A 60948-nucleotide genomic window follows, 5' to 3' on the forward strand; every position below is an offset into this window, starting at 1 on the left:
CGATGGGACATTTTCCGCGGTCACGCGAGCTCAACTCTGTAAATAAAAGCGCACTATGCAAATGCAAAAATAGCGTCATTATTCTCTCCCGGCCGCGCATCGTGATATTCTCTTTTATCCCGAAGCGATAAATATTTCTGCGAGCTTCGCCGGGGGTCGGTGTGACAAAAGCACAGGCTTGATATTCTCACGAAAATGGTACGATGTGGAAATGCAGACGAAATTAAAAAATAAAAGATCGCGTCGGTCGCCTGCTCGATCCTCTCATGTTTTCCACGCACGGATATGTCCGGATCCATGGACATATCCTATACATCAGCAGGAAACAGCATAAATTCAAATTTTTCGTCGAACGTTTCTCGACGTTTTTTTTTTTTTTTTTTTTACTCGGGAAAACTATTTCCTGATCCAACTCGCGAAAAGGAAAGACTACGAGTATACAAAACCGACAAGATGCAATTAATATCAGGATGTTCGGTGTCGTCTATAGAGATAGTCGTTCGAGCCACGCTTCATGCGAAATGAAAAGCTGCTGCAATGTGTTCGCATTTTTCAAATTTCATAAATCGATTGTCGATAGCCGATTAACAAAAAACCACAGACCAACATGTAATTTTTCACATTGGAAATTGCTAAATTGTTTCATATCCGATGATAAGCGGTCTCTCGCTGCGCGAATATCTCTCCCATGAAAAATATTATTCGCCGATATTGCATTCTTTATTACGGCGGTTTAATGTAAATCTTGCGATACGCGCCAGGCACACGTATACTGACGGCTAATAGATGAGCTATGCCACACTGACGTAAATCATAGTATAAATCTTGTTTCCCTTCGCTTCGGTGGAAACGCGATATTTAAAAATTAACGTTTGAACAACCTCGAAAGGGAGATACCGCGTACTCTCGATACGCGATAAACTAAACGCAGTGGAAGAGGGCGGAACGCGGCATATCCGGATTTAAGCGATCACAATTCTGCGCGAAATAGACGGCGATGTAAATTAAAAATCTCGCAATCAGTTAACGGGCAGCTTGATACCGGTGAGATATGCGTAATATCGTATTTAACGTATATATAATACATTGAGTTAATTTTATCAATTTTTACTACTTTTCAATACTAAAGACATCCTTCGCGAACGCTAAATACAATTTCTACGATCATTATGCAATAATATATTCCGATAATTTAATTAAAATCGCACAATTAAAGTCCTTATAGTAGGAAAATATTCAAGTCACCGATAGTCTTCGTATTGTAAATATTAAAACAGATTAATATAAAGATTTGCATAGAGTTCGATATCGATTTTTATTATTCAGTTCATCTTATCTATTGGTTTCTTATGTGTAATATAATAATACAACATAAATAATTAATTACTAATAGACGAACAAATAGTTAAATAATATCTAACCAAGCAATGCGTCCATGAAAAATGTTTTACTCTATGATATTCTTATGCTATTAATTAGATATACAACTACAAAAATCTTATGCGTGTCTGGTATATAATTTTCATAGACTCATTACTTCAAATTGAAATATAACTCGTCATTCACTAATACGATGTACGATAGCGAAATTGGCGTAACGTAAGCTGTGTTGATCTGCAAAATCTCGAATTAAAAAGCAACGCCTAAAATATTTCGTAAAATAACCGTTGCGCACATAAAATAATAAAAAATAATCCATTCTATATTTAGAAAGTAACGAGTAAAATAATAAATAATAAATTACGTACCCTATAATTCCGCCTCTCTCCCCGGCTTTCTCCTCTCAGAATCTCGTTGTTGCACTCGCGAAAATACAATTAATTATATACGATCGCACGGCACCCTTTATCACTCGAACGAACGATCCATTTCGTAAAAGCTTTATAGTACTCTGTGTTCTCGATTCAAAAATGATAGGCAAGTTATTTCGATAAACGGCTCGTCGCCTCGCACGCTCACGAGTCGTTAATCGCGAAAGTAATTGATAACACGGGCTTAATAGTTACTCGTTTATAGAGAAAATGATCACGTCCACGTCGTAGCGATTTGTCACGATCACATTTCGAAAGATAATGCGACGACACACGCAACGACACGCGCTATTACTTGCTCGTTCACCTCTATCAAGTTAGCCCTCCCACCATCGCAAAAAAAATCCGGAAATTTTTATTAAAAAATTTAGTGCTATTTATGTGCTAATTTGTTGCTCTAGTCCGGATTTTGTTGCTGAAACCGTTTAGCAGGAAATCGAGATCGAAATGGGTGGGGCCAGCTTGTCGTCAAGCTAGCCCCCCCCCCATAATAAAAAACCTATATAGAGTGCTCAAATAAAAAAAAAATACACCAGAATTTGTTGCTTTTTTGTTGCTCCAAGATAGCGTGAAAACATTTCTGAAATATAACGTTTTTTTTTTAGAAAATACGTATATCCGAATACGTAACAGATAGTACTATATTGACTACATCTTAAACAACGTTTATTTCAAAAATGTTTTCACGCTATCTTGGAGCAACAAAAAAGCAACAAATTCTGGTGTATTTTTTTTGGATTTGAGCACTCTATATAAGTTTTTTGTTATGGGGGGGGCTAGCTTGACGACAAGCTGGCCCCACCCATTTCGATCTCGATTTCCTGCTAAACGGTTTGAGCAACAAAATCCGGACTAGAGCAACAAATTAGCACATAAATAGCACTAAATTTTTTAATAGGTCCGGATTTTTTTTGCGATGGTGGGGGGGCTAACTTGATAGAGGTAAATTGATCGCTATCAGAAAGACTGAAGTGAAACAATTGCGCAGCAGAACTTGAAGCCTCAACTTAATACGCACACCCACTTGAAAGTACATGTGCCATATGCATGATTTCTAACCTTATGAAAGGGAGAAAATATATCGCACGCTGTTTTGTATTGAAAGCTGACTCATTGTGAGTTTGAAGAGAATAAGGGTGAATAACGTATGAATGATAATTAATCGAATCATGATTGACAATGAAGCTCTGCTGAAATATGATTGGAGCTACAACAATAATTAAAAAATATTTGTTTAAAAAAAGTTATGGCTCGCTACGCGAGTCTGATATAATTTCAGCCCTATATACGTAATTTTAGGGCAGGTATATACATACAGTTTTTGAAAGTCTAAAAATATTTGCCGTTCTTAAAAATTCAACTAAACATTAAAAATTGAATGAACATTATAAATGACTAGCACAAAACACGACAACGAGACGACATGACACCAAGACTCACCAAGAACTCGCCACTGCCAAGGCTCTGCTGGGATCCGTCTGGTGTAACTGCGAGATCCGCGACGATCGACGTGGAGAAGCTCCTGCGTGCTTGATGGTGACACTTGTGCGGACCAAGATTCCTCTGCGTAGCATAACCGGAAACTACAGCGCTCTCGTTTAGCTTGGACGTCCAAATCTCTTGCTCGCGCTGCGGCGACTGACTGATAGTGCGATGCTTGGTGAACCTAGAGATACGCTCGGTCTTCACCCAGTCGTGATTCGGACGAGGCTGCCGCGTGATCGTCTGCAGCGACTTCATGGCGTTGAAGCGCGAGAAACCGTCTTCCATCGCGGCCGCCCACAGATGATCCGGCAGATCCCTGGAGCCGCACTGTGTCTCCACGGATTGACGGTCCGAAGACGAGCCCAGGCCGGAAGTGGTCGGCGTGGTCGGATAGTATCTTCGGTAGGAGGTGTCCTTGGAGTCCTCGATATCCGTGGAGTAGAAATCGCCGTCGCGCGACTCCAACGAGCGATTGTTCTCGTGTAGGTTCAGGGACGAGCCGATGCCAGTCGAGGTGGTCGAGGTGCGGCAGAAACGCCGCTCGTTCGCCGACGTCCATATCTCATCCGTGATCGAGGAACCGATCCCCGTGGAGGTCGTAGGCGTTCTGCACGAACGAGCCTTTCTATAGCCGCTATTGTATGGATATAGCGAAATATTGGGGGACTTTGTATTTCCAAGGGCAGTAACATGCTCCGTTTTAATTGTCGCTTGAGAGGAACAAAAAAAATGTAGAACGAAAGCTCGAGGAGTTAAGTAACAATCTTCTCGTGAAGAGAGTTTAATTCGAGTTTGTAATTACAGAAGATTAAGCTTCCGTCAGAAAAAAAGAGAATTGATCGTAAATTAATTAATACAAAGATAGTAAAAGCAAATGATATTTAGAACAATTTCACGACATTCAGAAAACATGATAAATTGCAATGCAATTTTACTCTTTCTTAGATATGTACGATAAATGATATCATATTCTAATAAAGATAAAAAAAAATAATAAAAACTCCCTGCATCAAAGTTTAGTTCTACTTGTAATATGCGATATTTTTGCAGTTTTTTTCAAAATTGAACATTTCTAGATATTGGGACAAATTGAACGTTTCAGAGAATTGATAACTGATTTGAAAAAGAACTTCTGATATGACAGATATACTAACTTACAAAATTAATCAAGCTCCCTTCTTCTTAGTATGTTTAAAAAATAGCGGAAATTTTAAAACTTGATTAATTTCATAAATAATCGTATATACCTATGAGGGAAGTTTCTTTCTCTCCAGAGCTCGTCGGGGTTCGCGGGGGACGTGTGGCTCGCAGAAGAGGACGCGGCGAGAGTGGTATGCTGATTCGCGTAAGAGCATCTCTGCGGAAATCCCATCCCCTCGTCCAGGCCGGCCGCCCAGAGCGATTCGAGGGGTAGGTCGTGGGCACCCACGGGGGTGTCGCCGGTGCCCTTGCCGCTTCCCGCTCCCGTACCGTGTTTCCCCCCGTTCCCAACGGAGGGGAACACTCTCTCGGCACCCTGAAGGACGCAGCACATACTCGTGCCGCCTCCCTCGCCGCTGCCCCCGACGCCACCACCCTCCTCCTCCGCCTCCGACCCCCTGGAACCAACGCTTTGCAGGCAACCTATTGTGACCGAGCTTTTGACCTGGTGCCAGGCCTCGACCCCTTTTTTTAGGAGGGGGTGACGACCCTCCCGGTGGTCGATTCCTCTCTCGGTTCGTTCTCCTCCGGTAGGCCCTTCAGGCCCGACTAACTCCTTAAGGCCGGCCCTTCATCCCTCTTGTTTTCTTTTTTGCGTTTGCGAACGCTTCTTCGATTGCTAATCACTGGATTTAATAATCAACGAACGATGACGGTTGACGTAATGATCCAGCGTATATCTTCCTTAGGTAGAAAATTGTTGAGAGAACTTGAACACTGAAAGTTAGTTCCGCGCTGTTATAATTCGCAAACAGAGTAATTTAATGTCATCGTTGCGGACTTCTTGCAAGCTTCGAGAAGGGATGCGGAAAGATTGTGGAAAGGATTTACTAAGAATTGCGTAATGAAATATTGTGTAATAGATATTACGTGATTCTGAATCTCTCGGTAGTGTAGAATTTGATATGAACACATAACAGGTTGATATTTTCCCTCTAATTTTCCCTCGTCGGCCTTAGAGTTTCCGAAATATGGAAACTCATCACCAATTTCTCGTAACTACATTTGGCGTACCAATTATAGATGTATTTCATTCGACTTTCTACGTGCCATGTGTAAATGTAATTGTGTAACTCGAAATGTAATCACACATATAAAGAAGTTTTCACAAGTTAAATTTAAAATTTATTTTAAAAAATATTAATTACAGATTTTAAATATAAATTTTTCAGATTTTGAAAACTGCAATTGTATTAGTTTACTTGAGATTTTTATTGCAGCTATATGACGCCAATAAAATATATATCTATAAAAAATTCAATAAAAAGTTTATATAATAGTTTTTTTTATCAAGGTTACTAAATCGCTCTGTATCTACAGTACGATACAATATTTCTTTCATTAAATTTTTCATTAATTAGCTATTTAGATGTTAAACGAAAATCTAACGAAATATATGCATAACGTTGATAATATATATTATTTAAACGAACGCACTGAGCTAGTATATCATGATATTTATATCTCTGGTCCAACAATCTATCATAACTAATATACAGTAAATTGTTATAGTAGCAAACTTTTTGCAACGAAGCGTGGCAGATTATCGGGAACGCAGACGATGCGATACGAAGTCAAAATTCAGTACCGCGTCTATTACGCCTGTCATAGCTTCCGTACTATTTTTTTTTATTCGTCGTACGTGGCGCGACGTTAATTAGCTAATGAAGACTAACGAGAACGAGAAAGCCGGAGTGTGAAGTCTGGTCGATCCGAGCGCGAATATACACGCGGATCGATCCCGAGGGCATCCATAAAGCTTTCGATGCCGACGAAATTCGATGGAATGGCCATTATACTGCACAGGCAAATTGAAAGCCGCGTAATTCGTTATTTACCGACGCAGCTTTGTAATTGACCGGGGGTCGCAGTGGACCCGATGATTTATCGCGATCGTCGGGACCCTTTTCGCCGGGACCGATCTGTCCCGCTCGTGTCGACTGTCCCCGACAGAGATTTACGAGCGATACGACCGCCGAAACGTCCGCGTCGGCAGAAACATATGGTGATGACGATCTCGCATGATATAGCCTCGCGTTTAAAAAGAATTTGGTTTTAAGAGTTCGTATAGAGCTATCAAGATAATTCATAATACGTCTCGTTATGCAATTTAAAGAATTCATCGAAATCAAATTTTATAAATCTCATTAATATTTTATATAAATCGCAACAAACATCGCGATGTTTCTCAATAACGTAATTCCATGCGTCAAATTATTAGGTCTCTCTCCTTAAATGTGATATTGCAATGCTAGTTAATGATAAATGAACCAATCACATTCTGATTTTACTTCAGGAGTATTGCAACGGCAGCGTAATATTTGCGCAATCAAATTAGTATCTTGTTTACCCTTTAAACATGCTGGTCTAACTCCAAATTAAACTCGACACGTTTTCCCTAAATTCTCGGTGCGCCAGACGAAAATAAATCGGCGAATTGCGGAGTTGCATATCATGCACATTGATTGCGTTCATATTAATTCACGCCGGAGCGCGTAAACGCAACAAAAAGATATTAAATCTTCACTAGAATCGAAAGATACTTTTTTGTCGTTTAAAGATTCCCTATATATTGAAAGGATACAATTTCAGCTCAGCGCGGTGATGATAAAATTTGTGATAAAAATGTAATAAAATGCGCGACAAAATTTGTGATGCACGATGAAATCTCTGATATGAATCAACGATAAAATTTTTCGCACCTCCAATACGACGCGATGCGACCTATTTTATTTAATCCTTCCATTCACGTACGTGTCAAATATGCGCAGAAGTCGCTCGCGATATAACTCTTTGCAAAAGAAGCTCTTCTTTAACGGATTTACTGGCGGAAACCCGCGATAGATGCGAAACTTCGTCTGGACGAAAACGTGGCTGCCGTAGTAGCTTCGATGGAAATCTCTCAACGAATTTTCTTTCGCGTCTCTCTCAAAACCAGGTTCAATTTTTATATTTGAAAATGTAGCAAAAGATGAAAATTCCCTCCCCCCCTCTTTCTCTCTCTCATGAAGCCGCGACATATATTTTTTAATATAGCAGCATCCCTTCATTGAGAATGTGTTAGATATAAAGTTAGCTAGGTTGAACATAGAATGACCTATTTTTTAAGAGTATTTATGTATATTCCTAAAATTATATCTCTGAAATAAATTCTTTTTTACTTACAAAAATTTCTCAATATTAATCAATATATATAAAACCTCTTTTTTTAGTGTTTTTTAGGTTCTTTGTGTCGTTAAGTAATTATATTATTTTAATAAGTTTAGAAAAAATTCAAAGTATCGTCATAACAGATTTTTTGTACCGAGATTTAATATTGATATTATACTTTAATCTAAAAATTGTTTTTAAGTCTGTAAACAAAGCCTTGTCAAAAAGGGACGTTAGCGGAAATTGGTTAAGAAACTTTGACTTACAAGATTGCAAAGTTTATATAAATTAAATAGTAAAAGAATATAGATATATATATCCAGTAGAAATAGCCAACAGATGCTCAGGATATTTCATTATTTTCATTTAAAGAATCACTTATAAGCAAGTAATTAAATATAAATATAAATAAATTTATCTATATATTTTATTATTGAAAGAATTTAGAACTTGAGACAGAGATCAAGAAAAGATCTGTCCACATTTTTATAGAAATACTTTTAAATTCCGTTTGCGCGTGAACAACCGCGACTTCCAGAATTAATAAGAGAAGAAATAATGAAAAAGATTCAAGTACCGTGCCATGCAGCGAGAGGAACAAGAAAATAAGAGCTACTAAATATTTATAGAATACTTTACCGACGCAAGACGATTCAACGCGATACGCGATGTGCTTGCAAAAAGGTGGATGCATAAATAAGCGGGGGCGTCTAAGAAGTCGATGTAACGCCCGACGAGGTGCGAACGAATATGCGGTCGGGTTGAGAGGACGAGAAAAAAAAACATCTTCGTCCCTTCGAATGGCCGCGAAATGAGCATGATCCATCATTACGATGCATATAATAACGCGGACAGCACGCGCGCGCCGGCAGAATAAACACGGAATTTAATATTACCATACTACTGCGATGCGCGCATGCAACATTACCGATATGAAATTTCCGCAGAGCACCGCGGAATTTCTGCGCACACGTAATAACCGTACGCAAATTATCACATACGTGAAAATTCTGTTATATTCGCGATCGGCTATCTCGATCTCGTTCGATTGGGTAAAAAAAAAAAATTACAAGCGCGTACAAAAAGACATCAAAGCGCTGAGTATCGTCGTTAACCCACATGAACTGAATTACACGTTAACGGTATCGCGGGAAATACGTTATCGCATCATTAACGTCGATCGATATTTAAATAGAGTCAGTTTTGCCGTAATAAAAATGATATATATGCCATAAGTAAGTATAGATATTATCGAATAAAACGTGTCTCGGAACATATCATTTATAATAAAGATTTTTTCAACTTAAATGTGAAAAAAAGTAATTTACTACTTTCTTTGTAAGTTAGACAGCACCGTTCTCCTCACGTCACATTATCGTGCAAAACATAAATAACTTATAGCAGGACATATATTGTGCTTTAAAGGCAGTTCTCCAATATGGAATATCCTAGATACGACTATAGTATCCATAAAATATATTATGATTGAGTATGACGGTGCCGGTAAAAAGGAAAAATTATCTCCGGCCAATGCAGTAAGCAAGAGTGAGAGAGAGAGAGAGAGAGAAAAAAAATAAGAAAAAAAAACTTGAATTTACAAAGATGGCTAAAGAGAGACAGAGTGCATGCTGCGGTGAAGAATACGTTGAAGTATGGTCGCCATTAAATATTTATAAAATGGTTGCGGGTTATATAAGAGCAAAACGTGTCGGATGAGTCGCTTCCATGTATCTCATAGCTGGCTCACGCGTAAAACTATGATTTCCATTTAATATCTCCATGAATACACTGTCTCTCGCGCGCGTCGGAAAAAAGCGACCACGGAGAAAGAAGGGCGCGCGCGTGCACTTTCGCGAATTTGCCGACTTTTATCTGCCTTCTCGGATGCATTACTCGCGGGTACACGCGTATACGTAATGCATGCAACGCACTATTGCATTATTTCGACATCGTAAAACCGACGTCTAGACTCGCGAAACGGCGGACATTCATAAAAGCAGGACGATCGGCAGAAAAAATGATACTTAATGGCGGCGGAAATGCACCCTATAAACTGTATCGCAATTTCCGATTTGCGGGGATATAAAATTCGCATACAAACTCTGTAAAAATACGCGAGAAGCCTTGATATAAATTACGCATGTTTAGTTATTTTTCACACAATATAAAATGCAAAATGCAAAAATATTGTAACAGAAAGCGATGCGCCAAAGGCCAAAGCCCTTTACGTCTACCGTCTACCAGTCGTCAGTTGGTCGCCAGTCGTGGGCAGTCGTCATTCGTATTATATCAATTGTGCGCGAAGAACCTTTTGCTCGAAGGTCTAAGAAGAAGAAGTGCGCGAAGAACGACAAATTATTCGACAGTAACAAATCAAAGTAATAACAGTAGTGAGGTTTTCGCCTAGAAAGAAGGAAGAAGTGATTTTTATAGGTATAGACGTACAACATTAAATAATCTAAGCACTAAATTTTATAATCTATATGAAAATCGAAAGAAATGCGGACAAAGGAACGGAAAAGATAGGACGTCCTCTCCCACGGTAAGGAAACGATGAAGTGATAAACACATTATTAATGCTGTATACTGTAATGTTTTGCATAAATAAAAGATTTTCTAATCATAAATAATAAATATCGTATAAAAATAGAGCGTGCTCGATGACATATTCGAAAAAAAATATATGTATATATTAACAAAACAAATGCGCCATCGCCGATATTGGCAAAACGCTGCGTTGCGGAAACGAAACGAGCTCAAACTCCGAACAAGTCGCAGTTGGTCGCGAATTACACGCGACGGCTGTAACCGGTAGCACTATGCCAGGTAACGAGGAATCACGAGAGAACAATAAAACGCGGTAAAGCACAACGAGGCGAAAAGGAAGGAAACTCGCGAGCGGAAAAACGGTTAAATTAACCGGCCGTGGGCAATTTGTTTTCAATTACGTGTACAAGTGCGTGAGGGGGATGAAAAGGGAGAAAATGAGAGCGATCTGGATAGAGAAGAGGAGATCGAGCCGGGATTTTATGGTCGTAGACCATAGCGGGCAGGCGCGAGCAGTGGACCGAAAGTTATAGTTTTCGCCTTCCCTTCGACGAAACGCCGTGTCGTGCCGCGCTGCGCTATCAGAACTCCTGAAGTGACTCGTAAAGCACAGACCACTCCACTCCGGATATACCGGGATAACCGGAAAACTGGTAACGAGATCGCCTCCTGTACCATTTATCGCCGCGCAGATAAGCGAGTGCCGATATCGCCTCTTCTCTGAGCGATCTCATTTTTCGTATGTGAGTGTGTGATCATAATTTTAACGTAGATATATCATGCGGTCTATGAAGTCGCCGTATTTTTTATTTTGATTACTTTTAGTATAACAAAGTATTGAGTAAAGTCAAGATTGGAGTTTATTCGTATCTGCTAGAAGTTATAAACCAACACGGAAAAAAAGAAGTTGTAAAATATGGACAACTAACATTTTTTGTTGCGAGAGCTATATTTTTAGCAATAGTAGCACAACGTTTTGTTACTATTGCTAAAAATATAGCTCTCGCAGTAAAAAAATGTTAGTTGTCCATATTTTACAACTTCTTTTTTTCCGTGAAATGTTATCGAGATTCCACGTGATGTTTGATGATTTGCGCGATGTTTGCATTAAATAAAGCAGGAAGCGCTGAATCTCATATAGGTATTAGATTTTATGTTCCGTATCGTTGAAACGAGCCTTCAGATATTCTGATGTAGTAAAATTTAGCCAATAGCTCCGAAATGTATTGATTCGATCCGCAATTATGCGAATTTACGTAATTCGGCGTAATCGTCGCGCCTTTCACACCGATGGAAAATTTAACGATTATATACGCGCTGTAGGCATTATCGCAATTTTGGCGCGTTGTTTATTTCGAGGTGTCGCGCGCGCTATCGTTATTTCCGTTTGCGCCGTAACGACGGATACGTACAATTAAAGCGATTTAAAGGGATTCAATTGCTTCCATTTTACACCAGCCGCGCGAACGTCGTAGGTGGCGTATCGCCGCGCGACGACCGAATAAATTGAAACAACTGTTTTCCCAACAGCCGCGACGAGCTAAACGCCGAGCAAATTAAAGAGCGTGTTAGAGCAAACGCGTGTATGGAGAAACACCGGTCGGCCGTGAAACAACGGCGGCGAGTTTACACGATTTTATCGTCGCATTTTTTTCCAAGCGCGTTTTCATTATTCACTGTCGGCGCTACGACCGTTTGATCGATGTGGACCTCGCGGAAATCCACGAAATTCAGCAAATAACGCCGGCAAACAATATTGAATATATCGTGTCAAGGTAAACGCAGTTTATTGGATTAAAAGCATTAGCTCGAGAGATACATCTATATTTATCGCGACGTAAAAAGAAAATAGGTAATATTAGCAGTCATCCAGTCAAATTCTTTCTCTATCATGAAGAACCATTACTTATTTTATTACGTAGAATGTTATACAATCTGTTAATTTCCAAGTATATTTTCGAAATTACATGCACATTGACAATTTATCAGGCTATGTTAGATTTATCTTGCAACGTACATGTCGTTAGTAGCAAATTAGCGTCGCACTCTCGATTTGCTATGCAGAATCGTTCTCAGGAGTCGAAATAAAAAGGCTCGTGAATAGACAAGACTAATCGTTACCCACGCAGTATAGCAAAAGCGCGTCGTCGCGTCAGACATTTATCTTATTCTACGATGGTAGAAAAATAAGTGCGGGAATGATACGAGTGTCACACGACGGTTTCTCGAGACAGAGTTTCCCGTCTTGGCGTTAAACACTATTCCCATTCATCGCGTCGTCGTGAGAAGGCATCGGGGATTTGCACTTGACAAGCCATAAAAAGGTGGCGACGAGCAGCTCGTGGGAGACGAGAAGACGTGAGCGGGATATTCCGCCGTATTTTTCACGGCGCCGTGACCACGACAATTTTCCATCGGCTCTAACGCGAAAACAAATGTCCTCCTCGTCCGCATCGTCGCCATCAAAAAGAAACCCAGGGCCGCGTCGTCGCCAGATGCTCGAGAGGGTGGATCTCTTTAAAAAAAACTTCACGAAAATCCCCCTTACTTTTAGTCTTCTCAGAATTTACTTAAAAATTCGTAGCTTCTGCGATGTACACAGAGAAATGAAATATTCAAAGTCTGACAAATTAATGTCGATTTCACAAAAGAAAATTTAAATAAAAAATAGCAAAATATAGATAGGATGTAGTGATCCCAATAGTTTTACACTTTCTACAAATAAATCATAAAAACCGTTCTTGTGATAGCAAATATAAAATAAAAAATTTGTGTTGTTGTTGCAGTCAAGAAAATTCCAATATGACGTATTTATAGTTTTACATATTAAAACGTCTAATGCCGTCTAATAAAAATGCCAACAGTTGAAAAAATAAAATAACCCGCAGTCAAGAGCTCACTCGTCTCCACGAGATGCAGGATTTCCCAGGGCGCGTCATTTTTCCTTCTCTTGGAATATTATGCACAGAAGGGCATGGAGCAGAGCGGGACTTAAATTACGCAGTTCTCCTCTATGCGGCCCATTCTACCATTCTACAAAATTCCATGAAAATTACTTTTATTACAGGCCGTAGTGCCGCGTCTTTCCTTCTCGTTTCAATCGATACCACGCTATGATTCTGTTACCAATTGTATCTCGATATAGATATTTCGCTCGAACGAGAGTAATTCGAGTTAATGAACCTTGAAAGGTCTCGCTCTCTCAAAGAGAAGAGAAAAAGATTATGTTACAATTAAAGAAATTATACGGACCTTGTATTTTCAACTTTTAGATATTATATATTAAATTGTTTCATCACTGATATGTATGTACACTCGTGTTTTGCTACATTGCTTGCGAGATAATGAGATACAATTAACAACCTTGTGTTTGTGATAATTTTGATGTACCACAGGGCATGCTGCATCATGCAATTAACTAATTATGAACTGGAATCGCAAACGACAGGATATAATAATTTTACGTCGAAAGCCGTTTTGTATAATACTCATCGGCGTCACGTGAATGAAATGCGTATTATTAAGCTGTCAAGATAAACGATAAATAAAAATCCTCGATATTCGTTGCGAGCTCTCCGGCGTCGATCATAAACCGATCGTGAGTGACGTTTTTTTTATGGTAAGCCGCCTGTCCCTGGCACAAGTAGACCGACCATATTTTGCAGACAATTAATGACTGGCATTGAAAAAAAAAAAAAGAATGAGCCGAACAATTCGCCAAAATCGAAAACGCGAAGCGCTGTTGATATTGACTGCGAAGATAAAACGTGCTGCCGATCGCAGGCTCCGCGTCTCGTATAATTTCGTGAACAATATTTATGCTAGACTAACTGTCGTACTTCATATGTCTCGTATTTCCCGTATTTGACTATACATTCTATATTTTTTAAATTATCCATCATTATTTATAGATACGCCACCCCATCAAGGGAGTTTATAGATAATTTATCGAGTTTTATGTCATTCCGCTTTTTCTTGGCTCACAGTTCTTATTGTTAGAAGATCTTTTCTTAAAAAGGTTTTTCTTCGTATACCAATATTACCGTATTATGTCAAATAATATAAAATTAATAATCTTCAATATAAAGACGTATAACATTAAATGCAAATTTAAAAGTTCGTGAAAATCTAGATGTTTCTCTTGTATTCTCTTTATGAGCATTGAAAATTCAATCAATGTCGAGCCGTTATAAAATATCAAAACATACAAAGTATACATGTTATTCATTAAAGCATCACTATTCATATTTTCATTCAAATTTATTTATTATTTTACCGTAATATAATTTGAATATTATCTGTTATAAATCTTTTCTAATCTTTATCTAATTCAAATTTTTGGATGTTATATATTACTTCAGATTTTTATGTGGTATTAATATTTAATATTTAAGTAATATGATTAAAAGATTATTTTGTTTAAAATTGACTAGATTAAATACGCAAAGAATATTCGCCTAGACGAAGACTGTCAAATTTTATGCTCGTCAAACGAATAACGAAATTTCGGGTGAGGTCGAAATAAGAGAGCGCGTGAGGTCCTTCGTGTATCACGAAGAAGATAACACCTACACGATTTCAGCTCAAAAGGAACAAGTTACATCCCAGTCGTTGCACACAATTGTTATCGCTGCTATTCTCAAGCTGCAGTTACCATCAATTGCAATAGTCAGCACTCTCGATTCTGGCGGAAGCACAAGATGCACCAAGAGCATCCTCGCGAAGGAATTCTCACGATTGCAGAATTTCGTTACTAATGCAAATTGCTTTAAATCAATAAGAGATTAATAATCGACGATTTAACAATCGCTAAGATTATTAAAAATTATTACACAAAGAAAACAAAATTTAGAAAACATTTAATTGGTTGGAATGAACGAGTTAAAAAATGCGAGCACGTATAGTTCGAATTGGAATCGCAGCTAAAAGTATTAATCTTTTAAGTATGGAATTGAATAGTCACGTATATAAAACGAGTTTTATATACAAGTCTTACGTTAATTACATAAATAATTCCATTGTATAATATTTTCTCTTATGCCTTTACAAACGTACAAAACTAAAGCAATTAGCATAGTTGCGTACCGAATCACCACCAATTGTAATTGCTAATTAGAATTATAATTTGCAGTTGCAGCTCTACGAATGTAAATTCGACTTGAAAAAGGGAGGCGTAGAGATTACGTGATAGAATCCGAATGGAGTAACAAGACAAACGCGCGGGGTTATCACTCTTCGCATACACGGAAATGTTATTCTGGCAAATGCGCGTGTTTTTGAATGCAATCAAGCCGTTCGCACACGGTTCACGTTGAGTAAATATGATCCAAAGCTCGTTTGCGCGGCGGCGTAGTTGCAGTTTGCACAGTGTCAAGAGGAAAATTTTTTCCAATAATATCGATACTCATCGACGACGAAGCATTATCACGCTTAACTGAAAAATTTTTTTTTTATTTAATCTGCCTCTCGCCTGAGATGCGATCGACTACCGTGAAGTCTACGATACTTCATTTTAATAACGCTACTCTCGAGTACTCTCACGTATTCTCTTATAAACACTCGGTAAAAAACGCAAGAGCATTAAAGTGCAAAACGAAAATGTTTGGTCGTTCGTCTCTAATAATTCCGTTAATAATTAGATAAACTTCTAATTTAACGTTTCGTTATTCTAATGTCTTCTGTCGTTAATTTTCCTATAAAAAAAATAGTTGCAATTCTTTTCTTATATTTTGATTACCGTTGCCATTATAGCCGCTGGGGTTCGGGTTGCAATAACACGTGGATGAAACGAGGATGAAGAGAGGGGGTTGGACGAGAGGAACATACGTAGACGTGCAATCGCGAAGTGGGCCTGGAAAATTTATAAACCTCCCTGCTTCCAGAAGAGGATCCGGCGAACGTGACCACGTTGAGCAAGCTGCTGCTCCATTAGGATTAGACCGGCTATACCGGAAAAAGAAAGACGACGGAAGACACTAATGCCAGCGAGGATTTAGACACATGCCGCGAGAAACTCCTCTCTCGCATTCCTTTCGTTCTACGGCAAGTGCAGAATTTTCTACGAGAAGAACGATAAATTGATAAGGAATGCTTTAATACGACAGATTGCTCCTACAATCCCTTTTAAATTACTGCAGACAAGCATTTTATCTCGGTTCTTTCGTAATACACAAACGCATTAGATCCTAATGACACTTGATAAAAAAAATTGTAATTTACAAATATTTTATGTATATTTATGAATGTAATTTCTATTTGAAAATGGAAACTCGAAATTTCACTCTGAATTAAAAACATGACCGTTGCCGACGCTTATAGTGGTAATTAAAATTAGAGAGCATCGCAGATTTTCTCGACATAACTTCTGCTTCCAGAAACATTGCGACGAATGTCGCGAATTAAATTAATTTTCGCGACGAAATCGCCTTTGCTTTTAATGCTACGTCGTTGTTGATGTCGCCGGTGGCGTACAAAAAAAAAGGAAGTAAAATTTATGGTTGCACGTAAATGCATTGTGGTTTTATCGTCGAGTTAACTCGAAATAAAGTTCCATTTTCTACGTTTACGTGCACGGCTGGTTTAAATATTTATTAGTTTGAACTTTAAATTTATTTGTGTTCATTTCTAATTTTATTGTTTTAAGAAATGTTAGCCGGATAATATTCACATCTCGAGAAAATACATGTGCTCGTCAATGTGTATATATATCTGTCTGTAGAACATACGTCGCTTTAATGTCATACTAAAACGTTGCTAAAAAGAGATATAACACCGTTGCTAAAAAAGGAAACTTTTCGTTGCTTGTATGACGATCGTAAAGAATGCAGATCACGCTAGGTTATTTTAAAGCTCGCTCGTAATTCTCTGTGATCTTACTTTGCAAATATAAAAGTTTGCCTGCCATATAAAACCTACATACGCCCATCCAGATATGAATTTGCAATTTTTACAACGTTATATAATATATTGTTATAACTTAAAAATTCTACTTTAAATTATATGTATATAAGCGTAATATGAGCAATGGATGCCACGAATTATTGGCCAATGAAACGAATGAATTGTACATAACAAACAGCGTGCCGCTTATATGTTTCGAAATTGAAAAGATGAAAAATTGTTCATGCAATTTTTATTGTAAAAAAATGTAGCAAGACCTAATTTTAGCGTATAATCTAATTAGCACGTATCAGTGATATTTTGTCCTTTTTTTCATCAATTTCACATACATGACAGCTGCTTTATAATAGAAAAAAAGATTTAAAAAGATTTGTAAATATACACACGGCAATTATTTCAATTTAGATCGCCCTACATGATTTCCTCTTTCGAGTCTCTATAATTATCGTTTCTCATAATATCACGTATCGGAGCGGACAAATGTCGGTTTAATAGACCGGAAAACTTTCGCGGTCTACGGTTTCGCATTGCTGCTCGAAGGAAGTCATGAGTACGACTAAATAATTGAAATTACCGAGAATATTCATGGGAAAGCAGGGACGAAGACAGATTCCGTAGCACATCATTTCGCTAACGCAGAACGTCGCGTGGAAATCTCGACGTCACGTATTTGCATTGCAAAAATCGGCGGCGGGCAGTTCGTTACATTGAGCGCATTTGCAAATGGTTCGAGAGTCGCGCGAGTAATCCGAGACGGTTTCTCCGGTTTCTCCAGTCGTACCGACTGGATTAACGTATCATTGTCCCATGGCGCGGAAACGCGCGACAGTTTGGAACTACGTGGGGGGATGGTGTTACGTATGGTTACCGGTTCTCCTGCGGGCGAGCGGGAAATTCATCGTTTCTTGTCCAGCGGGAGACGAAACGAGGAACTCATTCATAATCGAGCGAGTTAGCGGCGCCGAAGTTTTCGATGGAATTTCGGTATTCCGTTAATGGCTCTGCCTCCCCCGAGAAACCCTCCGGCCGTCCCTTGTTGACACGGCGACGGCGGAGTGATTTCGTCGTAGATCGCTATTGCGGCGAATTTATGGTTGCTACTATACATCGCGCATTAAGGCATGAGAGGAATATCATTCTGATATCACAAGAAAACTAACGATGATCTTGATTATGATGATGCAAAACAATATTTCATTTTATTAATTTAATATTTAATCATTAAAAAAAAGGCAATAACAGGAACCAAACTTATTTTTTTCTTTGCTCTTGTTCTTCAACGTTCTTTAGTTTTCATAAAAAATATCATTGCGCGCGTAAAAGCGGTATTTTTGGAATACATTGTGACGCTTTAATTGAATTATTTTTTTCACAGCGCCACAGTTTTACGTAATCTCGCGATAACGAATACCGAAATATATTTTTTAACGCTTTTGTTACGTGTCTGTTATTTTTCGCTAAAAATTCCACGTCTGCGTTTGAACGTACCTTCCAGGTATTGGTTAGAAAAGGCTTCCCTTCGAATGGGAAACTCTCGTAATCTTGCACACGCTGTCTCTTTCTTCTTCCTCGCGCACTCGTCTTGCATCGGCCATTAATCCTAATCGACCAATCGCCTCGCGTGAATACTAAGTATTTGTCGCTGCGCTTCCCGATAAAGATGCGGAAAATTACTTACAAATGGGGAAAGCTTCCGGAAAAGCTCGGGTGTGGGTCGGCAGGCATTTAATTTGCTTTTGGTGCCATCATGGAGCACAGGGCTTGCAACAAAGCGTTCATTTACGGCATTTTACGGTAAAGAGAATCGCGCGTATTGAACAAAAGAGGAGAGATTGAACAGAGAGGATGAAAGGGTAGAAGGTGACGAATTCTATACTATGTGTTTAATTTGTAGACTGTGACATAGAGTGGTTGGGATCAAAAGAAATCGAATTATAGTCAAGAGATCAACGAGAGAACAATTGAGCCCATAAATATACGAATGCGCCTCTCAAAAGATCAACTGTCGCGTTGAGAATATCGACTTTAGAACGTCAGAGATTATCCATCGCAATTATTTCCGTTACAATATAAGCCTTGACGCTGTGCTAAGATATAGAGTGGCGATTACACTCATAAACTGCGCTTGCTATTATTTCTGTTCTGACATTAATGACTGACTAATTACTATTTATCCATAGCAATTAAACTGCACTAATGTATGCTATCAATCATTGTAATTGTAATATTGAGATAAACGTAATTCTGCACAAATTAGCCTTATTTTCTCGATACTATTAAGTAAACTATTAAGCAGGCAATTAAACTTGGTACAATTTTCTAGCCAAGCAGTGAAGTACGCTATACAGGATGATATTTAGCTCGGTGTCGCAGAAACCGAGCATCAACAAATAACCACAGCAATAAATAACCAATGCGTACGATTTGATCAAAGCTGATAAATTTAGCCGATTTGTATTGCTATTTCGATAGGGCATGATATAGAGCTCTTCGTTAACAATTACAATGTATATTAACACGCATGTATGCATGCTCGTTAACGAATTTCATCTCTAATTGCAAATCGTTTCGTTTGACATCCGTACGCAACATCATTCTATAACGTTGCATTCCACAGCTACAAATTGAAAAGCATTAATATGGCGGTGAGCTTTTACGAGCAGAGTGTTTCGCAAACGTGCTTAATACGGATATTTGCAACCGCGAAAATGCATGGCACGCAGATTTTTTTCGAGAATGAACAAATTGCGGGAAACGAATAAATAATCTCCAATGAGCCGATAAAACGATAAAAAATATATAAAACGTTGTAAATTTTTAATTTCACAGATTTGCAAGAGAAAATGATGCTGTCCCGGCCGATTTGTCGTATGAATAGTATATGCAGCACCTAACATAGCTTGAAATGAATGTACAAACATGCGCATTAACTATTTGCGATTTTGTCCCCAAGTGCTTCGACGATGGACCATTAAATTACTCGCGCGCACATGGAAACACATGTATACACATGCGCACGGATATATCGGTGAAACGATATAATGACGCGGATACATCTGATATATAGATGCTCCGTCCACCGTCCAATCTCCAGAGAAGCGAGCGTTTACGTGGCGAACTCGCTGAGTAATGACGAGAACGTACTCGAGTTAGATTAGATGGAGTATGCCACCCCGAAACGCGTGCAGGAGAAAGAGGAGAGAGCTCTATCTCCTTAGTGAATCATTTGTCGCGAGTGGAGGAAACTCCATCGAACGTCCGCTCGCTTCAACGCTAATTTTAATCGCCCGGTCCCCGTGGAACGTACTCCGATACAACCGCGCCCCGCGTTCTCCGAAACAACAACATACGAGGCAGAATTAGATCGTGGCGCGAAACTACGAGCGATGAAACGCCGGTGTTACAGTGTGATACATGACTGACGGCTCCCAGAGAGATTGCTTGTCGTTCGCGTCGCACAACATCAGATACAGGATGATGCCAACGCGGACCAACATCGACTTTTTCGCGGCATCGCGCGGTTGATGGCATTTCCTCGATTCAGTCGTTTTTACGTTTATTTGAACTTGGAAAAAAAGCTTTTGCAACGCGCAATAAATAAAATGATCAAATCGAATCATTGGACAAGTGAAAGATTTCGAGTGAGATTTGATTAAATTTATATGCCGCGAGATATAAGTATATAATAGCAAATAAAAAGAAAAAAAATGCATCGATGGATTTAGAATAAAAATACTTAATCTATAAATTGCGGAAATCCTTTAAATAGTTATAAGTCATATCCACAAATGCAATATGCATATATAAGTAATTTAATTCAATTAAAATTTCAATAAGAAAATTCTAATGAACCGGAACCGAAAAAAAACTGTAATTTACAAAATACCGATACTTTTGTTAGTTAGAAAACCGAAATCTAAACCGAAACCTTTATTAAGTATATATAATGGACCGAAACCGGAACCGAACTGATATTTTCGTCCGGTCCGGATCCCTGCTTTAAATTTTACATTGTTTTTAATTCTAGTTTACCGCGAAGCTTTCAAAAAGCCTTACCGAATCGTATGTTTATTATATACCTACACAACGCTGTCTACAAATGTATACCCATATTTCATTTCGCTTTTAACGTTCCTGAAAATCTCTACTGTAAATATCGTATCCGATGCGTCAAATCGTGAACAGGTCTCGATTTCGCGAAAAGAGAGTAATTGAAGAGTATAGCTCGCTATTTTTTGCAGTCCCGAGTGGTCGTTTGAAAAGTTCTGCCCATATTTCTATGGGGCCGCCGCAAGAGCAACCGCAGCTTAGTATAATCCAAATCACATACGCTCTGTTATATACACCGCTCGGTATACATACGTACATACATACCGACGTCGCTCGAGAGGAAGTTCCTGGGGGGCGGATAACTGTTGCTTTAGCATTTTCACCACCGTAGGATATCTCGTAAATTCGGTGCAGCGCGTCTTGCCATGATAACATCGGGAAACCATTCTATTATCCGACATGACGACGCGTGTGTGTGTGTGACCATGCGTGTGCCTAATATGCGTAGCTGTGTGGTACACGAATGTGGAACATCCATGACGTTGTAGCTACTCATGATCCAAATATTTCTGTTAATGTTTCGTTGATCTTCCACGTTCTATTTTGCGCTGATACGGCGCACGATAATGGACATTTAAGTTATAAGTATTAAAATAAATTTGAAATAAGTCACAAGTAATAAAAAAAAATTTATAAATCGATCTTTTTTCTGCGAGAGTTCTTGCATCTCTACGATCTCTACGAGATTTTTCGTAATGTTAAATTCACGTCTTTGTATTTCAAAACTTAAGCGAATTTCAGGATTATAGATTTCCAATCTTTATACTGATCGAAAGTCATGATATGCCGATAAGTCATGATAAGTCGATATCTTGTTTTCCGCCGTTCCAACGCACTTAGGCATAATTTGAAAATATCCGACATAAATATTTCAAAAATAAAGAAAAGAAAGGGATAGGCTTGGTTTCCTACCGACCGATACAATACTCGATCCTTTCGCTCGAGTTCTCACCCCGCGAGAAGCTATCCCCTGAGATTCGTGAAAGCAGACCGGAAACGAGATTTCTACATCCTGACTCAAACAGGAAAACAGTTCGTTTCCTCATTCGAAATCCATAGAAATGTGCGTATGTGCACCAATACGGCAATCTCTGGTGATTTCCTTGAAACGTCTGCCATTTTGTGCGAGGACGCGAAGAATTATAACTTCCTTAATCGAAAGAGTTTCCGGAAGAACGTTCGAGTTTCGTGCCGTTTCTCGAATCCTACGAGAGTTTATAAAGAGAATTATCTCTCTCTGATAAAATATTCACCGAAAAGGGATTACGTTAGATAACAATTTAATGTAGAATATCTCTTTCATTAGAACGTTATATCTGATAAATTTGACGTCTTTTTACAAATTTAATGAAAATACCAGAGTTATAACTCTACCCTCGATAAAGTATTAAATTTAAAAACGTATAAATTTTTATAAAGATATCCCGTAACTTAATCTTTATGGAACCATTTTATACGTTAAGTGTAATGGATATTACACGATAAACGTTAAGTTTGTAGAAGCTTTCGAGTTCCTAGTTTTTAGACACGTGACTTTGTTACGCCGATACTCTTACGGCCTGATCCACTTTTTTATCTAGTCACTCAACGCGTTACAATGCTCTGGTATGTTACGATTTCCATTTTCGCTTTATGGACCTGCTTGTGACAAAGTAAACGCTAGAGAAAAACGCGAATCAATAAAAGCCATTTATAGATCAAACAATAGCTTTTCAGTAAAGCCGTTCTTTTAAACACAATTTTGGTGTTATATCCGTAACTCTTTTCACGCTACAAGCTGTTTTTAGAAAAACGAAACCGAGAGTGCGGTATGCAATTTATCGACTAAGCAAATACAAAAGAAATAGAAACTCAATATACACACTTGTCATTCGATGAACACAGATTCAAAACGTATTGACGAATAACGTTATACATCCTTCTAAAAAAAAAAATTAAAGTCTATATAACGTGGACCGTGACTGCGGTGAAATGTTTCTTTTAATTCGAAAGTGGCATTTCTGTGGAAAGTAATTTTTTTTCTCCCGACTGCTGCCAACCTTCGGTTGGCGAAGACGAGGGAGTATTTTTAGGTATAAAGACGCGGTAAAATACGTGGAAATTGCTTGGAATTTGCATGTCTCGGTCGAGTTATTACTTTTCAGTTTAGCGTTCGAAACTCGCGTCCTGACGATATTTACGACACCCTTCCCTCCGAAGAAGAGAACACGAAGCCGTCTGCAACGTCGCGCTACGTGCTTGTGTTTCTCTGTCAAATTAAAGCAACATTGGCGTTACGCTACCGGCAACGCGGATGCAGCAGCAGCCGCCGCAGCACAACTCGATTTCCTGCGTCCGAACAACAACTGTCATTATTCAATGTCGACTGTCACGAGAAACCGTTTATAATGCGCCGCGCGAGCCATGGGGGCCGCTACGGACAACTCGTTAGTATCGGTTATCGACATTAACAACGGGGGCGTGTTGCGACGTTTGCGCCGGGCGACGGTGACACGGCTTCGCTTAACACCGCTTTGAATCTCCGTGGGGCAATAATGTTACGTATTTACCGTCACCGATTAATATCCCGAGGGAACGCCCGTGAAAGCACTTGAATGTTACTTACGGGAAGATGGTTTCTTAATTGTCTTCTCTTCCGGACAACTAATTTGATAATTATTAAACACGAATTAAAGAAAAATAAACAAAATAATTTTAACTCTCCGGTTTCGAAATAAAATGTTATGGAAACAATACAAAGTTACTATCCAAAAATCTGATGTGAGTATTACAAAAGTATGAAGTAAGCTTGATTGGACCGCGTGGGATTGTAATGTCTGCAGAGTTATATAATATTGACTCGTACTTCAGTTAGGAAAGGAAAAAACATGTGATATATTTTAACTTGAAGCTTTCATGGCGAACATCAAAAATACATAAAACGTATTTGATATGCTATTTTTACGTCGTATCAATTTATACTGCAGAAGCATATGTGACCGATCGATGCACTCAAAATACATATTGGCAATATAATGCTATAGAGTTATTGAAAAAAACCTCTTTCTCGAAAATGTTTGTTATTTTTGTCAGTTTTTACTATTGCAATTTTATCTAGAATTTAAATAAAAAGATTGTTAATTATTTAATTATTTAAATAAATAATGAATGCATTTTAGTAATCCTTTAAGTACCACAAAAAGCTAATTAGCTTCGAAAAATAATAAGAGAATTAATTTATGATAACTAGGTACATGGTAATATGAGAAACACGAGTGAATATGAAATTCATGATTATTCCGACAGACGAAAAATCGCAGAGTTTGCGTGCCGACGATAATTCGTGAGCTAATGCTCGGTAATTTGTAATTCTCCCCTGCATTAACCGCTAACGATTACTAATTCCGCGGTCAAACCAATTAGGATTTTAAATGAGGTGAAACCCGGGAGTTCATTTTTTCTCTCTACTCTTACCATTTTTCCGTCCATTCGCGTAATATCTATCGTAATGTTTGTTGTACATCTTCTTTACTTTAGTGTTTTAGAGTTTGTACATTACTCATGTTAAAAATTTTAAACCTGTACATTTTCTTGTTTCTATTAGACAGATACAAACGTAAGATCAATTCAAATACAGTATTACAATAAACACAATAGGTGTATCATGTATTTATATTGATAAGTATTTATATAAGCAAAAAAGTATTTCATTATGTTGCTCTTGTATTTCATTCGACAGTGTAAATTTCTACATTTTTAAAAATATTTGTAAATACATCAAGTCTCATATCTGTTATTAATTATAAAATTTACTTTGTGCGTTGTAGTGAATTAACTTGTATCTGTATTTATTTTTACTTATTTACTAAATAAAAAAATTTTTTTGCATTTCCAATTATTTCCGCACATAGTAAAATATGACACATATCGGCACGAAATTGAAATGGAGAATGTTTAATTACGTACGACTGTTTAATATCATGTCATTAAATGAGTGAGAAGTTGCGATACAGACGCGCTCAACCTGCCTGTGCACTGCCGTAATAACTCGACGGGCTAACGAACCGGCACTAACGCGGATCTAAAAAGCGCGCTGAACTTCGTTGCCTTCATTGCCTTCGAGGAAGTAAAAGTTCCACTCGTGATCCGTGGAGAAAAATATAAAATGGACCGGAGGCGGAAGAAGCGAAGGGTTGAAGGTGAAGAGGAAAGGACGACGGCGGATCCGTCTCCTGGCGCACCTGAGGCACCTCCCGATCTCGTGAATTTCGGAGTGAATCGCAGAGACTTAAGGGAATCCCGGGCAATATATACCGTCAAGAGATGGAAAAGTGAGACTGCTATAGATATTTCGCTTATCCTCGATGTCTATCATGCAGTAGACGAATAGAGTGCGACTAATGTAGCTGGAAAATTATTTTATTTGGTGACGTTAAAACAAATTTTTTTTTCAGTTTTTACTAATTTTATCCCCATCTGTTAAAAAATATATATCTATACGTAATATTAATATAGCTTGATATTTCCATAATATTTCGTTATACATCCGATTATTCTGTTAAGCAGAAATCAATCCCGCATCGGTCAATTATATTTACTTCGTAAGTCGATACATTTTTTAATGTGAGAACTTTGCGGGGAAATATTCGAACCATGAAGAAGCGCATCTGTAAAACTTGAAGCGGGATTTGTGCCAGCTGATTATGCCAACGGAATCATATCTCCTCGCCAGCCACTGGCTCTTTAAATTCGGTGGCCCGTCAGCTGGAACTCGCTTTTTATTTTCATTGGCTTTTGTGTTATTATTTGTCAAAGCAACTATCCGAGGAAGAGCGATATTAATGTCAGATGAATTATAATTTCATGACGACGAGCTTCTACGAGACTAAATTTTTCATCGTAATAACAACGCATCGTAAAATGGACATAACGGAATAAATTATGACGTGATATTTATCGTCTAGTCTTTTAAATATATAATAGATGAGACGTGTGTAACATGAGCTGCGATCTAATTAAGAATCTAATTAAGAAATGATTAATTAATAACCTCCCCATTACGCAACCGCAAATTTCCGCGCTTATGTCTTGAGAAACCTTCCAAAATCCTTAGAAAACGTCAGCCAAAATAAATTAAATTTTCTAGCTTGCTCATTAATCTACAATAATTAATATACGTAGTGATGCTATAACATGATAAAAATTTAGTTAATAACAAAGCTAGCAAAGTAATTTCATCTAACGGGCAAAATGTTCTTCTCAGTCAATTGACATACTATATTCAAAGTTCAAAGCCTGTTTGTCGACATAAATAAATAAAATTCATTGATTCAAGAAATTCAAATCTTATCAAGATTTCGAGCTTATCTTATTTGACGAGATGTTTAGCTTTCGGAAAGAAGAAGTCTACGAAGGTACTCAACTTCGAGTGGCAAACACACATAATGTGTAACATCCGACAGCGTCTTCTACTTCTTCTTCTAACTTCCGTTCGTGCATTTTGTATGCATCGCGGTGACTTCGATATACATATATATCGATATATATATATATATATATATATATATATATAATGTTAAAGAAAAGATAGACATACCAACAACGAAGCGTGACGAGAGCGTAAAACATCGTGATTTTATCACATGCGCGAGCGCATATAACGCGTTTCTTCGACGATCTCTTTTTACGTTTTCTTTCAAAAATCGATACAGCAACTGGAGCAACGTATAGTATAGATTTACGTTACAAACCTCTGCAATTCAACCCAAGCGATCCGCGAAACGATAAGAACGCAACCGTATTGCAAAACTAATGCGTAAATCAGAAGCGGAACATATGAACAGTGTGAGAAAATTTATATATGCGCGTTGCATTAAAGCTAAAAAATAAATTTTATATATAAATAGAGAAATATATAAAAATATACTCGCCCCCGCACGCAAATTATCAACGATAAGAAAGTTTTGATATATTTCATGTTAATTTAAATACAGTTTTGTCTAACTATTTTAATTACGGCCTTGTTGTATGAAATATTCTTTTATTTACGTTCAACTAACTCATATTTATATTACTATATTATGCTTTTACTTTGAAAGTACACAGTGAAGTAGGGAGGGGGGGGATGTCAAAGTGCACTCACTCGATGTTTCTGTTAACAACCATCAACATAGCTCAGGTTTCACCAAATTTGAGAGTATCATAAAAATTTTTAATTAAAGCAGTCGCATCTGGAAACATATTGCTGCAATATTTAGTATTAATTAAAATCAAATTCGTCCTCTGTTTATCCGCAGAATTGAAACGAATATCTATTATAAAACTCAATCTCTCCCGAATAATGCCCATCTAATAACTTTTCATCGTTCTTCTGGATGTTTCGCGAGGTAAATAGCACTCGTTGTATTTACGATTGCGGCTCGTAAACCCAGTTTTTCATCGCGAACTGTCGACACCTGTGCGCCCGGTAAACAAGGGGCGCAAACTCGCGGCGAGAAAGTTTATTCTTTTATCCGAAGTTCTGTCATTCGTTAATCGCCTCTGTGCGAGATCATATTGAAACCAGAAACTCCGTCGACCCGGAAAATCGGTCGCGAGATCAGACCTTTGTCAGCCGAAAGCATCGAACAACCGGTCACAGCGATTAGCCGAGTGGAAATCGCCTTCCGGAAAAAAATCCACGGTAAACTTTTCCACGTAGACTAATCTCACTCCTAATTGAATTTCTTTGAACCCCCCTGTCTGGGAGATACGCAGAGAAGTCTTGATAGTTATAGATTTCCGCGGTGAAAGAAAAGGCGGCGTCCGCGAAAAGAAATCGATATCCGAATGGACGGAGGAAATGGGAGATGGTTACGGACAGAAAAAAAAACGGCGTGAGAAAATTCCATTCGCGTCCGTCTACAAGGTGAACTTTGGCGATTTAAATTCCATCTGGTTGGATTGCTCTGATAGCAACTTCCTTTCGGTATTAAATCCTTTCAGTGTTCGATATCTACTTTCTCAGTTAAACTCTGATTTTGGAAAACGTGTTAAGAAACACTCGATCACTTGTAATTTAATATTTTCTATCTATTTACGATTTAATTCACGAATTATTGGTAATGTTCCAAGTCGATTCTAAATGGCAAATTCAAAAGGATGTTATGAAAACGTCTTTCTTTCATGACAAAACAAGCATGAATTGCTTCAATTGCATCTATCAAGAGTCTGCGTTTATAATAATTGTACACATTTATACATACATTTACGTATAAAAATTACTGAAAACACCGAGTATTACTTTCAAGATTGCAATGCACGAGCTGTCAGTCGTAAAAGTCTATCGCAATTTCGAAAGTATATTAGTGCTCGTACAAATCTACGAGCGGTCGAGAGTGTAGATCGGAAAATGTCGAAAAGTCGAAACGCCGAACGCTCCAACGGTAACGATTTCGGTGGCACTTGTGTCAAATATTCTGGCAGCTGTTCGACCAAAGCGTTTCGCTATTGGCAAACGATAATCACGTTTCACGAGCAGTCACGCGCGATATATTCATTCCGGCGCTGCGTTTTGAGATTACTCGATTTCACCATTGCATTGCGCGAGAGAGCTCGTCCGATTCCGTAATTTTCCCGCGTTTATACCACACAAAATCCAAATCCGAGAAGCATGAGAATTGGTATCGGCCTTTTTCCGAAAGAGAATGCATGAGTTAAAATTGTAATTTCGTGTAATTTCCACAATAACGAGATTTGCGAAATTATTAAAATCAGAATAGAACCATAGAGAGATATAATCTCAATTTTAATTTAATAACAGTGATATTAAGTAAGCGATTTTTTACACGGATAAAAGAAAGATATGATTCTCAAAAAAAAATTCTCTTTGGATACAGCTGTTAACAAAATATTATTTTAACGTTGCTCAACCCGAGAAAAAAATCAATTTAAATTATGTAGAAAACGTACGTTTTAAAATTAAGCATAAAATTATTATCATTTATTTATTTTCTCAACTATGAGCCATTCTCGACATATCTAGAAGCTAATCCTATTTTCGTTTTCACGCTGCACGCGTGGCTTTATGGTTGGCGCTAAAAGTCCGAGTGCGTTTAACGGCCGACAAACGACAATTACAGTCCGCACCCGACCGAAATGTTCGATCTCCTGTGAATTTGCACATATGCGCGGCGCGGCAGCAAAAAAAAAATAAAAATACACAAAACCTCGCTACTGTGGGAATGGAGTCGCGATAAAAATCATTAACCTCAGCAATTGAGATTCGTGCCTGGGTTTCCAATTAGCGCGGCAAATTTGTGACGTTTATCAAAAAGCATTGAAAGATAAAAACGATACACTCATTTCAAAAGTAGATAATAAAAATATTATAGCGAGATCAAAGAAGTGAACAAAAACAGTCACTTAATCGTCACTTAATTACCAACGCTAATTTTGGTGCATTAACATTCTATAATAAGATCAAAATTTGTAAAAATTTCAAAATTATCGCTTTTCAGATTATCGATTGGGAATTGCCGGTTTCCGGGTCGTCCCAAATTTTCTTTGGATTTGAAATTTTGGAAACTGGAATGCAGCCTATTGCAAAGCGTCTGTCTCGCGTCGCGGCGGAACTCGCGCACCATTGAACGACCACGTGCGAGATGAGCAATCTCGTGTTCCGAGATTGCTCGATTATTTAACTAGCGAGACAAAGGAAGGGCGCCGGTTCGAACCCAATCGTGACGCGACCGCTGGAGATTAACCAATTTCGAGGCCGGTGCGTGAATTCGATGCGGTACGAGGGATTCGACACTGTCTGTGGCATGTGGAAAATTACAAATTATCACAGGAATTGTCACAGGAATATTAACCGATGTGTTTACTCCAATTTGCGTTTTGCACGAATTTTATAATGAGTGATAACACATAATATATGTATTATATTTAAATTGTTGTCTTCCTAAATTGGGAGACGATTGCGCAGTGGACGGAAATAAACGATGTGGAGTAAATACAATTTGGGCATGTCGGTAAAATTGACCGAAACTCTCCTTCGGAGACGGTTAAATTAACAATTCCACTACGATTACACGAAAAGATTTAATAGGCATTTTTCGGGATATCTGTTTGTCACACAAGTATATGTATACATATATTTTGCTTATTAACATAATTTATTAAGACTATCACATACGCACACACACGCATGTACGTATACTTATAAAATCCAAATATGACAAAGAACGTGTTAGTCTTTTAGATAATAATTGCATAATTTTATTAATGTATCTTTTATACGTTTATAGTTGGTTTTGCATTTAATATCGCTTGCAAGTCAGGTCTCTGATTGACGATAGTAATTTCGTAATAGCCTATTAGCACTCATCGATTAATTACTTGTACCCACGAGCATCAGAGAAACCTTGCCCACGATATCGTAGCCGAATGTAAACAGCGTTAAACGAAGTAATTGAATCAAGTTAACACGAAACGCATTCCTAATATTTACAATTGAATGTTACTTGGTCTGCCATATCACATATTCGTATCTGGATACTCGTGTATTCTGAGTAAGCATGACTCGTGTAATTACGATATATTGTACAAGCATCTACATAATGTTTTCAATAACATATATATATATATATATATATATATATATATATATAGTAGAGTTGAAATTTGCAAAATTTATTCTATATCAACTTGGAAATTGAAATTATTTAATTTCGTTTAAAACCTTTATCTTTTTACTAAATTAATTCTTTTGATCAATGACTATTAATGACAAGAACGACGTTAAATTGCGATATTAAGCCGAAAATCGCGTGAGAGTTTTGATGGAGATCTGTTTTTGAAGCGAGCGTGTATTTGCCCACAATTCGCGGATTCGTCACGCGGTCTTCAATAATTTCATAACGCCAGCGATCGATATGGTTGCTATACGTGAAATTGCACGGACGATGGCAGAGTTAATTACGTTCTTTCGACGCAGTAGCTGCTACACGCTGCACGTGTTCCAAGCAATCTGGAATACCGAAACACTGAACATTTGTTATTCTTGTTTTGCGCAATCGCTTTTAGATACATTGTTCATGTTCTTGATTTAGCTCGATAGGCAAATGTAATCACGGTAGCACGTGGAAAAATTCGAATGCGAAATATTTCATACCCATCAGACAGTTTACATACATCGAAACGCTTTGGACCGATATTGAATATTAGACCATCATTAATATTCATCTATATATCTCTATTTTTGCATCCAATTATATTCGTGAAATTATTAACTTGTACATGCATATTTTTATATTTATAAAAAACACACGTGAAACGTGATGTCAAAAACATCTAGCAAAATAGATCGCGGAAAATTCCCACGCGTAGAACGCGTGTCGCGTATTTCCGCGTAAAAAAACATCGTGTGTCACATGCGATACCTCAAGGCTGCGTTCCACTTATCGCTCACGACGCTCGCGGCGCGAGCATCATTTCGTCCTTGTTTAACATTTGACAAACAACGGATGAAATGATTCCACGAGCGTTGCGAGCGATAAGTGGAACGCACCCCAAGTGTATCGAACAAATATCTTGGTTTAATAAAATATTAATTATAAATACAGTCATAGTCGTAAGAAAAAAACGAATTAAATAATGTATATAATAATTTAAATAACAGTTTATACAAGAATCTGAAAAAGAAAATAAACGTTTAAAAATTTCATTGTGTAATTTTTTTAATTTTACAATGAGACTATCTATTTCAGCCTCTATTTCAGCTTTTAAAACGTCAAGACCTTAATTATTATCGTAATGGCCTCGGGCACCCGAGAAAACGTCCTCGACCGAAGTGGACGGCTGAACTCTCAACCCTTTCTCCTCGCTTCCACATCGCGCGGAAAGGGATTTAATTCACTGACTTATCGCGCCTGGCTTTGCATTGCCTCGCGGCGAAATCGCGTAACCTGATCGCGAAACTCGCTCGTAGTTTTCTTTTCGCCGTGACGAAGGCTTTGATGCGACTCCCGGATCCGCGAACTGAATTTATCGCTGTGTCGCGATAAATAACTCGCGGTTTGTGTACTCTTTAAGACGGATTACCGACTTTCTTCTCCCGACCTCTCCAGCAATTTTTCGCGACAATTGAATATATATCTTGGAATGAGTCACGCGAGAACCCACGCTCAAAACTAGAGCGAAAGCGGATTGGACAATGACATATCGCATCTCCTAAATAAAATCAACGAAGCTATAGTATACGCAGATACGCTTTATACGCTATAGCATACATTGTATACTTCGTTTTTCTGCCAAGATAATTGAAAGTAAATAGTTAACTTTTCTATACAGAAAATGGTATCTTTTATATTTTTATCATCGAATTATTATATAAAGAATTACGTACTGAATTAATATCTACAAAGTATTTGGCTACTAATTATTAGTTTTTAAACTAATATTCTCTTTCTTTAATATTATAAAATGTTTATTTATAGTTTAATCAAAAATCTTCTGATTTTCATATAGTTTAATTAATTTGGAACATAATATTTATACTTTATCGTATATGTAACATTACGTCGATTCCTTGATTTCATTGTTGCTCGAAAACGACGGTCGGTACGTTGTTGTTGACTGACGTCTTTCCTGAGATTGGATAAATAAAATTCTCCAAATAAAACATAAACGAAACACGAAAGCGGCATGTCCGCCCGTGCGGCGTGTAACTAAGTTGACAGAAACTATTAAAATAGCGCGCGTTGCTTTGCAGAAACTCGAGCGCGCTTGCTGAATCTCGAGAAATTGTCGAGAGTTGGACGGTAAAAATTTTAAGTCTGACTTTTCGCAAGCACACACATACAATACGTTGAAAGTTTTATACGGACGATATCTTTTGTGTACGCGCTGACGCGAGAAAGACAATAGATTATATCACCGAGCATAAATCTTTAAGATTTTAATACCAGGGTCTATAATTCACTGGTCATTGGTTTATAATTCGCGTAGTCAACTCTGTGAGGAATAGTCTATCAGTATATTATCCACCAATGTTCTTTTTTTTACAGAATCCATTCTTTTTATTTAATTTTAATTACACGAGTCAACTATATAATCGATTATATTAATTAAGTGGGAAAATTGGAGATCATGTATAAAATAACATATTCATACATTCAACAGATAGAGCTCATATTTATCAGAAAATATATAATAAAATATGACCGATCATTTCTCGTGCGAATCATCGTGAAGTTTTGACCGCTTTTAACCCCTCTGCATATTATAACCACTTGTATTAATAAACATTTCATTGCAGTATGAATGATACCGGTTTTACAAGTATGCACTTTGCATGTTTGGTACGATGGTTGGATAAATATGAATTTGTTATATGTGTATATATACATACACATAATATATATAAACCGCTAAAAACTTATTTCTTGTTAGTCTAAACTAGACTCATGTCTGATTCACCACGATGCAGTACAATATAATGTTATATCTTTCATGTTGAGAAATTCCAAACACAAAGAATTCATTCTTTTCGTTCTATAGAAAAAAAATGAGGAGAAACACTGCAGAGATGATTGAGAATGCTAGGAAATCCTGTACTTTCGTATGCATTTATAATGACTCAATCGGAAAACGTGAGGTTTTTAAACTAAGAAAAGAATCATTTGTTCTCATTTGCGACAAATTCGTAGGTCTTAAAAAAGAATTGCACAAGCGATGGCGACGACGACGATGGCTGGTAGATAAACGGCCGCAGCTCGCAACACTCTATTATGCAACGTAATGTCAGCAGATGCTGCATAATACAACGACGGAAGGAAACAAGACGAAGATCGGAATAAGGAGGCAGGGCGATTATTAATTCATGCTTTATCGTCGCTTTCCGCTTCGGAATAGTAAAACGGAAAGAAACGGGCGAAAAGGGAAAAAAAGACACATGTTAGATCGGGCAGTAAAGGAAAATCCGTCGTAACTGTGCGTTTCCGCCGTTTACAAAAGCCAGAAACGCGGCGCGATTTCAATGATAAATGGATTTTAATCAAACGCGTTCCGGAAGAAATAGTGCGCCGCGCGTTACGGTTTTGCGCGCGATATGCATTAACGATGAACTTAATTAGGTCATCGCCATTCGTTCGCGAGCGACCGAGCCGATTTCATCGCCGAGATCTCTCCTACGGGAGAATCGATCTATATCAGGAAATTTATCAGGCTCGTCCGGATAACGAATCGAATCGCTGTCATCGACAAAAAAAGGAACTCAATCGTGCAAACGTTTTCGTTGTGATTTTTCCATAAAAGACGCGCGCCATCGAACTTTTCCGTTGATAGAACACGACGAAAACGAATCGCTGTTGTCTCGATATCGACGTGAAATAATGTCGCTATAGGCTCCCGCTTATTTTCGCGAAGCCTATACACGCGTTTGAGCGCGATAAGCTAAGCGTTGAGCTAAGCTACGATTTATGCAATTTGTGACAGGTGAATGTAAGTCATCGCGGGAAAGAAAATTACTATTTTCGCCTTCATAAATATATTGCAAATTACTGCGAATTATTCATGAGAAGACCGAGTAAGCTCGCATCGTCTCATTTCTCACGTTATCTTTTAAATCTTTTAGAAAACGGAGTAGAAGCTTTTAGCATAAACAAGCAAATTGGGGAAAGAGGCTTATTGTTAGTGCAACCTCTGCGCTTTTGTATTTTACGGTTAGTTTACCGAGCGGCTCGGAATATCTAAAAACGTAACGAGTTAGATTCACCAGGCAAGTAAATACGAGAGATTAACATTATATACTGGCCATTTCGAGGGAGTTTCGCAGAATTATTACAGGGAAAGAATGCAATATCTTTCACGGCGAGTGTTTGCGGACTATACATTCACAGCTTTATCGCGACAGTATTTAAGGCGATAAGTCATGCCGGTGAGAATCTTTCTGTCGAAAAATTGGCGAACGTAGCTCGACTCGCGTAAATTAAGGCGTCTTTGACAAACGAGCATATGTCGGTATTAAATATAGAAAATTAAAATAAAATTCATAGTTTACCCTATAAATATAAGAAAGTCTTATATACAGAATTAATTATATCATAGAATAATACAATTAATAAACTGATCGATAAGTTTATCACTTCAAAAACTATTGTTATAGCTGAAAATGCATAATTAACAGCATAAATAACAAAATTATATCTTTTTCAGAATATAAAGAGTTTTAGCAATTTCCAAATTTATTAAAATGTATAATTTTATACGCATGTCTTCTATAAAAAATTTAATACATTTATATTTTCCTTTGTTAGATAAATATACTCTATTAATTTATTAATAATCATCTGTCGAGATGTTTATTTATCATTTGTAAGTAACCCTTTTCTACTAAAAAAGAAAACGGATTCTTTCCTCGAAAAAACAGTGGTGGTGTCGACAATCTCACTTTACTGAACTAGATATCGCGTGAGACAAGACCTCAATCGAACTCGGATCAAGACACACGTACATATATTAGGTATATTCCTCATTAAGCCGTCAAAGTAGCGAGCGTAATTATGGAAGTAAATCCCTGCTGGTGATTATCCCGCCAGTATGCTTGCTCATTAATCGAAAGATAATTACGTGCGGACCTCATCAAAGTCATCTTGCGAGCGAGCGCGCGACGTCTCTCAACTTTCGTGTCGCCCGGCATAAATCGATTTATGCCGTTCCGTCAGTCGGCGCTCGGTGCTCTCTGCACTTGACACATGTATATCGCCGATTAAGGGATCATCTCCGCCGACTCGAACACGGCGGAGTTTAATTGGATCGTCTTGTGCCTGAGCACTAAGAGAAGACGTGCGATTTACGCGACGAGAACGAGCGCCGCCTTACGTATTGCAAATTATATTGCGAGCTCCGAATCTTCGTTTTGTTCGCCTTTGAGTGCCGACAAAGCCGAAGGGAGGAAAACATAGTTTCGGGAGAGAATTTCGACTCAATTGCGGGATGACAATAGCGATGTTCAAATTCCTCAGAACTATCTTTCTTAATTACCTCTTATCATTTTATTTAATATTACGGTTAAATTACTAACGTGTGTAATAATGAATATTAAAAATTAACATTTGGGTGTTTTTGAAGATCTTCCCTGAGAAGAAATCAAACTTGCACGGTGCCGCACAATAAACAACTTAATTGCGAAAAAGAACGTATGCCGCGTATTTAAATTAATTAAAAACTTTACCGCTATTCCCATTTGTTTCTATGCTAGTATAATCAAAATGTCTGTGTAACAGACATAAAGAGGAACTTTCTGCAGAACATTTTATAGTTCGTCGCGGCCGCCGACCATGTTAATTACGCGTCGAAAAGCGCCGCTTGAAGAAGTCGCGTCGCGTCGCAAAGCTTCCGCGGGAAAAAAAAGTAAAAGCATCTAAGTGAAAGAAGTTAACGGTCGGAATATCAGAGTGTGCGCACGAGACTCCATTGACTCTAATTGGATCGTCTTTCTTGCCCGGTTGCCAAGAATTACACGTGAAAATCCTGTATAGCATGTTGATATACCTTCTACCCGATGTGCAAATATAGACGAGTTGGCTTCTCTTTGGGTTTATTCGCAAGATGCAAAGCTCCAGGATGACACACAGAGAGAGACGACTAATTAAGCAGAGCGGCTCAAAGAGTGGTGAGGTAGAAAGAGAATCTTTGTACGGGGTATCTTGTCAAAAACGAGTACTAAATATAATGCGCGCGCGCGCGTCAGAGCGCGCTTACAAATTTTTTTACTTGTATCCATTTACCTGTATTTCTTCATTTCGTTAATCTTACAAGCGATAGGTAACGCGAGGTTAATTAAGATTTTATTAAAGTTCAAAACTCAGTTCACAGTTTCACATTTTTATGAGAAATGAAAATAATACTCCTCATAAAGAAAGTTCGCTTCCTCCTTTCTTTGCCCATCTTATGCATATTATTCTCCAAGACACAGAACTTTCAATCTCCAAACAAAAAGTTAGCTATAACAAATTCCGTTAGCCGAATCAATTACGTGCTCCAACTTAGCAGCGATATACTTTCTGGAGCGAGGAAATTAATGATGCATCCCGACGGTCGGAATTATCCGGCGAAGGGAAACGACCGCGAGTCGCGTGACCCACGAGTGATAAAACTCTTTCATTTTAGGGGGAGATCGTGGACCACGATGAAAAAGAAATGAACCGCGATATCCCGCTCTAATATCCCGAGGTAGAATGGCGCTTTTATGTCCCGCATCATCGTACATCATTTTGCGGACAAATTTCAGACCGGCTTTCGTTGCTGTAAGTGATGTTGCATATACGAGGACGTACGCGAGGATAATAAACATCCAGCCAGCTTGACGAGAGCCATTCTTTCATCGCACTCTGAAATGAACATCCGCCTCGTCACTTTGTCGCACGTGACGCACCGCGTGAAACAATAGTTATATTTCCGCACTGAAAAATGAATGACATAAATATCATCGTGTCATTTTATCGGTGCAACAACTATTTCCTTCGCTATAAACTTGCTGACATTATTTAAATTTTATTCACACGATGGTATTTCGATGTTACTTGCATATATCGTTAATGTTATTCTACATATTATTACGGTAATATTATACTTATTATATTATTTTTGCATTCGTTGTTATTTAATAATTATATTATTGTTACACAATTGTATTATAGGATTTACGTATATACCATAATTATATATGATGAATATTATATTCTTATTCATATATACCTCCTCTTTCTATAATTGGAGGGGTAAAAATCACAGTGGTGTAAGTCAAATTTTTAAAAATATTTTTTCGCGTGCATCGATGCAATTTATATATTGTATAGATTGCATCTATGCGCGCGAGAAAAAAAATTTGACTTACACCACTGACTTTTTTACCCCTCCAATTATTAAACAAAAACTTCTCACCGATTGTTTAGGTTATGTAATAAAAATGTTAAAATAAATGGAGATGACTCATTCTCATTAAGTCAAATTTTTAATTAAAATTTTCCTTTTTTTATCCTACAAGTTTAATCCACGCACGTTGCAACCGGGATAATATCGATCCAATTATGCGAGTCGATTCTCATTATTGGAAGAAGGTGCGCGTAAATACATATATATATACTACACTTTTAGAAAAAGAGAAAATAATAGCATTTATTATTTCAGAGATATTTTTTTTTAAAGAAATTTGCAACATCAAGTAAAATAATGTTTTGCTTAAAAACATTTACAGAAATGGGAGAAAAAAAAGGATTTTAAAATCGGTACTTTTGCTTCATTAAAATTAAAAGCAAGTTCGTGTGGAATATGGAGCACGATAGCGCATGATAGTCGAGACACTTTGTTAATCGCTAATATCGCGTAGTGTTTCGCCAAGGCTCGTTAAAGCTGCGTATATATACAAGAGCAATATGTATGTGAAATGTTATAAGAGTTATCGATGAGAGAACGCGATGAGTTTATTTAAAAAAAAGAATATAAAAAGTTAACAGTCTTATTTATAATTATTTATTTTATTTAAAAACAAATTTTTTGTAAAAAAAAAAGAAACCCAAACAGTTGAAATTTATCGTGAAATCTCGATGTGGTTTAGACGTCGACAGGGTAAAAGTTCGTGGATAAAATTTCTATCGGTACTTTTTCGCACCGGCGAAAAGTGATTGGTCGTGAGAATTTACTTTCGTTAGCGGTGTTTTCTCGCCGGAAGACCGCCCCCTCCCTCTTCTCCTCGGGGGATAAGGAAAACGAAGTGCAGACAGAATCCGAGAAGAAGTGCAGCCGGATCTTGACTCTTGATTACTTGACGAGCGGGCGGCTCGAATCGATAATCGGCACATTGCCGGTGCAATCCCCGCCAACTAAAATGATAATGTTCCCGCGAGAAATCCGTTTTTCCGTGGACGAATTGCGGTGCTGTGGATAGCAGAGGACTCCTACCGCCAAATAAAAAAAAAAGAAAGAAAAAAAAAACGACGAATCATTAATTCCTGATCGTATACTGACGTGCGCTTATGTTCGGCTATTTTTAACATCTACTCTTTAATTGTACAACTCGCAAAGATTTTTTACGCAGTCGTCCTTGCAGTATCCGTTTGTGCAATATCAGCGAGACTTACGAACGTTTTATAGATTTTTAAGGGGAAATATAAAAATGTATAGAAAAAGGATTCTTATTACAACAGAGTTTTGCAGCATTACTGCATTTCGCAACATTGAATGTTATCGATTACGTTTGAAATAAATGGCTGAATACTATAGATTTTTAATTTAGAATTTATAATACAGCGGCGATGTGAAATATTAATTATTCTCTATTTCTGAAAGAACAAATACTAAGAATAAAATTTGCAAATCATAATGAACGCTTTTATTCTATACTCTGTGTCATTTCGAGAAATCTAGCAATTATTCTCTTTAAAATTATAAATTGTAGACTCGTGAGAAATGCATTCTTCGTAGACGGGCACAGTAAAGGACGATATTTGCACGTCTCGCAGATGGTCGTAATGGCGCAAATTTGTTAAAAGTCAGCGAGTCTTGCGAAAAATATCTCCGTGCGTCTTTTGCGGTTTTTACGGTAAAAGCATTCGCGAGATATCGCTTGGCTCGGAGGGAACGAAAAATACCCCTGTTAATATCGCCAATGGCGTGGATGCACTTGAATAATTTTATGATTGCCGGCACATGTACACTGAGAGAAAAAAGTTGAAATATTCAGAAACAAATGTTACTTAGTATTAACGATTCTAATTAATATGCAGCATGCGCTATTCAAATATTGTACGGTGACTGTGAGACCTTCACATATTAGTGAAATTTATCAGATCAAACAGATAGTAATAATAAGCACACAATTAATATTTACGAATAATAATAACTAATAACTATATTAATTAGTAATCACCGTTATTTAGTAGCCTTCCGATCTAATTCCGGGATGTAAAGCATTAAAGCACATCGGTGATAATCGAAATTTATCTCGATTATCGCAAAAAAAAAACTCGGCACAATGTGCAACATGATTTGCACAATTTCGCAATTAAGCCGAGATCAATTTCGAGCCAGGTACTCAATTGATCTAACGCGAATATACGCATCCGTGCACCCGTTATCAGATCGCATTGAACGCGAGAGATGCGCGATCCATGCCAATCAACGTTTTCATCCGCGTTGTCAGTTGTCGTATCTTGATCCGGCAGAATTCCGGACTTCGGAAACTCGAGGGGCGCCTGACAGCGCGATCAAACTTCCCGATAATCCGTGAATTTATTCGCTCGCCGAGAAATGGCCGCTCTGCTAAATCCACGGGCACTGCGCGCTAGACTACGAACTGATAAATTAATAAAAAGCCATCAGAGTGCTCGAGATTAAACCATTCGCGTCATAAAACATCAGGAGCGCCGCGATGCATCATACGAATGATATCATTCATTTATTTGTTATTCGCTTAAGCGAAAGTAGAAGATAATAATTTAAACAATTAAATGTCCAAATCGTCAAAATATAATATAAACGTTTCTATTTTCAATCGCTTAATTTTGTCGGTAATTTTGTAGCTGAAAACAAAGAACTATACCCTAACGCGTCGCCTTATCTACGGACTGTTAACAAGGCGCTCATTAATTCGGAAGAGGAGTCGAGTAACGATAACACGTTATCGATGCACTCGATGGGACATGCATGCACCGTCGACGACTATGCACGATCAGTCCTTTAATACAACAGGTGGTTCTGAGAACAGCGATTGATCGAAGGAACTAGTAATTAATGTAACGTATATAACTCGCTTTATCTCGACCATGTCCTAAGTAATAAATCAGATACATCGCCGTCTTGCTGCACACGCGTGAACATATGCTTGAATTTGGAACCTGTTATCCTCTCTCTGTTACGTATCATTTCTGATTTTTTAAAAATACAGGTGTTTTAAATCAAGTAGATAAATTGAAAAATTACCTCAACACATTTCCTGCAGTTTCAAATAAAATAATTTCCCAAGACTGCTATTCTAAACTTTAAAAATTTTTTATGACACGTCAACAATGAAATTTTTTCTGTTTTAATATCCTGGCCGACACGAGAGAATAAAGCGCGTCATTCATATGGACGATGAATGCTGGAGCCTTCTATTAATTGGGTTTTGAAAGCGAACGAACTTCTCGTATTTTTCAAAAAGATCGCTCAGGTAATACGAAAACTGTGAAAATTGTGTTAATGATGATAATAATAATAATAAATGCGTCCAATCATTACGTACGTTTTAATTATGTGATTATACTTGTATTACTAAGGATTTTAAAAGAATTAAAATATTCTTATTGGCGCAAATTTAAAGCGCCATCTGCATGTAAAATTAATATTATTGAATAATAATTTCGAACATATTTTATGTAATACTCTATATTTTCAAAAGTATCGTCTCGTCTGATTAGATCTTTTTTTTTGTTCATAATGGAACATCAACCTCAACCGACCTACGAAAAAGCGAGGGAGGTAAACAGCCGGACGCGGCTTGGTGCAAAAAGTAATCTGGAATCTCCGTTCGTTCGTCGAAGATCGTCTACTGACGAGCGAAAAACCGACGATGGATATGAGGGTGCAGAAAGTGCATATAAGAATTCCGGAAGCGTTTCTCCGCCCGCCATCGCCTTCCACCAATCGCTACGCTGAGGAAACGCGTCAGAAAACATGCCGGAAACTCGGTCGGTGCTTTTTGCGGTCGTTCGTAAGATCCGCGAGTCGCGAGAAAAATCGCAGCGGCAAATATCGGGCTGGACGCGATAGATTCATGATTCTAAATGACGACATACGTCGTTCTCGTGCACGCGATCTCATGCACGCAAAGTTCCGAGATTCTGCATCAGCTTTTACATCAGCATTTGCGAAAGACACGATTCGAGAAGTATTCTTGACCGCAAACTTCAAATAGGACTTAATGGCCTAATTTTTTTTGGCGAGCGCGCCACCGAAAGATTGATCGAACTTTAATTAAAATTCCACTGGATTTTTAAAAAGAAAGAGAAAAGTTTTCTAAATATTTGTCATCACTATACCGTTGAAAACGAAGTCAAATGTCAGCAAAGTAATCTTGATAAAATTTGAAAAGCATCATTAAACATTGTAATTTAATTAAAAGTTATTGACTTAAGTATTATAGACTTAATAATATAATAACCGTATACTTTTCTAGTTGTTATATCGCTTGAAGGATATAAGAAGAATGCGTCGATCAATATTACTATTCTGGAAAAAGACAGTACATGTTTAATGAAATTTTTATTTTTTGACACCAACTCAGCAAATTTTATATACCGTACTTTGAATTATTCCGATTATTCCGATCGCGATCGCCTATTTCTTAGTCTATACGTGACGTCGACGCCAATCGAGAATACAGAACAGGGTCGATTTAAGATGGAGAAAGGCAGGGAAAAATAGTCGCTTTGAAGCTTCCACAAAACAGGGACATTCGTAAAATTAAATGACCTCTATTCGCCCACATTTAACTATGATAATATCCATATCAAAATTACCAACTATTATTCTTAGCATTAATTAATCAATTATTAATAAAACATCGTTATTGGATTGTTAATACATAAATGTCATAAAAGCATTATTTTTATTAAAAACAGTAGAACTCAATTATTTTCATGTATTTAGAAAAAAAAGAAAATAATACTAAACGTTCTATATATAAACGGTTCTAAATTATTGCGTAACGACACTATTTATGTATTATTTTTGTATTAAACAAATTTAACATATCGTTTCGACTGTTGTGGAATACGATTGTATTCAAACAAAATTTTTCACGAGATTCATATTGACAAGCTTTGCTTTTGCCGATAAGCGCACCTATACAGCGGTGTCTCCACTTGTATTATATCATAAATCCCGGAGCGTGCTCGATGAAGCGAACGAATACAGCTTTTCTCGGATAAACGACCGACGCTGTCGTTGTTCATCGCGGGTGACGAAATCGCAATTTCCACGTTCTTCCGTCACGTATGCGTGTGTGCGTGCGTGCGTGCGTGCGTGCGCGCGCGTGAAGCGGCAAGGTGTAAGATAGAGGTGGTGGTAGAGAATCTCTCGCAGGATGCAGAGATGCGATGGCCCGTAAGCTGCAGATAAGGGGCGAGGCAAAACTTTGGGTGGCATGCAGATACAGGAGAGTGGTGCTTTTTTTCACTGTCTGGGGACAACGGAGTAGATACGCCGGAAGGGCGGGATGGCACAACAGGCGAAAGAATGGCGGGTTGAGACTAGTAAGAAAGTCGAAAAATGCAACGCGTTGAATGCTAAAGTGAAGGCCGGGAAAGAGTAATGCATGCAAGAGTAATAAATTGACTTCGTCGAGAAGTCAATTTATTTATACGATTATCCCGAAATAAATTTATATGAAACGACTATAAAAGTTGAATGAATCGTTGCCAATAAATATGCGTTTTATATAAAACTAAGACATAGATTTGCCAGAAAATTGCTATTTGGGAGAGCAATTAAAAAACATATTGCATATATTAATATAAATCGCCAATGTAGCAAGATGAGAGAGAAAGAGTGTGCAGGCTATATGTGGTAGGGAGACGGAAACATGCTCGGAGACATGGGAGCACGTATGGGAAAAATGTAGGAGGTGGACTGAGGGAGAAGGTGGAAGTTGGCAGGGGAAGCATTTATGAGGATTTTTAGGGGAGGATAGAGAGGGAAAGAGATGGATGAGAGAGATGTAGGATGATCGTCGGATAATCCCCCCACTCCTAAAAAAAGTTGTGGTAGGGAACCTTAGGCAGAAACTTCAGAGTCGCAGCTCATTTGTTCTCGAAACGGCGAACAATCAAAATTTCGGTGGGACACGAAAGTGCATGGTTGGAGGATTACGTCAGTGTTGTGTGAAAAGCAAGATTTTTTTTTCCCCCAATAAAAATGTATTTTTGTGTACAATTTAAGCGTATTTAAAATATTTATGTTGTTAAAAAAAATTTGGCATTCCACAGAGGACTATTATGGGCTCAGAGGAAGGCGGAAGAGGTGGTGAGGCGAAAATGACAGCGACGAGGAACTAGATTTTTTAGAAGAACAAGAAGACTCGAATACTGAAAAGGAAGCTGACGAGTTCGAATTCAAAGATTCGGAGCAAGACTCGGAAGAGGAGACAACGAAGCCTGAACAATCAACTTGCACGACGAGAAGGCGTCGAATTGTTTACGGTAAAGATAAATATCTCGATGGTCTTTATCTCTACCTGAAACGCGCGGTCATCGGTCAAGGTTGGCGGTGCATCTACCTGGTGCGATAAATCATGCAAAAGTTGCTAATTCTCCATTAGAACGTTGGTCAACGTTGTTTAGTGACAACCTTTTAGAGGTAATACTGAAGTATACAAATATCGAGATTGACCAGTATTATACGGAACACGGTACCGCTAACGAACCATATCAAAAACATTTAAATATGGCGGAATTAAAAGCATTTATCGGTCTGTTATATTTCGCCGGTTTGAAGAAAGACTGCATGCTCAACACTACTGAGTTGTGGTCATGCGAGTTTCATAGCTCTATGTATAAAGCAACAATGAATGTAAGAATAAGATTCGAATTTATAGCGGGTCGTTTATAACTGGCTATGTCAAGACACATCTTTTCCGAAGCATTAAGATAGACGTAGTTGACTTCCAAAACAGTTTGCTGTTTCCTACAGTTTGTAGTATTTTTGAAAGAGGCAATCCTAAGATCGTAGAATATTTAGCAGCAGATTGCAAAAGATTTCCTTGTTATAGTTGTAAGTTAGTTGTAAGGAGGTAAGTAACAGACGTTCAATAAATAATCCCACACTGAATTCTCTTTAGAACCTATTTTAGTATCTGCAAGCAAAACATTAAAATAATATTGATATCAGGTTGATTATTTTGAGAAGAATTATTAAAAATAATCAAAAAATCTTTATTAAAACTTTCTACTCCTCTAAACATCTCATATTGATGAATTTTTGGCTATTAAATGATAGATTAGTTATGTTGAAAAAAAATAAAAAAAACAAACAAAGAAACATACAAAAACGTTTTGAAAAGTCATTTGCATAATGTAATTACGCTTTGACGAAGACTACTCGTACGAAAAGAAAAAAAACAGAAATTAGCAGCTGTTTGAAAAGTTTGGGATCTATTCATCAATAATTGCCAAACGAATTATACTCCTTCAGAATTTTTGACCGTTGACGAACACTTATTGGGATTTCGTGGTAGACTTTCTTTTAAAGTCTACATAAAGAATAAACCAGAGCGCTATGGTATCAAAATTATAACACTAAATGATGCAAAAACTCACTATTTATATAACGCGATTCCGTATGCAGGAAAAATAAATCCCCCTGGCCAATGAAACAATTCCGAGTTATTATATTCGAAAGATATGTGAGCCTATTTATCACAGTAATAGAAATATAACATGCGACAACTGGCTCAGTTCCATCGAAATTTTCAAGAAAATGTATAAGGATTATAATCTTACAATGGTTGGAACTACAAGAAAAAATAAGAGACAAATCGCAGAAAATTTTAAACGCACAGCATCGGTTGGAACCGTCCGTTGCGGTTACGATGGTACTAATGTTCACATGTCTTGGTGTCCAAAGAAGATTAAAGTTGTAATAATATTATCATCATTACATAAATCATGCAAAATCAATGAAGATTCCGGAAAGCCTGAATTAGTTGATTTTTATAACAGTACGAAAGCAGGTACGTATGTCTTCGACCAATGTTGTGCGTCGTATACTTGTGCGAGAAAAACAAATAGATGGACAATGAGATTTTTTCTGGATATGCTAGACCAAGCATTTGTTAATAGTTATATTCTTTATAACTTTAATGTACTCCATAACATTGAAAACAGAAGAACTTTTATGAAAGAGCTATCAATGTCATTGATAACTCCACACTTACACAATCGAAAAAACATAACAGGGTTGCACATTACAGTTATCAAAGATATTTACAATATTTCATCAGAAACAGACATTCCTGTTGATAACAATGATAAACTACAAAAACATAAAAGATGGTCTGTCTCCGAATATAATAGAAATAAAAAAACTATGTACTGCTGCGCAAAATGTAAAAAATCATTATGTGAAGACCACAGGGTTCGATATTGCTACGATTGCGCAAATCACGCGCAATTGATGTAAATCACGCGATATAAAAAAATAAAAATAAACAATTATAAAAATGTAATTTTTTTTAATAAAAAATTCTTTTGCATCCAAATTCGTCTTCTTATTCAGAAATTCTTTTTCTGGCATCCTTTACATTTTGAAAAACGCGTGGGACTCGAAAGTGCATGGTTGGAGGAATGCATGGTTGATGTGCCAGAAAAAACGTTGGAGGAATGAGTGATAATAAAACTAATTAGTGTGTTAATAAGTCATTTTTTAAATAATTTGTTTGATTGATACAGATAATTTAATAATTATCTGCTATTCAGGAATTATTTTAGTCAAATGGATGCGATATACTATAAAATAGACAATTTGTATTGATATACATATAATATGTATACCTATCCGTTATAACATTCATTTTATGTTACTTCGTAAGTTTACCGTGTTACCTAAAGTAATGCTTCTGCTAGATGTAGTAAACTAACAATTATTACACACTCCCATTAATCACAGCTCGTTAGACCAAATTAATGACTCTTACGAGATATAGTAGAATCTAAATTGATGAAGACTGCGATATAGCACAATATGCTTGAAGCTTCGTATGAAAACGAAGATAAATTGTGGAATTTAACATCTGCATAATCTTCTATCAATACAGGAAATAAGAATACAGCGTCCATTAAAAGCTCAAAAACATTGGCTTTTGTATTTTTAGATGCAAATTTCTAATTAATCTAATAAATTTTGAAACACGCTTTAATAATATTCAATAAGCGAGGGGCATGAGAAAATACGAGTTTTATTCCCATAAATTGGCGCTATCGATAGGTTCGATCAGATGCGCTTTGCACGAATCGTGGCACATTTTTCCCGATAATAATAACGACTTAACCGGATAGTCTCGTAATCTTTCGACAAGCGCATTCGACACGGTAGACTCGCCTTCGCCATACGTAACGATTAGGGTCGTCGTTTTGCCGGACGTTTACAATCGACGGTAAACTCAGCGCGGATTTATCGTGCACACACATGCACGCACGCGCGCAAACGTGCACGCAGAACACAAAGGGCTGGCTTTTGAAATTAGATCATCGAGTCGAGGTAGAGGCGGGATTCCGAATCTTCGAATCGGCTTAACGTCGAATCCTTGAATAAGCCGGTACACTCTCCAAAGGTTTGTTAAGCCGGTCGTTTTAGTCTATACGGACTCTTCGGCGAGTGGTACATTCGTTAAAACCGCTGTGCCGTATTTTGCGAATTACATCGTACTTTTTGAACCGGGACGTTACCAGGAGTAACGCGGTGCCGCAATTTTGAAAACGCGATGCAAAACCGGATCTGTTTAATGTAACATTTTACTTTACCAGCGAGATAATCGGGAATAATTAATTGCAGACGTAACTCATGGGGATTATTACTTTATTAAGTATCCTTGGCGATTTAGTCGCATTCATAGTGGTACAATTATACGCGAAAATAGCACGGGATTATGTAATTTTTACGCTCTTATCGCTGGAATGTACCCCGGATTTGCAGCCTCTTTATGGTCGAGTTAAGCAAGATAAGTAGTTATAGACAGTAGCTCAATTATTATTTTATTATCGTTTATAACGATAATAAAATGTAGTAAGATTTGACATAACACAGACAGTAACATTTTTACGAATCTCTCTTATAAATTTAGTATTTGAGATAACATAAGATTCTATCGCGAATATTCCAATGTTGTATTTTCGTATTCATTGTTTCAAATTGAATATTAATTATAATATAAATAATAATTATAAACAAAGATAAAATTAAAAAATATGAAAGATAAAATTATTTTACAATTATTTTTAAGTGGAACTTTAAGAGAGCTTTATTTTGCAAGCTAACGCTTTGAAATGTATACATCAATGATACAACTAACATCTAACACGAAATGTTTGCCATGCTATTAAAAATCTATTCCAAAAGTTCTATAAGATTTTTGGGCGATCTAAATAATTTCTAGTATCAGTTGAGAATCATTGAGCGAAAATAATTGTGTATATAGTACAAGCAACGAGAAAAGGAAATGCTAGTAAATTCGGCGGTCAGACAGCGTTGAATAGCCAAGAGAAGGCCCGCAATAAGCAAACAATGCATACGCACATGCAACGCTTTCAAAGAGTTCGACTGCCCGGGTCAGAGTCACCGCGGGGCAGTTTAACGTGTGGTTAATTATGTGCAATTAATTCGTTGTTTGACCTTTTAATCAAATTTTCTCTCGTATTCGCCTACGCCGGTCTATTATGTGTTCGATTGTGCAACCGCGACTCTTGCGAGCGTCTCAATGAATGAAATTCCGTTTATACGTCTAAACGTTCTTGTGTTCAGTAATATGCACAACCATAATTATTATTTACGTTTGTTACAGAGAATCAACAGATTCATATATGCGACAAAAAATATGATATAATCTCTAATATGAAGAAGAATATTACGCAACGTCTATATGAAATTCTTCGTTAGAGATTATAAGTATATCAATGCAATATATAAGACTTCATAACGCAAATCCCTCACTTTATTAATTCTTTTTTCCAGATACGAAAGCTCCTTGGTCGCAAAAAATACGCTCATCCGCGCCAAATTATCTTTCGTATGGATTTTCTAAAGCTTTCGCAAACCACGGCTTAATCGCATTAAAGATACTTTTCATAAGTATATTAACAAAAAAACGCGCGGCTATTTGCTTTACAGACTGAAAAGCTGGATAAATCGGGAAAAGGAGATATATGGTTTGTTCATGGAGCCGCGATCAAAAAGTCCGCAACGACTTGCTTATTACGATATTAAATAATTTATTTAGACTTACAATCGCAGTCGTGGATGTTTGATCCGAATATCTTCTTTCTCTTGACAATGAAGGTGAGAAAAAACACGCGTAATAATCACTTTTCACAGGAATTTCAACCACGGATGTTCACGATCGGTTGTTTCATAATAATTTCGTAGATGCAACTGATCGAGATACATGACAAACATATCAACATGTCACATTAAACATCAATTTAAGAATTAAATTTTCAAGTAAATTTTTTAGATGTTCTAATAACAACGGCGATATAAAAAACTGTGTAATCTTATAAAAAATAATTAACAAAATTGATGGCTTGTCAGTTCAATTTTAATTATCCCGATATTACATCAATAATTATATCATATTTCTTTTAATTTCTTAAGTAAAAGAAGTTTCTTTTTTCCAAAGCGTAATTATATAACTTGTCAGTGATAAGAAATCGTGTTTTAATTGTATATCATTTTAACAACCTTATGCTTTTTATAAAATATTAATTAAATAAACATCTCAGAAAAGAGAAAGAAATAATATTTGTAATATAATTTGTATTGTAGAGTTTTTACTGATAATATTAAATAAGCCACGTTTTTTGCTTTATACCGAAAATCAATGTCATTATCATTCTTTAATTAATCGTTTCCATTATAGGACGATTATACCATGGATTACAAATGAAACTGGATTGCGAACTTCGTGGTGCATCATTAATAGGATAACTTCCACCCTCGAAGGATATCTAGTTAGTTTAGATCGGACTTCGACAGTGTTCAACCACGATCGCTATTAATGCGACAAGTGATACGATAAGTCGTACTACACGAATTCTCTCCTCTATATGATGACTGTATTTACCGAGGATTTTCCCCAATTAGTAAATTTACCACATAAATTATTTCCGCACGTAACGGTATTTTAAAGTATTATAACACGCGCTAAATTATTCACATCTAATATTCTTCTGATCTTTTCTTCTTAAAATTCTTTTGATTCCAAAAATTTCCAAAAAAGACATTTATAATATTTGGCGAGATTAAAAATAATCCCATCAAAATTATGATGAAGATCTTTAATTGAACTCTCGCAAACTTCGAACTTTTTCTTCTAACTCTTTATCAAATTGGCCGGCGATTCATAAAATATTGATCGCCAAGACTTAACGCGCCATTAAAGTTCTTAACTCGCAATTAATTTCCTCTAAACATCGCCGGCCAATCACAAACTTTCCTCACGTCGTTATACGACTAACTTCAATCCTCGGAGAACCACGCAATCTCTTCGCAAGAGTTCCCTAACGCTCAACAAGGATCATCATCAATGAATGGAGAATTATTCTACGAAGTCGCGCTGTAGTGTTGATCGTTAGTTAGTGCTGATCGTCCGCGGAATAATCTCGCGCACAATCATTTTCTCGCGTCAATTAATCGTTATCTGCGACTTGTTGATCTCTCCCTCTTAATCTCGCAATAACTTTAGAGTTCTACGAGAGTTTTGACACATTGTCGATTAGACTGCACTTGTTGATTAATACATACAAATTTTATTTCTGATTTGTCAACAATTTGTAATATCTTTCATTTTAAATCAATAATTTTTCAATTCAAATTTGTGTATAATTGTGTATTGTGTATATACTTAATAAATTTTAATATTTGTTTATGTTTATGTATAATATTACGTTCTTACTTCAAACAACTGTTTCTATAATTTCTTTTTTCTGCACAATATTATAAAAAAAATTACCTTTTCATTAGTAATATTAATCTTCACGACAATTATTAACAATTTAAAAATTTGATATACCATTTAAAAAAATTACTTACAAATATCCAAAAAATTTTTCAGAATTTTAATATTACCAAAATATTCGTGATAATTCATTGACAATTCTTACGTATCTATTCTCTTTTAATTTGTTACAAATAATTTTATGACAAGCGTCATAATGATTCAAATAAATTTTCAATTAAACGTAAAACCACCAATTTCTATTCCTAATTTATTCTCTCGATCGCTGCATCTTGCCACCCTTTAATCCTCTTGCCTTGACACTTTTCAGGGATACTCTCGATCTCGAGTTGCGCGCCGTTGTTCGTTCGCCAATTAACTGATCTCGTTACCTCCACGATCCCGTTTCACCCCCGACACGACACTGCCGCGAATTTTCTCTTTCTCTATCACGCTCTCCCTTATCAAATTCAGCTTATCACCGGCACTTGACTTGTTAACTCTCGACAAAGTTCTCTCGATCCTCAAATACCTGCAAGTGCTGGATAGAGTTGAAGTGTGGAACTCGCGCGAGGATCTCGAGCTGAGATTTCGATCGCGTGTCCGACGACGCCGATCTCGTCGATTTAGTAGGAAAGAGAGAAAGAGAGAAAAGGGAGGGAGGTCGTGGGATCGACGTCGCGTTGTACGTGGTCAGTTCGGCGTCGTGGAGCGCACTGAGAGAGTGTAACAGCCCCGCCCGCTCGCTACGAGGAAACTCGACGCCCGGCGTCGCGTAGATTCATCCCCATCGGTTGCCCGGAGCAACGCCGGCGTACACGGGGAGCGACGCAACGCGAGCGCGACGCAAGCGTCCCAGACAGCCACCCCGGAGTCCCAGACGATGCGTCGCGTCGCGTCGCGTTGCGTCGTGCCGTGTGCCGTGCCGCGCCGCGCCGAAATGCGTGCCGGACGACAGCGGAAGCGGAAAATTCTTGCCGCCAAAAATTATCGAATCGAGCCTATAAATCATTCTATAAGTCGATACGATTAGTCAGACTACAAGAAAGAGCTACAGAATATCCTATCTTCCGCCAGATCTTACTACAATTTTTACACATAATTGCACTCGAATTACTTATAGGTCTTTTAAGGTTTTCTAATATTGTAAGTTTTAAACATAAAAATAATATCGAATTTATTTGTATAAAATGGAAACTCTTTACGTATGTACGTGTTCTCTGTTGAAAATTTGCAGTAATATATATTATATAAACATATAATAGTATTATAAATCTATAACATAATATTAAAAATTTATAGAATTTGTAATACGTAATATATATACCTATATATATTAGCCCCGGGTAACCAGCAGCTAGTATTTAATAAAACGCATTTCGCCAGTGGTATGTCGTTCACGCAAAATGTACTCAGCACTTTCTTACGAGAGAATGTGCGATAGAATACTTGTAATTAGAGTAGATTTTAATGGAAAGAATACGGGGAGACGACGGAGTTGATGAAAAGAAAATTAGACAGGTCTATAATGAGAAACTCTGCGTATCTCTCCTTCTCGACGACATTGTCACTTAACACCTCTTTCAGAACCCAATTTAGTAGCTTCTGCTTGTCATCATGAAAATAGCATTTACTTCGGATAAATATTTATTCCGCATTTGAGATATCGGACTAATGTCAGTCGCAAATTAATTTTCCGGTAATCATATACGAAGAGATATGTGTGCGAGGCATAATTGACGAATATTGTTTGTTGAATTCTGAATTAATTAAAATTAAATAAGACTAATAATTTTATTTAAAAAACTAATTATATAATTATTAATTATATTATAATTTTAATTGATTTGATGTTGGTACAAACAGAAGAATTATTTTATTTCTTACTATATTTCTTAATTATAACTCACGATATGGTTATTGCATGCAAAATGGTACGGTACCCGGAAGGTTAAACGATTTGAACTCGATTATGAGTCGACTCATAATCAGGTATGCTATGATATCACACAATCGTCGATGGATGGGTAGTTAATGACATGGAAACGTTATGCGTATAGAAAGAAAAGAACTGGAACATAGAAAAAGCCCGGGATTCACGCAGTCGTTCAGTGGAAATTGAAGTGCGCCGGATATCGATAATTATCGGAGAATATGATGAATTTCATCGAACAATGAGATGGGTTTAATGAACTGAATTATGTTGATTTTCGTGAAAGTCGTTATATTTTTTAATCAATGCCTTTTTTAGAAATGGATAAAAGAATTAACATAAATAAAATAGGAGAGCCCAAATTTCGTCCCCTATAGTCACCTTTTAAACGCGGGAACGAATTTTGGGCCGCCTACCTTATCTTCCGTAGAAAGAATCAAAACTTTTAGAATTTTATAGATGTAAAAATAAAGAATTGCGGAGAAATTATGAAAATGTGATTCATGAATGAGAGAACGTTCTACATCTACTAGCAGATGTCTATTAACGCGTCCATTGGCGAGCACATTCGGAATTTACTCCTTTTCAATTGCAACATCAATCATCCTGTCATCTCGCATAAACTGCATCTGCAGTTCGCATGCAGTGCGTTCGCATGGCTCCAGCTACGAGAAGCGCGCCGTGAAGAAATACATTTATAACGCATTACTTAATGCCGTTTCTACTTGCAGGTGGTAACGGTTAATTCTTGTCAGTCGGGGGCTTCAAAGTAAATCAAATAAAAATAGCAAGATCGTTTTTAAAGGCCGGAAAAAAATATCGAGACATTTGCAGGTAGTTATGGAAATCATCGCGAAAGAATATCGGATAATTATGCCGTTTTATGATGTCGCGATTCGCGAACCGAGCTTAACGTCCTCTCGATAGACTGCCAACTTCCCTCGCTTTTTACATCCGAGTTAAAAACGGCTGGAAACGTTTAATTGGCAATTCAATTACGCGGCGGCGAATCGATGGAAGTTACGACGTGGTGTCGAGCGATAGTCAGACGACCGAAGATTAATGTTTGTAGAACGCTCCGCGGGATCGATCACGCCGTACGATAACTGCATTTGAAATCCAACCACGCGTAGAATCGAGACGCGATCAAAGACATCCGCCGTTGTGATATGACGGGACGATTGGGTTTCAATTCAGGCGTTGGCTGATGCGTGCACGTATACGCACCCCCCCCCCCCCCCCAAGCAATTTGTGTATGCCGTATGCCCGTCGTGCACAAATCGCATCGAGATATTCATTTTTACATCCATAATAAAGGCACTAACCGTTATTGCGGCACCGCTGCATTAAGGTCGATACGATAACATAAACTGAGACTCACGACGATCCGCAAGTACGCAGCGGGACAGAGATATTCTGAATCACTGATCGAGTTCCGCGAATTGCAGGACGGTAAGCCCGCACACGCTTCGAGTGCATCGGCTTACCGCGGACACCTTGATGCAGATATGCGGATAATGCGCCTATCCTTTATCGTATAAAGATCCATTTCTAGGATACTCGCCGAAAGAAATCCTCTGTCGTATGCAAAATCCGCGGTTTTACTTTTGAATGATATCGTAGAAACGCGCGTATAAAACTATTACGTAGAAATCTTTCGGATTGCGTATAAAAGTATTGTATTATTTAAATAAATAATAAAGGATGATAGCGGAAAGCTCGTATTTCACAATCAGTCTAAAAATGAAGGAAAAGAATGCTACGTTAGCAAAGAATAACAAAATATAGAATAACAAATATTTATTTGAAAATATCGACAGATATCCGCATTGGAAGAGAACTTGCTTTTAATGAAAAGCTGTACAGATTATAATCAAGCATTGCATCGAACAAATCATTTGCGCTTTCGGACACATGCACAGTCATCAACGGATCGACTATTGACTTTTGACTTCGCTAAATCCCCTATTTAATTTCTATATTACGTTAGTCCTGCAGGGTATAATTCTTTCGAAATATTTAAAAATTAAATAAAGTTTGGACTTAGCTATCCGTGCGATGCAACGTGTCTTATCGAGCGTCAGCAAATGCAAATCAAATCCACTATTGCGGAAAATGGGCCGCGAGAGAAAAGGGTACAATCTGATAGTTCACGATAAATGGACGAAACGTGGCAGCCAGCTCGCGAAAGTTTTACAGTGTAGAACTGTAGAAGAAGAAATGAGAAAGAGGAATAGCGCCGCCAGCTATTCGCCTAAATCTGGCTGAACTGCTTCGGCTTTTAATGCAACCTCTTGATTACCGCACCAATACCTACTCAAGGTAAATCTTTTTGTGACTCTACCCGTTAATAGTTCAGTTCATTGATAATAATCATTAACAAAAAGAGCTATTAGCTCGTGATTATCATAGTTAAATTACAGAAATGTCAGTTAATTTCACTAAACAAATTCAAAGATCAAAAATAATGTTTAAAAAGAATTTCAGTTTTCGATATATGTCATAAAATCATAGACATAAATATATGTCGATAAAAATCACAGACATTAGAAAAGAATTAGAATTCAAGTGATGCAATACATGCACTTCATCTCAAACTAATAAATATAACAATCACTTTATCACTTTTAGAAAATATCTATGTATGATGTTTAAATTTGAATTTATTATAATAACCGGAATTTGTAACGCTTTTCCAACCTTCATAATGATAACAAGAATGTGCAGCATTGCACCATAGCACGATGCAGGATGCGCTACTTAGGCCTACATAAATGCATCGCATCGGATAATTAACGTGTATTGCCGGCCGTACGGGATGCACCTGCGCACCTGTTATTTATCTCATCCGCGCGAGTATGCGATTTCTTATGCCGCCACGACATCCGCTCGCAATTTGCTGATGGCGGAGTACCGGACATGACGGACAAATGTAGCTTATGTTTTTGCGAATCCCGCAGATTATCGCGAAATAAGAACGAACGCAAGCGCGACGGCCGATAATAAAAAAATTTACAAATTTGTTTGGCCCATTTATATCACCTTTTCAGCAAAAATATTAAAAACGATTTAAATATGTAATGTATACACTACCTTTCAAAAGATTTTTATGGCAGTTCCGGCAAACACTGTACATAATATCCAATTCAATATTTTATCGAATAATTTAATTTTTAGAAAACAGAGTTGCATAGTTCGATTAAATTTTTCAAATTATAATTAACAGTCAAAATTTTATGCTATTGCTGTAAATTTTATTCACAGAAATATTAAATTAAAGCCCACTATTCAAATTTTCATTTTTAAAAGTTGCTTTTTAATCTATTATAATCTTTTTAAAAAAGAATCGTTTTTCTCATAATCTAATTTAATTTAATTCTGCATCTTATTCGTGCGATATAAAAAAAGCTTCTAATGTTAGTGTGAGATGAGAATTAATGGATCATATTTACCATTGTTTACCACTAAACACGTGTTCAACTTTTCTGGTACAGGTAACTCGTGTGTCTTTATACTCGAATGCATATGCGGGTGCATACGCACAGGGGCGCGTTGCATCGGAGTACATTCTACGTTATAATAGAGAACTCGACGGTAACCAACTGCGCGCTTATTGTTTTGAGTCTCGAATTACTACTCCCAAACGCCTCGAAATACTACGCTGCCGCCGAATAAACTTGGTAATACTCACGAGACTCATAGCGTGAAATTCACCTGACCGTCGAATTCGACAAAAACAGCTATATGAAAGACAAAACTTGTTCGAGCATAGGCTACTTCCTCCCTCGTGCTCTACTTCCGCAGGTTATCGATAGTCTTTTCCGAGAACGGACCTCTCAAATCATATAATATTAATAATAACAGCTGACCGATCACGCCAGTTTATCTTAATTAACTCTTAAGTGTATAAAGTTTTAGTGTTACTAAAGAAATATTGAATAATTTTAATTACTATGTAGTTGTATGGTATCAAAACACAAAGAAAAAGATAAAGTAACATAAAAACATAATTTATATATTCATTTCTCGCCTAAAAATTCAAACAATAGATGGTGTAACACATGTGTAGGCAAGATAGCACAAATGCAGTCACTGAAGATCGTGCCTCGAGAAATCTGAGAGAGATCCTGTTATCAGAAGCAATGCGTTATGTGCCTAGGGGTTAATACGAACGCTGCTGGAAGACTGCTCATTTTCCTCCATCGTACTAGCCGTCATTATACGCGGATTATCTCCACCGGTAGTAAAATAAAAAACTTCGACGCGAGCGCGATCGTAAAGATTTATAGCCGAGTTTACCGGCAAGCGAGCAAAGTTTTAGCGAATTACAGAGGAAAGCGTTCGCACTAACTGCACGGCTTCTACGAGTGCTGTTTGTTTCGGAATATCCTCCTCGGTATTAAACCTCTCCCACTGCTAATTAATTGGAAGCTGAAAAATAAGTGCAAAATATTTTCTTTTTAAATTTCAGCTGTCAACAAGCTTTCTCAAGCTTAACGGATTGCATATAACATTTTTTAAAAAGTAAATTTAAAATTCTTTAATAATGCGACTGGGTACCAGTCCACTTTATCCACTCTCCTACATTCTTGTTTTCGCGCGGGTCCATTCGTCCGGAGATGCGACGCGACGCGACGCGACACGACCGACGCGACGTGCCGGTGAGAATTTCGCAGAGAGAAGACGATGCGGGAATAAACCTTTCGCATTTCCCACGGGAGATTCCACGGAGTGGCTACGGCGACAACACCGATGCCGATGTCTAGACACCGTCGACGTCTAGGTACCGGCATCAAACCGCGAGCGTCGAACCAACGACAATAATAATCCGCCGACATCTTCCTTTGTCGCCCTCCGGGATATTCCAGAAGTGATTGCCGGCGCCGGCTTCCAAAAGAGAGAGAAAGACCAGCAGCGCGTCTACCAACTCATGATTCTCCGCGGATTCATTGACTCGTACAGAAAGTGCAGCAAAAGACAAAAACAATTGAAGGCAAAGCAGCATTCCAAGTCACGTTTATTTTGTTTGAAAATGTTCAATATTTAATTTCATAAATTGTCACTTTTTAGTCTTTTTACAAATAATTATCATGACATATTTATTTTACTATATTAAATATTATTTAAAAATATTTTGTACATGAACATGCTGATGAAAAATCGTTGATTGTTACAAGACAAATTTTAACTTCGAGAAATAAAGTAAAAAAGAAAAAAAAACTGAAACAGAGAATTTTGTTCGAGCTTTATAAAAGAGAAATTTTTCTTCGAAGGATGTTTTCTTAACCGCATCATAAAATCGTAGCTACAATGAAAAATAGATCTTCCGTTTAGAAAGTCGAAAACTTTATACAGTGAGATAAAAATTTGCTTCGGTAACTGAAGTTCGCACACAGATAATTTCCTAGACTAAATTTTCTTCTAACAACAAAGATTCGGATCTTAGCTATCGCTAACAATCCTGAAAGAATTCATGCGATAGCATTAATTGCTTATCAACGCGCGTACCAGACAGCAAACATTTTACGTGATTCATGATGTATGCCGTCTGAATTGGCGACGGAATGAAAACTATTTTCACGTGCAAAACGTAAGCTCTCGACTGGGTATCGTTGGTCGGAAAAGCGCTCTTGGGTGTCATAAAAGTGTAAGGTCCTAGAATCCTTCTTGCGAGAGAAGAATACAACGCGGGACACTCCATTGTTGTTGGTCCGCTATTTACACTACACACACGCGCGCTCGATTGTGCATCGAATTGATTTTGCCGTCCTGTCTGATCGAATGGAAAATATTCAGCTTGCATGTAATACATTGCGTCTGCCATCCGCTGAAATAAACCGCCCGATGAAAAACTACACGAACATTAATTTTGACATCACCGCGCTTATCTGTTTGCCGCAACGTATTACGATTTTGCGAAAAGAGAAGAAACAAATCATTCCTAGACTAACGGAGACGTGCGAGAATTCTTGAGAAGTTTATAGACTTTTATTTATAGACTGCGTCACGTGATAAACTGTAGCGAGAAAATAATAAAGTCTTAAATTATAACATTAACATTTCATTATTAATGTAAACTGATTTTATAGTAATAGATTTACTTTACTTAATTCTTGAGATGTTAAAATATAAAATTAAAAAAATTAAGATAATTTATGCTATAAAAAATTTTCATCTATTTTTCCATTTTTATTACAATCACAAAAACGGAAAGTTAAATCGATATTCAACTTATTGTAAAATAAATTCGCTTCTTCATCTCTATTCATCATTGATTAGTTCAAATATTTTCCGTAGCTGATCAATGCATATATAGGATAGGATCAAAATATGTCTGTGAAGTTGGCATATCATTTTCCAGCAGATCAAAAATAAAAGGGAGTTCTTGTCGCATGCAGTCGAGGCCTATAGTTCCTGATACTTTTTAATAATAGTTCTGTTGATTTTGCCAAAAAAAAGTCCATTAAAAAAATTGTCTCCTAGTTTTCCGAAATCTCGGAGTTCCGGTTTATTAAAAATATTTTTCGAATAGTTCTGAGCACACTGCAACATTTTTTAAAGAGTTTCCGACACTAGCAATGTTGTATGATTTTTTTTATAAATTAATACCGCCCGAAAACCGAGTTAGAGAGAATAGGGTGATATGCTGTACGAAATGTCGCAGTTCCGGTTTATCTAAAATATTTTTCGAATAGTTCTGAACATACTAAAGCATTTTCTAAAGAGTTCCCAACACTAGCAATGTTGTATGATTGTTTTATAAATTAATACCGCTCAAAAGCCGAGCGGTTAAATTTGTTAAACAATCATACAACATTGCCAGTGTCGGGAACTCTTTAGAAAATGCTTTAGTATGTTCAGAACTATTAGAAAAGTATTTTAGATAAACCGGAACTGCGACATTTTGTACAGCATATCACTTTATTCTCTCTAAATACTCGACTTTCGGGCGGTATTAATTTATAAAAAAAATTATACAACATTGCTAGTGTCGGGAACTCTGTAGAAAATGCTTCAGTATGCTCAGAATTATTCGAAAAATATTTTAGATAAACCGGAATTCCGAGATTTCGGAAAACTAGCAGATATTTTTTCAATAGACTTTTTTTGTCAAAATCAACAGAACTATTACTAAAAAGTATCAGGAACTATAGAACTCGACTGCATGCGACAAGAACTCCCTTTTATTTTTGATCTGCTGGAAAATGATATGCCAACTTCACAGACACGATCAAAATCAGATTCGAAACCCAAGCGAGAGTCGCATGGCGAACAGCACACGTTCGGATCGCTAAGCATTATTTGAAGCGCACGGAGATGTGACACGGTGCATCGAACAATGAAATCATCGCAATACGGGAAATAGCGTGTAAATCGGAAATGTTTATCCATCATCAAATCGTTCACCGACCATAAATAGATCTGACTTGCAAATTTTTGGAGGAAAAAACAAATGGAAACGCAATTAAAAGCAAGAAAAAAAATAATGTACCGAAATCTCCTCACATGAAGATAACAGCAAACAATTCACATTCCTTTAAAGTTCAACCGTGAGTCTATATTTAAAAAAATCGTCGATTTTCCAACAGTGTTAGATACAGATAAAGCTGAAAAGAATAATTAAAAAATACACACGAATTAGTCAGAACTATAGGGCACCGCGAAATAAAAATGTTGTGTCTTTATTTACACATGGTGCACCGTTTTTTGTCAGCAGAGCAATTCGCCGTTTCGAACGAAAATCTCGACGTAGCTCAAAAACGCAACGGGCCGCGCGTTTCGTTGTTTCGCGAAAATCCGCGAAAACGCAGTCGTCCGATGATTGCGTGCGAATCTGAAAAAAGGGAGATTCCTCGACGGGAATTAAAAACCCGTCATGAACAGCGCGAGGGACATCGCAAAAGCCAGAAGCCGGGATCTAGCGAATGAAATGAGATTTGATAAAGCGCGCAAGCGGCAACGCACGAGCGATATAATGGCGACTCGTTGAAAAAGCGGACCAACGTGGCATGGTTTCGGCACTGCGAGTACACGCAGCTCGACAAATTAACTTTTTGCGAAACAATGAAAGCACGCCACGCGTGTTCGAACGTTGTCCTGGATGTCCT

General features: G+C 37.4%; 1 protein-coding gene and 1 pseudogene across 1 annotated transcript; one reads left to right on the forward strand and one right to left on the reverse strand.

Annotated features, from left to right (window-relative positions):
• Positions 1-3206: 3206 nt before the first annotated feature.
• On the reverse strand, positions 3207-50745 carry LOC139818550 (uncharacterized). The gene is made up of 3 exons (XM_071787279.1): positions 49198-50745; positions 4544-5213; positions 3207-3930 (listed from the first exon to the last, which is right to left on the reverse strand). Exons 2-3 carry the CDS (start codon positions 4828-4830, stop codon positions 3207-3209), a joined length of 1011 nt encoding a protein of 336 aa, XP_071643380.1. The 5' UTR covers positions 4831-5213; positions 49198-50745.
• LOC139818551 (uncharacterized) lies at positions 43420-46379 on the forward strand (annotated as a pseudogene).
• Positions 50746-60948: the final 10203 nt, after the last annotated feature.

Source organism: Temnothorax longispinosus, chromosome 9, assembly GCF_030848805.1.
Source record: "Temnothorax longispinosus isolate EJ_2023e chromosome 9, Tlon_JGU_v1, whole genome shotgun sequence".
Classification (NCBI taxonomy): domain Eukaryota; kingdom Metazoa; phylum Arthropoda; class Insecta; order Hymenoptera; family Formicidae; genus Temnothorax; species Temnothorax longispinosus.

Bases quoted from the DNA above. Each gene is read 5' to 3' on its own strand.
- LOC139818550 (XM_071787279.1), bottom strand. From the start codon at position 4,830: ATGTGCTGCGTCCTTCAGGGTGCCGAGAGAGTGTTCCCCTCCGTTGGG. The intron at 3,931-4,543 runs GTATATACGATT...TCCATACAATAG, and splicing joins GAAAGAAACTTCCCTCATAG to CGGCTATAGAAAGGCTCGTT.